At 41.8% G+C, this 72,089-nt stretch overlaps 4 protein-coding genes across 4 annotated transcripts in view; 2 read left to right on the top strand and 2 right to left on the bottom strand.

Annotated features, from left to right (window-relative positions):
* The window catches only part of LOC134870805 (vesicle-fusing ATPase-like), a 41,922-nt gene extending 36,151 nt beyond the window's left edge, over positions 1-5,771 (top strand). Inside the window, exon 22 of the mRNA XM_063893234.1 lies at positions 5,349-5,771. The gene's annotated coding sequence lies outside the window, so the exon portion shown is untranslated. The remainder of the gene's footprint in view (positions 1-5,348) is intronic.
* wnt3 (wingless-type MMTV integration site family, member 3) overlaps positions 1-15,971 on the bottom strand; it is a 20,330-nt gene extending 4,359 nt beyond the window's left edge. The window contains exons 1-2 of the mRNA XM_063893235.1: positions 15,706-15,971; positions 2,611-2,852 (exon numbers count right to left, since the gene is read on the bottom strand). Of these exons, the coding sequence (XP_063749305.1) occupies positions 2,611-2,852; positions 15,706-15,785 (322 nt within the window). The 5' untranslated portion in view covers positions 15,786-15,971. The remainder of the gene's footprint in view (positions 1-2,610; positions 2,853-15,705) is intronic.
* Positions 15,972-30,510: 14,539 nt separating this feature from the next.
* On the bottom strand, positions 30,511-35,431 carry LOC134870370 (uncharacterized). The gene is made up of 2 exons (XM_063892517.1): positions 33,660-35,431; positions 30,511-33,629 (listed from the first exon to the last, which is right to left on the bottom strand). The coding sequence occupies exons 1-2, from the start codon at positions 35,097-35,099 to the stop codon at positions 30,825-30,827; spliced, it is 4,245 nt and encodes a 1,414-aa protein (XP_063748587.1). The 5' UTR covers positions 35,100-35,431; the 3' UTR covers positions 30,511-30,824.
* An 11,207-nt stretch (positions 35,432-46,638) lies between these two features.
* LOC134871203 (ORM1-like protein 3) lies at positions 46,639-52,899 on the top strand. The gene is made up of 4 exons (XM_063893859.1): positions 46,639-46,926; positions 47,772-48,029; positions 48,565-48,716; positions 50,504-52,899. The coding sequence occupies exons 2-4, from the start codon at positions 47,856-47,858 to the stop codon at positions 50,637-50,639; spliced, it is 462 nt and encodes a 153-aa protein (XP_063749929.1). The 5' UTR covers positions 46,639-46,926; positions 47,772-47,855; the 3' UTR covers positions 50,640-52,899.
* The last annotated feature ends 19,190 nt before the right edge of the window (positions 52,900-72,089 follow it).

Below are 72,089 nucleotides of genomic sequence, written 5' to 3'. Positions count from 1 at the left end.
TTCAGGAATGTTGTCACCCCCCCACCCCCTCCTCCTCCTACCCGTCCCTGTTCAGGGCCCAAGGCCTTCTGGTGAAACCTAGCAGTGTGTCGGCCTGTTTCTTTTTTACACACTGAAGGATGGAGTTACGCCTCCTTTGAAGGCAACAGCTTATTATGTAACCAGACACCATTGTTTCACAGTCACAGCACACTTACCGTGGCTCACCCATTACACTCTACTAGCTGTGTAACAGACACAAACACACACACACACAAACGCACACACAGGTAAGGGAAGGTGTCCTTAAGCAATAGTTTTACTTCTCAAGAGCATGGAGTGGCCTGAGTTTGTGAAACACATAATTGCGTCATATGAGTTTTTTGAAATTTGTATGGACACGACCAGAAAATTAAACTAGTTGTTTATAGACCACAGTTGCTTCTAAAGCCAGAAATTCCTGACCATTTTCACTGCCAATGAGGATTTCGAGACCCGTTCGGACTGCTTTACAAGCCACAGACAGTTTACTAATGTTTGGCTGGAGGCTAGTCATATTTTCCCACCCTGAAAATATCTGCAAGCTGAGTTGCAAAAACAAAAACATTTTAGCTTGTTATGATTCCACAAGGGACAATGTCTGTGATGGTATGGTTTTTCTTTTCCAATGTATCCGTATTTTTGATTCTCATAATTGATATTACAGATGGATCAGCTTTCGGGGTCTTTATAAAGAAATTCTGTACATCACAGCTTTATTCAGTAATATTTGAAACATAACAATACACACTCGAACAAAATGTTACAATAAGCTATTTTAGAATTCTCTTATTAAATCTAACAATGACTTTACTCTACATCTTTATCTCATCAATTCATCCTTGGTAAAATTCTTTAGGGTGTCACACCCTAATCATGAATGAATGTCACCATTTGGTACAAGATAACAGGTCATAGCTGTAAGCTTATTTGCATCTGTAGTTTGTTGGTGGGTCAAAACAAAGATTAATACAACGTTATACATGAAAAAATGTACGAGACTTTAGCTTCAATGTCGAGGCAGTCATTTTTCAGCCTCTCCACAATAGATATTTCCTGATTCATCTCCTTTTATTAAACTAAATGTCTTTAGTTCTGCAGGTCTAAAACCCAAAATTATTCACACTAATCCCATAGGATGTTTTAAGTTTGTTTTGGATACTGTTTCGATCAATATCCCCATGAGTCCTTGCATGACTGGATGCCACTCCGTCCTCAGGTTGGGCATCCCTGCTCGCCCTGGCAAGCCGCTCTGGGCCATCCACAACAGGGTCCTGTGAGCCCTGGGCCCCTGGAGCTCTGGCTGTTAGCCATGGCTAGCGCTGCTTCTGCTACCTGCTGGGTCCATCAATCCGCCTTTGTTTCCCTTGTGTCACACTGTATTACCCACACAAAGGGCCCAGCGACTCGCGCCCCCACAGCCCCGCTCTGCCCGGAGCTGGCATTCCCTAAACTCCCTAACCCCCCCTCTCTCTCCAGCCACCCCTCCGCCAACACCCTGAGCTGAAATCCCATACACCACCACCCACCACAGGAGCTCAACCCCCCACTTCCCCCATGGCATCCACCAACTGCACCACCATGGCCAACATGCAGCTCAAGGTGGCTGGGGCTGGTGGATAGTATAGCTCTTGCTTCCCTAACTTCCATTTATCATTTCCCATAGTGAGACGCTACCTTTCCTCCTTCCTTCCTTCCTTCCTTTCTTCCTTCACTTCCCTATCCCTGAAGTGTTCAGCCGGGCTAGGTTGGGAGAGATCCCCTTTCAGCCTGTTTTCATGACAGAGTCAAAAGGGCGTGTGAATGGGGCGTCCGTGGGAGCTGGACTGTGTGAGGCGCGCACTGGTCTTCATGCACAGTAGGGGTTTTGCAGAGCCCCCCGGCCCTTTTCTATTGCCTGTAATCTCATTTGGTATCCCCTCTCCCTTTTATTTGACTGAGGAGCTTGGACTGCTCACACTGCCCATTTCTGCCCAGATTCCTTCCCCTCTGACACACAGGGTAATTCATTTCCAATCACGACACACAAACTCCTACCTTTTATAATTAGGGACTGCAGGGCCTTAAGCAGGACACCTGTGCCCATTGTCCCAGGTTTAGTTGGATTGTTTAAAAAACACTGTTAGTGCAGAGACATCTAGCAATTAGTATTCTCCGTGTGAAGCCCCTGATGGATGTCTCCAGTATATCAGCTGTACTTGTCAGGCTTTGTTGATGGATTTACAGAGCTGACCCTCTTTCATGTCTGAGAGTGTAATCACGGTAGGGAAATACGAAAAATAAGTCTGAAGACAAATGTGATATTAAGGTAAATGTGGATAGAAGTTGAATAATGTGTCAGCACTTGTACCTGTGCTCAGTTCTCACTGTAGCCAGGAAAGGTGTGTATTATTTTAATTGCCATAGTTTGTCAGTAAAGCCCAGAAATCAGACAGTGCAAAGCCTTAGGGTTTATCAGCTTGCAATAGCTTCCGTCATAGTTTTAACAGTAGCAAGATGTTTGGCTCAGATCATTTAAATCCATATTTCTTTTCAGCTCCTTGTACATATTTGCATTGTTACAAAATGCAAAAGTGCTTGTAGATGATGTACCTTTATCTAGCACAGGGCCGAAGATGGCCAGGTTGTCCTTTATGGTGGTACAGTTCCATCGCCGGCCCCTAAACTGGTGCTGGCACTCCTGGATCCCCAGCTTGACGCCTTCTGCGACGCTGGGCATGATCTCTATGTAGTTTCGACAGAAACGCAGCTGCTTGGGCACCAGGCCGGGGATAGAGCCACACAAGATGGGTTGGGAGCCCAGAGACGAGTACTGCTGCCCAAGGGCCAGGGACCTGCGACACACAGAGAAAAAGAGACGCATTAACAGAGAACCGTGGGAGATAAACAAATCTCTGGATCTGGGTTAGAGGTATGATATGCAACATTTCCCCATTTATTTTTCTGAAAACAACATGGCCTATGTTACGTTATCCAAAGAGTTTTCCAGCTATTTTAGAATTTATTTGAAACCATTTAGTAGCTTTTATTACTGTTGACATTGCAAAACTTTGGACATAAATGACATAGTGTCGTCGGACATCTGGATCTAAGCAAATGTTAGCTATTAGCTTGAAGCATATGCATCCTGTGGTAACTGCGTCAACACTGATTTTGACTTTCAAATAATTTACGTGTAATAAACACCATGTCCTTTTGTTTTGCATAAGGAGGAGACTTGGTTCTCGGTTATATCCTGAATGTTGGAAACTGTAAGACTCCTAACCGGGATAACTTGACTGCAATGACAAATTCCTATGATCCCACACTACTTTGTAATTCCATCAAACTTTGACTTCTGTTATTGTTTTGATAGAGAAACCATTAGCGGTGAAACATTACATATCAAGCAATAAGTACAAAAGCAGACAAGAAATAAAAAGAACGACATCATGGTCAAGGGAGGTTTGTCACAGCAATTACTGCTGAACAAAAAACCGGCTCAATACAGATATAGATTACATATTGTACATCAATACTTTTTTGGTGTGGGCTGAAATAATTAGAATCAACAACTATCAAGAAGTGAATGCTGACATTGGAATGTCTTGTCAGATGAGTAATCCTCTTGTAAGATAAAATAAGGCAAGACAAACGTTATGTAGGCCAAGGGATGTACATTCTTTGTTCAGATAGTTCTTGATTTATATCAACATTTAGCCAATTTCTTAGGATTTTCTTTAGGTTGAAGAGGGAGGATGGCACACAGATTTCATCATTCACTATTTGTTTCAACAGCATAGTGCTGAATCAATTCATCAGCTTCCATGTTATTTGTTTTAGGGCAAAGTATTGTATTGTTGCTTGTGTTGAGACAACATTTACAATTTGATAACTTTGGCTTTGTTTGTCTTATGAACCTATTTCGTAGGACGTGGGAAGTAAGACTGTCTGCGTCACAGTTCAAGTCTGTGCCTTACGTGAGCTCAGCCCCACAATAGAAACGATTGTTACCTGCCATGGAGGCCTCTTCTTCTGTACTCATTAATCTGAGGTTTAACTGTAAGCGTAGCCTTGTGACAGTACAGTGATTTATACTGGAGTGCTTTATTGACTTATCTGTTTAATGTAGTTTATACTAAGAGCTCTTGTTTATTTTGTCTTTTTCTCTCCAGCAAGAGAGGGGGGGAGGCTAATAGGCCCACTTCAGGGCAGGGATACAAGCTATTAGCACTGACTTTTCAAAGTGTTCCCACTTGTCAGCATACATAGATCTGCTGATCTAACAGATAACACACAAGAACCTGTCTGCTAAGGTTGGAAAAAACGCCCTGATACATATGAAATATATGAAAACACCTGCTTCCATTTTAATTTGTGGCTTTCCTTGGTATCTGATTTGATAAGAATGACAGCGATTACAGCTTGGCTTGCTGTTGGACAAAAACAGCATAACTGAACATATGTGCCTCACCAGGAGACTCGTGCAGATGTGCCTCAGCACCACAACAAGACAACCAAGATCAGTTTGTGATGCCAGAAACAATTATAGTTTCACTCTTGTAATTAATTTTAATTGCTTTCTATTTCTCTTGGAATAATAGACAGAGAGTGAAATATGTTTGCCATGCCCATGTTTTAACATGCTTTTTGTTATGACAAGCTCAAACAAAACTGTGGGGTATCTTCCAGAGAGTCATGCATTTACTGTTGGATGTCAGACATATGTTTCTTGTTGGATGTATTTCTAGGCATACAGTGTATCAACGGAAGAACCATACATAAACAGGTCTGCATTTTTAAAGTTTTTAATTTGCCTATCAATTAGTCAATCCTTGTTTCTTGAATTTGTGAAGAAATGTTATTTTTTCACATGTCTTTAAGTTGATCAAATTATTGTAAAAAAAGGGGAAGGGGAAGTCTTGAGAAATTCATGAAAATGGGGATTGCTTTTTACAACAGCAAAACCATGTCAACAGGTTCATTTACAAACCCTCACACAAGTAGTGCCGTAAAATCGGGCCTAATTTATGTCATATGCTCACTACTTCCAAAACACATGAATTTCTAAAACACTTTGTAATCGACCAGACTCGCTCAAATTAGAATTGGCCATTGTGAGACGGCTTAAACGGACATGTTTTTTCTGTTGTTAAACGCAGCCCCTACTTAATTCAAATCCTCAACCCTTTTGTCTGTTTTGTGATTCCTTGTTTACCTTAAAGGCTTGCCAGGAAAACAAAGTTTTTCTTGATATAAAAATGGTAATTTTTGGGGGTAATGAATGCAAGAAAAATGTATACAAGAGATGATGGCTTTAAAATAAATGGGTGTGATTTTGGTGTTTACAGGGTTAGGGATTTCAAGAGCTGTTGCCATCATTTATAAGAAAAGAGCTTTACCGGTGTCGAGCAGAATCTCCAGCAGTTGGCTGAGCCTGGGCGGACAACGTGGCGCTGGAGGCCATGAGAGGATCATGGGGGAACAATTGACGCTGATCAGATCAGAGCGCCACTCAGGATGACCTCAGGACCCCCGCAGGGCGCAACCCAATCACAGCAGCCACTGACTGTGACAGATGAGTGCAGCGCAGTGCCCCACCCCAACACAAAAGTCAAACCATTGAAGTCACTGGGGAAAAAATCCCCCCTTAGATAGGTTCACAGCTCATGTGCGCTTTTGCTTTTCTACATATGGCTACCACCAAAACCCTGCCCCCACAAACCCCGACAAACAATGTTTTTGATCTCAGTGGTGCATTGTTGCAAAAGGCTCCTAGGTATCAAGTTGTTTTTCTTTTACAGCTGGTGCATTAGAATATATGACGATTACATAATCCGCTATGAGCCACATGTGTATTTAGCAGCAGCTTCCTGATTGATACTGAAAGACAACAAACAATTCTAAATATGAATTCCTGTCGTATTGCAGTTCCTCAAGTGTAGTACAGTTACGTCAAACTATTAAACATTCAAACACTGCTCTTCACAAGGAAAAAATAAGTGTCTTCTCTTTATGTCCAACTTAATAATTCAAACCTAAAAATTCAGTTTTGCCCAATTTCATGTTCCCATGCTGAAATGTAAGAGAGCTCATCAATCTCATTCATGTTCTTGTCTCAAGTTTACCCAAGCGAAGGCAGCCACATTAGCTCATCTGCCAGTCCCAATCCCGCCAACATCACTGAGTTCAAGTGTTGCTGACTTCACTCCGTCTGGTGACTGAGTGACTAAGGGCCTTAATTACACTGTCTGCTAGCTTGGTTACTGCCCATTAATCTCTTAGTCAAAGGGTGGACCAGAGTGAGTGCTGCCCTGCACGAAGCGTGAATTTGAACCCTGGTGTCACAGCTCCCCAACAACATCAGTAAGTAAACTCAAAGAAAAATCTCTTTATGGAGACCTCTGTGCCAACCTCTGCTATTTTGGGTTTAATACAGGACAGCTTAACATCTTGCCCACCACTCTGACATGCAGGCTTAGCAAGTGAATTTAGGATTTCTGATGGAATCAATGATATAACCACATGGGACTTTGTGGTGGACATAGCATGTTTAGAGTACAGTCTGTGGGTCTGTCAGGCTATTTGTCTTTGTTTGCAAATGATGTGCGTCACTTGATCCATACTGTATGGATAGATGAGATGAAAGGGATATCTTTTTTTGGCTAGGTGCTAATGAGAGTCTTAACCCTAAGGTTATGAGGCGTATCGTGCAAACAGACACACACATAAGACGCATGCATGCAGACCACATGCTGATCCTGCCTGCTCTGCCTCACTTCTCGGAAGCCATGAGCAACGTGTCTCAACTGAGTGAGGGAGCAGCAGACGTAGAGACCTCCACAGAGGCAGAATGCCGGGGGAATCTGCTGCAGGGGACGAGACAAGCAGCAGAGCAGCAGCGAACGGCAGGGCTTGGCAGGTGCATGCCCAGGCAGGTTCGTATGGGGCCTCTACTGGCCTGGGGGGGTTTATGGCTTGGTCGGGGGTTTTCTCAGTATCTAAACTGGGCTGATGTGAAAGTATGACGGGCTGCTGCAAACCACAGAAATGAAGCAGAGGAAACAAAGGGATTCCACCACACACCTTGCTGAAGAGTGGAAATTCACGCAATCAAGAAGCACTGTAAACAAAAACTTTGGGCTCAACCCCTCCTAATGCAATACAGTATGCACTCTGCTGCTAGGATATCAAAAGTGAAGGGGCAGCATCTTTTAGTTTTATTTGGTCTTTGAGGAGCAATGTGTTATTTGTAACTGCTATTGTTGAGGGTCTGCATTACAGGGGTCAGAGTGTAGCACATGTCTGCACAGATGAGCTCTCTTTGTGTGACAGCCTCATATGTCCAGAGGCACAAATAGTACCAGGTGACCCTCTGAACCTGTTGAGCAGAACATGACATCTGCCCTCACTGCCTTAAGCTTGCTGGCCTACGGAAACAGTTTGAAGTTCATGACCAGGGCCTGTATACAAGTATTCAAAGACAGGGGTGCTGATTTACGGCCTGTTTGCCTCATTAATCAAAGTTATATTGACCAAGTGCATCCTCATAGTCAGATGTTACTGTTGTTAAAACTTGATCAGAGATGCTGCTTATCTTAAAGTGAGGAAAATCTATATTAAGATCTATATTTTTGGGCCAACCTGATCTTGGTCCTCTACACTGTTTTGGTTCCTGGTCCTAACCTTGTTGTGAAACTGACTAAAATTGCACTAAAATAATTTTGCAATGGCTTGTGACTTCCACACATAAGCATGCACTCTAAGTAACATTGTACACGTGATTATATTACTTCAAGGAATCATTTCCTCCATTTCATTTTCATTACAAAATGTCTTAGCCTCAGGATGTGCCTCATGTATTTTTTACATTTTCAACATGGCATTATTAAACTATTTCAATTGTTAGAGACAAATATCTAGAATGTGATTGTGTGTTTCTATGATTGCATTTTTATTTTAATATAAATTAAATGTTGCTTTTTGAAACACTTTTATTCAATTCAAATGTAACAAATGCTCTTGGTAGGCTTACATTTACCTACCAAATCATATGTCACTTCCGACTGCCATCTCATCTCTATCCTAGCAGTTAACGTTGTGGATAACATGAAAAGACTCTCAGGAATCTGGGCATGTCTTTAAAACAGAGATAAGTGTTCTCGAACAACCTGCTGATATTAACATTCAAATAATGTAGGTTATGTGTTTACGTTAGTCTTCAGATGAAAACGGAAGTAGCAAGTTTAACAATAGCCCTGCTTCTTCCAATGCAGCGTTATATTTTTAATATAACATAGTTTTTTGTATTGTTATACTCCTTAATGCGCTCGCGCACGCAGGTCATTGGTTAATGATGTGTAACGTAAACTACGCTAAATAATATTTAGTTTCATGCTTCCAGCGACTTTGCTCAAGTACAAGCAGCAAATCACATGCATTCAAATCTGAGCTTGCAATAACCAACCAAACTTGGAATAATGCCAAACTAGGCCTTTAGCTGTGAAATTGTTACAATGAAGTAAAAAGTACAATGTTTCCTTCTAAAAAAATAGTGGTGTAGGAGTTTAAAGAAACATAAATTGGAAAATATTCAAGTTAAAAATACATATTGGTTTCTCAAAACTAAACCTAGTGACCTTTGTTTCCACTAGTTTCAGCTGTAATTATTAGCCTTTTATACTGGTCAGAAAGGGACACATTGAAATATGCTTTACCTTCAGGGTGTTCTGACTGAGTTTTTTTGTGGTTTGTAGTTTAGAACAAATTGGAGTGTTAAAGTGGCCACCGAAGTATGAGGGTGAAGCAGGGAGGAAAAGCGAGGGATTAGAGAGCCTGTCACAATCCATCCCTCCATGCATTATTCCTTAGGCACTGTTCAAAGTCTTATGGAAACCTGCATGCATGTATGAAGGCAGACAGAGCTACCTGGTTCTGTTGCTACTTGTATGTTCCGACTTCCAACAACGTTATCACTGAGATGATGGCAAGAGGCGCCTTACTTTTATTGCTCATTCTGGGCAACCATTGTAATTGTGTTAATTTTGCAACAGGTTTGCATGCTTGTTGCAGGACATGCTGAAAACGGCTTACACATGATGACATAATCGTCCATTATGTTTCATCACAAGCTGGGACACTGTCTGGGCTTTTGCTTTCAGATCAAGACCAAATGTAGAGCTTATTATGTGTTTCTAGGTGATGTGGATTTACAGTTTCTAAATGAGTAAAATACCAGAATTTGTTCAACATCTTTTATCTTCTCTTTTATTTAAATAAAGAGCACTATATAAAACATATTACTTGCAGATATTTAAATAAACTATATGAAAAACAGATATGAAAGTGATATTTCTGTCTTACTGCTTCTTTAAGTATATTGCTCAAATGCAAAAAAATGACTTGTTGAACATGCAGCCCTTGTCTTCAGTAACAGATTTGATCCTATTTGATAAGTGGTAGAGCATTCCAATGGATTCGCCATTGTTGATGATGGGTGCCAGTCTTTCTCAGCCATGTCTGAACAAGGTAACTCATTTCATTAAAGATAAATTAATAATGTAAGCTTATGCTTGGTTTGTGCCTTGAGCGCTGAGTGTGTTCTGTGACTGAGAGCCAGGCTCCTGAAAAGGCCTCTGCAGAATATGTTTGCATTAAACTCTAATCTACCTCTAATTTACCTCTATATGTTGATGCTGCAGCTGAACTTGTCAGATTTGCCCGGAGGACATCGTGCTGCTAAATGAGAGCAGTCAGAAGTGTGCATTGAGAACATTGCCATCCCAATAGTCTCATTTACAAATCCCACAACAGCATCCGCAGAGACATAAAGGCACTCAAAAGAGAGTAAGTGGGCCAAGGAAAGTTGCCGGCTCTGCCCGAGGATGGGACTTTTCCTGGTGGAGGATGGAATGCAAAGCTCCTGTCTGTGTTTTGTTGTCTTCTCTCTTCTTCTTTTTTTGCACACTTTTGATTTGTAGTCCAACAGCTCCTGGCTGATCAGATAAAAAATGACAGGACCCCTGAAAAATGTTCCAACCTGTTCTTTGTTTTCTACCTCTGTTACCTCCCCTTCTTTCCCCTCTCTGCAGACTGTTGCAAAGAGTGTGGAGTTGGGACAAGGAAGCCCTGAAGTCACAAGTATGGAGACGTGAAGAAGGAAGCTTAACAGGGTATAAACTTGTGAACCTGCCTGTCAGAAAGTGAACGAGAGCAGCAGTAGCTCTGCAGAGTACAAGGCACCGACAAATGAACGTCAGACTGTGAGCTGGGTGTCTGTAGGTGGACACATCAGAGTCTGATCGGTTGTCTTGAAAGGATGGAGCTGGTTTGAATGAGAGTGCATTGTTCCCTGCCACTGCTCATTAGGAGCAGCTTGTTGGCACTGCTGCTTGAATTGTCAGCAGTAATGCATCCTATGCTAATCATAACTTGTAGTGGATTGTCTTGAATCTTCCTTTGTATGTCTGGAATTTCTTTGTGGCAATTTCAAACACCACATTGTATGTTTGAAACTACTTAAAACCCTAATCGCTGTAGAATTTGCAAGCTTAGGTAATTTGGAAACATAAAAAAAAAAGAAAAGCTGTGGTGTGATTCCATATCGATGGGGTTGAGCCCGGTGAAATGACCTTGCCAGTCTGCAGATATTTCTCTTACAGGCAGCATGTCAGAGAATTTATGAAATTTCATGCATGCTTTTGCCTCTTTTTTGCTCTGAATCCCTCTGCAGGGTGGGTGCATCAAAACATTTTCGTGCAGGCTGTACAGTACCAATCTCCTCGAAAGCTTGCTGAAAGATTAAGCAGATAAGCAATCTTACTCTCATAATCATTAATATGATTATTCCTGATTCGATTAAAAGAAAAGCAAATGATATACTTTTTTACATAGGGGGTTGTTTTATCAAAGTTGCTTGTTCTAAGAAAAAAAGCTGATTTTGAGATCCAGGCTTTTTTTGTTGACTAATTTATTGTGTATTATGTAAAAACATGGTTATAAATTCAATTTTTTGACTTTGTAAACCTAACTCCTTTTAGTTTAGTGACTTTGAATGATAGCCCCGTCTTCCTTTCCTCACTGCACTCTGATTTGTTGTTTGGTTGACCTGGTCAGTGACCTGAGGGCTTCCACTGAACATAGGCTGTACAGGTGTGAACAACACATCTCTGTCAGTGACCCTGTGTGTCAGAGGAATTGCTTTCTGCTGATAATTAACCTCTGAAACAAGCCATACAGGTGAGATCAGCCAGGTAATGAAGACTTTAAATAATGTGTGTGTGCCTCCACACGTGTGTGTCCCCTAATGATCTCTTTGCCTCTGGCCGTTGCCGTTTTCCCTTTGAGGAACAGCCCTGGCCTGTGTTTTAGTGCTGCTAATAGCTGTGCACTGGGGGACTTTGTCATTTCCTACAAGAGCCCATTGCATGTCCTTTGATAGTGTGTGAAGATTAGAACTCACCTTCGCTGCTTTGAAATACCACTCTCCTTTGAACCTCTTGCCGAGCTTGGGTTTGACTGGGTAATGTCATCCCACATGCTTGTTCAGTGACGACAGTTTTGTTATTTTATTTTGTGACGAAACATGTTTGTTGAGGACATGAAGGTAACTCTCACTGACCGTTCAGTACAGTTAAAGACTGGTGCATGTTTCAGTGCATTGTGAATAAGCCAAAGGTAACATTTATTCATGCTGAACTTATAGCACAAATATCACCCTTTACTCAAAAGATTTGAGTACCTCTCAATTGTAGTTGACTTTATGAACTAACAAATGACAGTTATACAAAGTAAATGCTTAATGTGACCAATAACATTGTTAGACTTAGGCTCATTGCCAATTTTAGGGGAAAAAAAGAAAATAAACACTGTAAAACCTGTGTTTTGTGTAGTTTGTCGACCAATCAAATAATAATGCTTAACGCAAGTTTGACGTGGAGTGTAGGAATATTGTCCATCTAGATCTAGCTTCTTTTGTTTTAAAAAAAGATATTTGGTGTCAATCAAATAAGCATTCCATAAGAGAAGACACATTCATATATCGATGGAATTAATTGTACACCTCTCAAAAAAGAGAGGGAACTTTTTACTGTGCAATGTGTACTTCACTTCAGAAAGGTTTCGAATGCGGTACTTCGACGTGGAGTATATTCACCGTAGTACTACTTTTACCTACGTAAATAATCAGATTTCTTTTACTCTTTCAACAAATGTCTTTATCATAAATGTTTCTGAGGAATTCCATATTCCCTGCATCCATGTGGATGTCTCTTTCTGCGGAAACGTTTCTCTTTGGCTTTAGCCCAAAATTGCCTTTGACCCTGGCCCTATGGCGGCCCTCAGCCATTCATAATGGAACCCCAAAGTTTCTTATGAATGACATTCTTCTGGACTTTCCTGCTCCTTTCTCTACCTTCCACCGCAATGCTGAGAATAATACCCGAACATCCTTGATCTTTTCACACAAGGCGGCAGATGGAGGATTTTCCTGCAGTAAGAATCATTTAAGTGATCCCTTTTCCAATGGTAGGGGTTTTTGGGGTTGAAGATTGGATTGAAGATTGGAGGCGGGGGGTGTCACAGTCAGATAATGACATTCCTGAGACCCAGAGATGGACTCTAGAGCCCCATTTAAGCCGCTCAGGTTGAACTGGAAAGGTCTGTGTATGGGCAGTTTGGTAAACCTAGATAGCTTTGCGTGAGACTTTTAGAGAGGTATGACAATATTAAGGCTACTCCAAGACGCGGAACACACTGTTAGTCAGGAAGCCTTATTTAGGCTTATACGTGCTTCAAATTTTAATTAAAGGATGTTGAAATTGATCCTTGAAAGTAAAAAAAAGTACAGGGCCTCATTTTACAATAGTGTTTGTATGGGTAAAATTGTTTTTCTTCACATTGGGCAAATGGTAAAACTTTTTTTTCTCATGAGGTCGAAGTTCTTGCTAGCAGTTTTTACTTCTTCATATTTTTTTGTGTTTCATAGTCAGATTGGCAGATTGGCAATATTAGGTAACATAAGTAATACACTTTGGTTGACTCGTAGGACTGCTTCTATTGCCTCTTAAAGCTGCTGATGTATGCTGACATACAAATAACACTTGCGCAATTTTTTTATCCACCTTTGTCTTCTTTGTCTCTCCCAATAACCACACTTATGTACATTTTAAGTTTGAGCATTTGAAATATTTGTGGGGAAAAGAGAAATTCTTACAAGATGGCCCTATTTAAATTGCACTTGTACTTCAAGTGTATAAGGTCTCTGATTGAACCGTTGTGATAACAGAGGGGATAGAGAATAGCAGTTATTGGATTTAACCATTTCAAGGCTGTGATAAGACAGAGTTAAAGCGATAATCTCTGCCGAGGCTCGATATTTGGCATCGAAGTCAATTGAGCTGAGGTAATTTCTTGCTGAAAGTGACTGTCATCATGCACTTACAACCGCTGCTGTTTACGCAAAGAACACAAACACACAGCTGGCTGACAGAGTGGCTTAAATTGCTCTGAAAATAGTTGATCAGTTAAGCCACACAGGCTTATTACAATATGAGAGGAAACTTTTATAAACAACGCTTATGTCATAGTCCTCAGTAAGTTCTCAGATGTTCTTTGATTTTTTAAATGCAGGTTAAAAGGTGAATAACAGCAATAAATCCCCAAAACGTTTTTCTTTTCCTAACCAAACAGGCAGGATGGTGTTGTCAGATAATTGGACAGAGACCTGTGGATTATGTAGGCTCACAGCATATCTTTTAGATGTCATAAATTCTCTCAAACTTTGTTGTTTAAAGCTGCCGTTTCCCCAACATTCTTGCATTTCAAGGAGGCAATTTACTGCTCAGTCGCGCCTTTTCCAAACCCACCTCATTAGCTTGCTGTGTCTTTCTGCTACACCTCATCTTCCTCCACGCATATGTGCATATCAGCAGAGTTATTTATGCTCTGTTTTGTTTTCAACACCCCATCTTGTAAAAGCAAAGCTGCCAGGCATAAAGCATTTAAAAGTGCTCTTCCCTTCAACCCGTCCCACCTTGGCTGGAGAATTTATGGCCAAGTCATCGCCCCTGAGACAGAAGCTGAGAGGAGCCTGCTCGGGCCCTCTCTGGCTGAAACTCTGCACCCTGTTGTTTGACGCAACACCTTATTTTGTCTCTATTCGGACACCGTGGGGTGACGCCACTGACAGCGCTGTTTGACACCCATTCCTCAGCACCTGCCCAGTCACCTGGAGCTACGGCTACTGCTTTTCATCTCTCCACCCTCGCAGTAACCCATTCCATGGCCTACACTTCAAAATCTGTTACCCAAATCAAAGGTGGTGTGCTTTGTTGAGGTTTGAACATTACACCAGTGTCATGTAAGCTCCTTGAACAGAACAGCTGCAGGTAATTCACAGAGTGAGAATCCCAAGCTCTTTGTCACTGTTGTCTGCTGGGTCCTGCTGAAGCCAGCAGTGGGTGTAAAGTCCTCTTTGCCATTAACACTTCAGCCCTGTGGCCTGTGAGCTTGGCAGCTGCCTGCTCTGTAAATGAAACCAGAAGATGCTCGTGGTTTGGACAGCACTACGGTGGGACCACATGCTAGTTGGGCTACTAAAAGTGCAGTGGCTCTGACAAGTATTGTGTTGTGAGCCAAAAGAGCTTTGTCATACGCCCTCGCAAATATCTCCAAAATACAAGCTTTATGTTACAAAAGAAGACAGGAGCTATGAGGTCAGCTGCATGTAGCTGAATTTGTAATGAGATAAACCTCTACATTGCTGTTACTGGTGCCAAAAGCGATCTGGGATAATTTAACAAAGAATAAAACCCTGCGGCATCTAAACATATTGTCTCCTGGCAAATCCGTAGTGGAGGGGGTGAATTTTGGTGCAATTGAAAAGCAAACTGTAAAGCTTAACTGTTTAAAAAAAGGATTAATTTAATTACAGCTGATCCCTCATAGCAGATTGCAAATTTCTAGTATCTTCCTAAATTGTGTTCATGTTTATCACGGGAAAAATGTTTGTGCAACACATAAATCTACCAAAAAAGGAAAATATAATTCAGATTGAAATAAGGGCATTTTTGGGGGGCCGCCGGCCTGAATGTAGAACAGTGACGCACAATAGCAAACAAAACAAAATGACGCTTATCTTATAAGTGATGATTGTTCTACTCCCTGAGGCACTCCAAAAATGATATGCTTGTATTTCAAAAAATAAATTGATGATGGTGTAGAAAAAAAGAGCCTCTTTGTCGAGTTTTCACGAACAAGTGTTGTCATCATCAGTGAGCGATGTCTACAATTTATGTAAAAATAATTGATCTTCCTGAGTTATTGATGCGGCTGAAAAGCCTCATAAGTCCTTACAGTGCTGTTGACAATTCATATCAACATGGCAACCTCCTCGCCAAAGGGTTTTTCCTTAAATAAAAAAACCTCTATATTTTAAATAATCTACAGGCTCACAAACTAAAACAATCACCCCCTTTGCATCAAAACATACTCCAAAATGATAAATGGACCTGAATGTAGAGGGGAAAAGAACGGCGAGCCTTTTCCGTTGCACGAGAATTTGAGGTTAAGATTCTTTGGACTGGGCCGGAGAACATTTTTCCACACTGAAAGTGCACATTCTGCCCCCTCAGAAATAATCATTTGACCCAAAAAACACTCTGTATGCGTCTATAGGGTCTGATGCTGAAACTGTGGATTTGTACTCACCACCAGATGGGATAGCCTCCAAGCACCCGTGAGCTGGACAACCACACACACATCAAATATCCAATCAGATACAAATCCATGAGGTAAGCCTTGTAGTGTGTGAGAGGGATCAATACATAGAACTTCCAGCAGGCAATGAAGAAGAGTTTCCAGGAAGAGAAGCTTTTTGGGAAGCTTGATTGTTGAATGAGGGGAAGATTTAAGTGATATTGAGAAAAAAAAAATCTTCCTCCTGTTTTCGCCCCTTCTTTGCGTCGGGCCAGGAAAGTGTGTCTGTCTCCTAGTAGTTAAGAGAATAAGTGTCTCTTACACACATGCACACACGCTCCTACCCGTCCTCTCCTTCCCTCCCTCTCTCTGAGGTTCTTCCCTAAGGTAGATATCTTTTTCTCTCTCTCTCTACTTTTTTCTCCCTCAGGATGCCTCATCCACAGGCCCAATATTAAAGGGGGGGAGAGGCGGGGGGAATGAGGTTTGGAGATGTCAGCTGGCAAGCCAATCACAGGAGATGGCCTTAGGTTACGAAAAAAAAATTATTATTCGTTCCCATCTGTCAATCACACGCCACCCCCTGGTAATGTGGAAAAGAAAGGAAAGAGTGAAAAGAGGGAGGGAGGGAAATGAGAGAGGGAGGGACACATGAAGAAAGGTAGAGCAGAGTTGTTACTCAACTTGTTTCATGTGTGATCATTGAACAAAAAAAATAATGTCTGGAGGTGAAGAGATGTAGGCCAGTTTCTCCGTTCTCTTCGATACGGGGTTTGGCGTTCGTCCTGACACATTGATTTTCAGGGGTTGCACCCTGACTAATTGATTCGGATACATGTGCGAACACACACACACACACACACACACACACACACACACACACACACACACACACACACACACACACACACACACACACACACACACACACACACACACACACACACACACTGACACACACGCATAATCTCTGTCCCACTCACGGGGACATATACAGTGAATTTTCTAAATTGTTGTCCGCCCACCCCAACAGGGGAGGACATAAAAGGGGACACAATAAAGCCATAAACTGCGGTGGTGGCTGGGCCAGGCATGCAAGGGTTATATGCTTCAGCGGCCCAAAGGCGACACATTTTACATCAATACTATTGTCATTCTGATGGGCTGCGGGGCGAGCAGCCGTGGGACGGGGAGGGAGAGGGGGGGGGTAGAGGACAGGGAGACAGTGAAGGAGGAGTGTGGGACACTTGTGATGGACTTAGCCTGAAATGAGCGTGCATTTGATTCACACACACAAGGAAACTGATCAGGACGAATACAAACAAGATACCCGGTAGAGATCAAACAAAGCTAGCTGAAGTGATAACAACCTAGTGAAGAGTTTTGTCTCAAAGGATTAACACTCATGGAAAGAATGACCAACAACAACCACTGCAGAAAGCATTTTGAAGCCAGTAATGAAGGGGTTCATCAGAATAAAGTTCATACATCACAGGACATCCCCTTTTATGATCCGTGTGGCCCTGACGCTTCTCTCACATCAGGATTGTTCAGATTTACCAGACAGTTTTCTTGCCCTTGAGAGATGATATCAGTAGTAGCTGTAAAGATTTTTTGTTGAATTTAAGGAAAAATCAGTCTTTTGTGATATAATTGAATGTAAAAAAAATTCATTAATTCAATGTGAAATAGACTTTTTAAACCGCATATTTAAAAAAATGGGACACTCATTGGAAATACATTAACAAGTAATTAGACCAGATGGACTACCTGACAGATTTTTAGATTAAGTGTGTGCAGCCATGTGGCAGCCAGCCTTTGGGAGAACTGTTTCCAACTGAGGAAAGTCATGATAAGTTCAATAACATAGTAAGAGATGTTTTATTGGTCTCATCCTGATGTATTATTGTACCAACAAAATGTGAATGAGAATATTATTTGCAAACATTTGATACCTGTTAACCTTTGTTTCAAGAATAGATTAGAGTTTGCAATATGGCTGCAACTCAAGGTCATTTTACTAATTTATCAAACAGTTTATAGAATGTTACAACATATTGACAAAATGTCCATCCCAGTTTCATGAAGCTGGACTTTTAAATAAGTTTCTGTCCCGTCACATTTTACGTTTCATTTAGTTAAGCAGTCAATTTCCATTTTAAGGGGCTAGAACTGTTTTTTATGTCATTTTTGTTTGAAAAATTTAGATTAATTGGTTATGAAAACACCAACAGTTTGTTTCATTTTCTGTCCACATCCTCCTCAATTAGTTGACAAATCCTTGCAGCTTCAAGTGACAGGTGACTCAAATATCACTCTTTGACTGTTATTTCAAATGTTTCAGCAGTATTTATACTAGGAATAAAAAATGTCCCCCTTGTGTCTCCCTCTGTTGTGTGTTGCCTGGGGGCCGCGGTCTTTCTGCTAAGGACCTCCAGGGTGTGAGTGAGCCTTGGTGGACTGAGGGGGCTGGAAGGTCGCTCAGCAGGGGCTGGGAGCGTGCACTCTGCAGAGAGGAGGAGAGTGCCTACCGTGGGGAGAGAGCTCAGTGACCACAGTCTGGAGGTCAGTAGTGGAGGACCCCCCTTCAACCGCCCCTTCTGTGTTTTATTCCTCCATGACAAAGAAGATAGGGAAACAGGCAGTGACTGAGCAGCACTCGACCTACCGCCCTGTTTGAGAGGGGAAGGGGGGGGGTCTTCGAGAGCCTCTAAATGTGACAATAATTGATCGATATCTTTGTGAAGCTTGTATGAAGGCTGCACTGCTGCCAGTCGTGGTGGGGAGTCTTCTGCATTATACCAATAAAGATGACTTTTCAATGCCTCGAGTCAAGATGTCATTGCAGTGCTGACAATGAGGCAGGTCTGTTTTCCATCATGAACATTGTCATGTGTTACAGCTTCGCCAGAAATGTGCCGAGCTCAGCGCTGGGATTTGGACGACATTTGCTCTGCAGGAGCTATAGACGGTGCGCAGGGCCAGAGATGGATGGGGGGGAATGTGACATTGGTCTAATTTATGAGCACAGGCAGAGGAATCAGTCTGCGGTCTGCATCGGAGCAACATTGAAACCACGTTTCCCAGGTCGAGGCCACAAATGCAACACAAACTGTCTGGAAAGTCAACAGCAACTGCAATTAAAGGGATAGTTCGGATGTTTTTAAGTGGGGAGAATGAGATCCATTGATGGTGTATCCTACTGTAGATGATGGTCACAGACAGGTGAAGCAGCATTGAAGGAAAGCAATGTATTGTATTACTGTGGAGGGGGGCAGCAGCATTATATATTTGAGCTTTCTAAAGAAAAGCCCATCAACGGAAATCAATATTAGTTTTGGTGTACGCCTTATTTTTCATATTTAGAAGCTTTCCCTTGCTGCGACGATGGGAACTGAAGCAGTTTACTTGGCTCTCTTTAAGGCAACCAAACTCAGTTGACACAAACAGTAATTTAACAACACAAAACACAGGAGTTGCTGGTCTACTGGTGCCTGGATCGGTTAGTTTTACTGTGTGACTGGTTTGAATTTTTCAGTGGAATGTGGTGACTTTGAAAAGGCTGTCGGACAAGCGTAACATTGTGAGAATACTCAAGATATTGAATGCACTTAAACTTTTCTTTTAGGAGTCTGAAATAAGTTTTGCTGTGACCCCCTCCACGGCTGTACATTGTGTGGTAACTCTGCTGACCACCATCTACTGTAGGTGTAACACTGACAGATAAGTACCTCATACAATTGGACTTAAACCCATCCGAACTATCCCTTTAAGTTGTGAACTTCAGGGACTGATCCTGAAATGAAGTGTCCCTCAACAACACTTGTTGTGTTTTGTATAAACCTCTGCAAGTGAAGGCCTATTTCTGTGTGTCTGCATCAGTAGGTGTACATGGGGGGGCACACACTGCGCACCCCTACTGAGCTGGTTTCTACGGTGACCTGAGAAAGGCCGTAACCAGGTCCGGCTCTTTCTCAGGCCTAATCAGCGTATTACCACAAAGAAGGACATGTGTTCGCCCCCCCCACCTCTCTACCCTCCCTACTCAATCCGACCAGCATGGCTGGACACAGGCAGCCAATAAAACCAGGATTAGGAGGGTATCTACACACACTGGGCTGTAGCGAAAAAGTTTCTGAAAACGCCCAATCCCGCCCTGCTCCCTTCACAAACTTCTTTTCATTCTTCTCTGTCTCTCGTTCCCTCCATCTTTCACTTTATTTCACTTGCCTCCATGTTTATATCCTTCCTTTGCCTCTTCCATTCAGAGCCTTCACCCTGTAAGCTCTTCACAAATTCCCAATGCCTCTCCCATTATACTCTGGAACCTGTGTTTTCTTTTGCTGCGATGATAATGAAATGTGCTCCATCACAATGACAAAGCTGTTCATCTGTGTGGCTGTGTTTATGAGTTGCATTTATTAAAATGCACGCTCCTTTACATATTTTTGCATGAATTCCCGCTTCTCTGCACGTGGCAAATTTAAATCTCCCATTCTAATTGCATGACCACGAACCAGATTTTCATTTGCCTCCATCTGTCAAGTATTTGCCTGATAAATGAATAGCAGATAATCATAAAGACCCAGTGTGCAATGTGCTCCGTCTGCACAGGAAGTGCTTCGTGTTTAATGTCATGATTTGTCTGGAGAGAATTTGGTAGTCATGCGGTAGCTGAGGGACTGCTGCCTCACCTCAGCGTCCTCGCTAATGTGTCCTGGAAATGGGAGAGTGTTAGGGATAATATCAACGCCTTTGTCAGGACTTTTTAAGACGGGGGACAAAGACGACAAGAGCTGTTCCCCCCCAAATAAACCTTTTTCATTAGAGCAGCAAACACTCCATCCCTGCGCTGTGTGAGGGAAGCTGTATGAGCCGCTCAGCGAGGTCCCACAGGGAAGAGCCTAAAACCCTCAGCGGTCTTCAGCCGGACACTGAGGCGGCCTAATTAAAGGGCACTTAAGCCCCATAATGTGCGGCGGTGCAGGTTGGAGGTGGTGGGGGTCCCCGTCGAGAGGGACAGAATTCATGGCACTCGTAAACAAGGGAGTCCAGGACAGAGGGACAGAAGAGGGCTATGTGCCAGAGACTTTGTTCACACAAGATGAAGAGTCAACAGCCTTCGCCATCCCTCACCCCTCCTTAGCCATCCCCCCTAATAACCACCTTCTTCAGAGGAGCTGCGAACACAATGCCGTCCCACTCCCCTCCTCTTGCTCTCAATCACTGTTGGGACAATGAGGGGACCCCCCCCCCCCCAACCCCAACCCACCACCATCCTTCTGCCCCTCCCCGACCCCCAAACAGACACTTCTTTTATTGAAATTCTTTGGTGTTCTAATCCTCAGCTTCCTCCAGGGGCAATAATGGACTCCCTGCGTCAGCCTTTTCCAGCAGGGCTATCATCCAAGCATGCCTGGGTCACAAGTCCACTGTCCTGTGGGAGAAATCTGCCCCGGCCCTGCCTCTCCTGTCACATGCAGCTCATCTGCAGGCCTCACAAGCCCACATGCCCCTGACCGTAAGAAAGCATTTGTTTTAACATCCTGAAAGTTTTTAATATTTTCAAGAAACGTTCTCTGTAGCACTGCACAATGATAGCTGCTCATCACTCCCATAATCTGATGCTTTACCCTTTAGATTTACAGAACAAGTTGGGAACACTTCAAATGTTCTATGCCTAAAATACAGTTTTTCAATGTTTGGTTAGATTTTGTTTTCAAATGTTTGGCATATACAATTAAATGAAGATATAAGCATGATATAGAGCAAAGATAAGCGAGAAATCTCATTTTTATTGGCATGGCAAACATTTTTCTGCTCACCATTGTCAGTTGTGTGCGTGTGTGTGTGTGTGTGTGTGGGGGGGGGGGGTGTTTATTTTCATTGTTAAGTCATATAACCCCCTGTCTAACCCTTTTTTCATTTAGTGGATGTTACCCTCTGGGACATAAACAAGATAAGACAACAGCAGCAAGATATAGTGATCGTAAAGTTGATTCTCATCCTCTTAATAATATTTTGGACAAACACTGCACATTTGAACTTTATATAAGTAAAAGGTATTTAATAAATGTTGGAACAAGTCGAATTAAGCAAGTACTTTATATGGCACTGCATCAAAACGGAAGCATTCATTTAGCATTGCGACGCATTAAGCTAAAGACGTTTGGTCTGATTCCAACCATTAACATGCATTTAATGATCATTTTGTTACTGTGAATGATGCTGAATTATCCTCGTTCTATATTTATAAATTAAAAGACAAACTGGCACATCTTAAACTTTGAACTTACAGTTTTACATGCACTTGTAAGAAATAACATAAAACAAATAGAAAAGAGAGGGAGCTTTACTTAACTAGTATACCTTTGATGTTGACTGCCCACTGCTTGTTAAAGTCACTCACTGTAGGTGTCTGAGTTCAGACTCCAGGACGGCAGCATCCAGTTAAACGTGTGTTGATGGTGACATCTGCTGGTCACGCAGTCAGGAGCTCAAGTACATGTTAGATAAGTGTCTTGTAGACATGGAGTGATGATCCAGTACTAACTTTGCAACTAACAATTATTTACTATAGAAGATTTTTCCAAGAAACTTTTCTCTTTAAAATAATAGTGATATATGTTTTTTTATAACTAATGCAAGCGTCATTCAAGTATATTATATAATATCACTCTAGATAATCTTCTAGCACAACAATATTATAAAGACTAAATGCTTTGGTGTGTGAGAAACCAAGGGTAACTGTTTTGGGGGGGTCCAATCACATTGTTTAGATTTTCCGAGCCCCCCACCCTCTCATCTTGCATGTGTTGGTCAGAGTCCGCAGGAGATTCTGTGTTTTTATTTTCAATTTTCTATATCCTCACCCTGTATGTGCGTGGAAGTTCAACGGGTCCAGTTCCAAGCCCTGAGGAGCACTGCTTCAGAGCTGCTTCGCTACGTGACATTTCTCTGGCCTCGAAGGAGAATTTTAAGACCCAAACCCATCTGTCCCTGGCCAATAAAAACACAGAAAGAAAACCAAGGAACCTATTTGATGATATGTAGACCCAAACATATCTAAGCCTTTAGAATAAATTAGGGATTTCAACAAGTAAAATTACTGTTATAAACAGAAATACTTAAAATATAATACTCCTAAAGAACGAAATGTTTTTTGGTTAGTAATATAGCAACCAGTTCATCAAATTAAAATAAAACACTGACAAGCATGAAAGTCCTGGTTTAAATGTTGGTTCTATTCCTAAAATGAATGCATGTTAGGAACAGTATTATGGTTGTAGTAGATAATTAGATACAAGTGTATTGAAAAGTAAGATACCCCTTGTAGTCTTCATATGTCATTAGCAAGGAATGTTTTTCTCTCTAAGCCACTGATGCCAGAACAAAGTAGAACATGAAATGCATCTGATCATTTAAAGCTTTGATTACTGGCATGAGTCCTTCAAATGGAATCACATAGCTTCTGAAAAGCTTAGCCAGATGACCTGCGGGCATTAGCCAAAGCATCAAGAAATTTAGTCCATATCCAAATGTCTATTACATTTGTGGTTGTGTGAGAAATGAAGATGACTGCTGGAGTTGGAAGCCTTGATTTTCTATGGAAGCCAAAGTTTATACAGTAAAAATGTGATACCCTCTCCTGTTGGCTGAGACTAAAGCTTTTTAAAGATGGGTACTGTCTGACACAACATGTAAGCAACACTCTGTAAACCAAGGAATGTATATAAATAATGTTTTATTATAAATCATATGTATTCATCTCAAACACACACCATTTATAGTTTATTGCAGCCTTACATTTTAAGTCTGAGCGCAGAAGACAATGGCGATGGCGGGCGTAGTTGGACGCCCAATGCCATATAAATGGGGTACAGAGGTTTAAGTTGAGTAACTCAGTTGGGATGCACAGGATATATATATAATATATATATATATATATACATAGTATATATATATTTTTTATTGTTGTTGCTTTGTCAACCTACGCAATTAACATATTGCAAAACACTGCAATATTCCACTCAGGGATTTATTTAAATGAAAATTCTAGTAATGTTCATGTCCATATCCTCCATTTCATTTTCTTTCTCTTCTGTTCAGTCAATCCTTTCTTCTCTCTTTAATTCCGTAATACGTAAATAAATAAAAACACAAATGTATACATTAAATCTCCAGACAATAAAAGTGAACACATAAGGTATTCAACTACATTAATTCTAATAAAATCCTGAAATCTAGAAATAATATTGAATAACTTGGTTTTTACCTTATTTGCATTTGAGATTACACGCTTAATTTCCCCCTCCCACCTCCTCTCCTCTTCTTTCCTCCTCTCTGGAAAACACAACAACACATGCAAACACTGGTTAAAAACAAGAACAATTTATTGAAAATGATGAAATGATATTTACCTTTAATAATGAGAGGGTTCACACGTGCCCTGCCCCTCTCTTATCTGTACTCTTCTCTTCTTCTCTTATTTCTCGTCTTCCCTCACTGTCTTTTCTGGTATGTTCTTCTCTCCTCTTCTCCGCTGTGATCCTTGTAATCTCTCCTCTGTACTATTTAAACTACTATTTCTAATGTATTAACCCCTTTCTCCCCTTTTTTCAACGCTTGTAATGGTTTTTACCATTTTTAAACACCTTGTTGCTGATCACAGCCTGTACTACTACAGTCAAGCCCCCCTCCCTAGTGTGGCCCCTGTTCTGAGGCTCCCGTCTCTGCAGACTCTTCTTGGCTGGGGCGGGCGTCGACAGACATACATGACAACCCCATGACACCCTGTCTGAGTCATGGAGCAGCGACAAGGATTTTCCCCAGAGCAGGTCCTTACATCTGATACACTTTCATTTAATACAGTTCAATCCAATACTTACCTGTTCACATTTTAAACCAAGCAGTGTCATTTTTTCTTGGTTTAGCCAGAAAAAAAACATGTAGAAATGAAGTGGAAGGACAGAAGCGCTTATTGGCAGCGTTACCTGCAGACCTACCTGTAGCCTCAGCTCTTCTCTTGCGCCACCTGCTGCCCAGCTGGGTCCTCTGCTTCATCAGAAGCTGGACGCTTTTCATCCACTGCCGCTCCAGGACCGTCCTCACTGGCAGAAGCTTGGGGGGGGGGGGGCTTGGGTTGGTGGGAAGAGCGGGGCCGCTGCGGCCATCGGAGGACAATCTTGGTCTGATGAGCACACGGCACAAGAGAGCAGCCTTCATCGGGAACAGGGGGTAGAGGCTACGGGAGAGGTCAGGGAAGGGGGAGCAAAAAAAGCAAGAAGAAGAGCGAGAGGAGGAGGAAGAGGAAGAGCTAGAGGAGGGGCAAGAAGAAGTGTGAGATCCAGAGGCAGCTCTACCTGGGGAGACAAGTGAGGAGCCACTCTGGGAGGGGGGTGCTGGGATCCTGAGCAGGATGAGGCGGGGCTGGCTGGGGTCTGGCAGGAGGGCCGCTGTCCACTTGAAGCGCTGGTCCATCTGAAGGTTAAAATAAAAACAACAATCAGACCACTGCTGCACCTCATGGTGGCACACCAGGGAGGGTAACACATAATGACTCTCTCACATCACATTTTGAATTAAAAGGATGACAATGCAATAATACGTTGTTCAAACAAGCGCTGCATCTAGTGCAACAGACATGAGAGCATTTTACTGCAATATGAGCTACAGAAAGGAAGCCTGCAAGAAACAGCCACGGCTTTAATGTGCACATTTTTAGAAGGACAATAAATACATACATGTATTTATATAGTAACTGTAAAATGTGTGAGGTTTAGCATCTGGACAGTGTTTGCCCTGTTAATGTGGTTCTCAGTGGACTGAATGAAGCGGAGCCAGATGAAGAGCAAAGTGAGGGGCCAAGTGCTGCTGGGATCCTACGATGGATGAGCCGTAAAGCTGTTTGCTTGGACCAACTGAAGGTAATAATCACATCACATCAGGTTAATATACCATTGAGCGTTATGCCAGAATGACTTCCACATATTGAATTTAAAGAATCAATATTGCAAATCCAAAATGTAAAAAGCGTGCTTGAAAACTATACACGAGCAAGAGTTGAGAGGTTTTACTGTAAGTCTCAAATGGATGCATTTCTTTCCCACTTTCTTTGCATTGCCTTACAAATGTGAACATACTGTATGTCACTGGAACAAGGCATAAAGAAAGCAAAATGTGTGAAATACTAATGCTTCAGGCTGGAAAAAAGCACTAAAAATGCACCAACTTTTGTCTCAATGAAGCAGAATTTATGATAACATTTTAGATAACTTTAGCACAAAATGTTATTTATAATCCTAGGTCATACTGCTGTTTACGTAAAGCAGGCTTGTATAACTTTTACAGAAGGAAAATTATGCAACAATGTCTTCAATAATATGCTAATTTAAGCTGTCCTACTAATTGACAATATCATTCAAATATAAATTGCAATTGCAGTTATTTCACTTTCTCTTCTGTGTATCATTTAAAAAACGATGACAATTAAAAAATGTTAACTTTGCTTGTGTAAAATACTCATAAATGACCCACATATTTGTGAATTTCAGGTATATTCAAATAAAAAGGACATAATAATGTTGTTACTACTTGTTTCATTTATGGTTTGTAGCACTAAATGTAAAACAAAAGGCTAATCAGCCAGAGGGGAATTATTGTACAGAGTTATTGCAGAGGGCAGGAATGTTCTCCTGTACCTGTCCTTGTGACAGCGGAGCTGGAGCAGTCTGTTGCAGAAGGAGCTCCGCTGTTTGTCCAGCTGCAGGTGGAGAGGGTGGATGTGGTTATCCATGGTGGACAACAGTTTGTTGAGAGTCCTCCCCTCCACCACAGCTTCAATATTGTCCAGTTTGATGCCGATGATAGAGCCAGCTTTCCTGATCAGTTCATTGATTCTGCTGTTGTCACCAGCCCTGATGCTGCAACAACAGTCTGATAGAAGATCTCCAACATTTTGCTGCACACTCAGCTTCTCAACTTCCTCATGAAATAGAGTCGGCTCATCCCCTTCTTGTAAACAGCGTCAGTGTTGGCCCTCCAGTTCAGTCCATTGTCGAGGTGCACTCCAAGGCAGACATGTGGACTCGAGTCACATGACTTGGACTCGAGTCAGACTCGAGTCATGATTTTAATGACTTCAGACTTGACTTGATCAAATTCGGCATGACTTACGACTCGACTTGGACTTGAATACTATTAACTCGAGACTTGACTCGGACTTTGCCTCTTTTACTTGTAATGACTTGACATGCCTCGAGTCAAAAGCTAAATTTCCTGATCATGGACATCCTTCCCTGCAATGCGAACCTGCGAAGCCCCAAAGACCGCAAAGTGAGAGAGCCGGCAGGCAAGTGCGAGCAATGCAATCATGTGGTGGATTTTGGCCTTTTTGGATTGGATCAGGGACCTAACCAGCGTGATTGGATAATCCCCGGGTTTCCCCTCATTAATATTCACGATTTCCCCGGATTTCATCTACGGAAAAGATGCAATTGTGCCACGGAAGGGAAGCCTAGTCGAGAGCTGTCCGTCTGGTCTGCGTCTCTCTCAGTTGCAATTGGCAGGTTTAAGATCCAGATTAGGTTCATGGTTGTGAATTATCTATGTAAATCGACTCTATAGATAACACGTTCATTCTACATGTTGAATGATGATAGCGTAATACAAATATAGGCTATACATACAATGACAAAACTGCCGTGGGCGATATGTTATCCGTATCCTTTGTTAAAATTAATGTTCAATAGCTCTATGCCAATGGGAACAACAGAACGTGCGCATTACATATGGACCAATGCGACACGTTCATTACGGCCGTGGACCGATAAACACTCAGTAGGCTACCGTACGCACACCAACCGGCATTTGCGTGTTTAACACCTTGTTTAACACCGTGTTTAACACTGGCGTTACCGCCGCTTAACTTAAATAATGAAGAACTGCTTTTAATTACGACTTGGCCGAGATCTTAACTTGCTGTTCATGCGTTTCCCATGAATAGCCTACCACTATAACTCGGAGCGGAGCAGGATATAATGCGCATGTGCGACGTTGCTAGGCAACGTGTACAAAGGCTGGGGGGGTGGGGGGGGGATGGGGGGGATGCCCCCAGACCCCCCTACAACGGTTTAGTTTGTCACCTTTTTCAGCCCTTCTGAGTTTGCAGGTATGTACACAAATAACTAAGATTAGGGAGGTGTACTCTGTCTCTCTCTCTGTCTGTCTGTCTCTCAAGCGCCTACCCCCAGCACCTTTCATTGTGTGTAGTCATGCTGCTTAATTGTTATGCAGATTAAACATTGTTTTATTGAAATATTAGGTTTCTTTGTGATTTAAGCAAAATGTTGACCTACTGTAACTGGCATCCACTGAAGCATCAATGCCAGTTACATGCATCCACACAGTCCATGCCTCACTAGTCAAGGCGCTTTACCAACTTTAGGATGACAGTGGTGCCTTCCGTGCTCATACATTTCTAACCCACCATTCACACACAATACTTTGAAGGTCTTTGGGCGCATGCGTATATACAGATATATAAAATATATGCATAGTTTAATCTGTATGTATAAAAAAATACTGAAGATTAGGTTGATATGTTGAAATTGTGTGATCGTTAGTCTGATAATGGCATTATTAAGTGAAGAGTACATGATGACTTGTTCAGGACTCGAAGAAGCTTGGGACTTGGACTTGGACTCGACTTGGCTTTGGTGTTACTTGGACTTGGACTCGACTTGCCCTTCTCTGTCTTTACTTGGGACTTGACTTGGACTTGACTGCTGAGACTTGGGACTTACTTGGGACTTGCCAAACAGTGACTTGGTCCCACCTCTGCTCCAAGGTACTTGTAATCCTCTACCACAGCCACATCCTCACTCAGAATGCACAGGGGCAGTGGAGACGTCCTTTTCTTCCTGAAGTCAATGACCATCTCTCTGGTCTTGGCCACATTTAGAAGCAGATGATTTTCCCCCGTCCACTCCACAAACTCCTGCACCAGCGCTCTGTACTCCTCCTCCTGTCCATCCCTTATACACCCTACCACTGCAGAGTCATCCGAAAATGTCTGCAGATGACATGACTCTGAGTTGTATTTAAAGTCAGAGGTGTATAAGGTGAACAGGAAAGGAGACAGCACAATTCCCTGTGGGGCTCCTGTACTACCAACCACAGGACACTGCCCAGCCGGACATTCTGTGGCCTGTCTGTGAGGTAGTTGGTAATCCTGGCCTGTCTGTGAGGTAATCCAGGAGATGGTGGACGCGTCTACCCTCATATCCTGCAGCTTGTCACTCAGTAGCCGTGGCTGGATCGTGTTGAATGGACTGGAGAAATCCAAGAAGGTGATTCTCACAGTGCATCCCGATCCATCCAGGTACAAGTGAGCACGCTGCAGCAAGTAGATAAGGGAAATCCAACCCCAAGCGAGGCTGAAATGATCTCACCTGCGGTCTGAGATGGGGGGTGCAACCTCTTTTCCGACATCCCCCTATAACGACATGCCCTTATTCCGACATGCCCCTATTACGACACAATTTTAGTACCGCTATTCCGACAGTTTAGTACCGCCATTCCACCCAGGTGTGTCGGGGCATCGTCTTTCTTTCTTTTTTGTTTGTGTGTCTTTTTAACATATTCAGTTTATTTTGTATAATATAATATAGCCTATTGTTGTAATGGATGCACTGACTGGTTGGCACTCAATTTCGTTGTTGTCCGATCGCCCTGCATTAGTTCTGCAAGGGAGTCGCTCAAACAAAGTTAAAGCTCTGCAAGCCATCGAGCTGTAGACCGGAACTGATGGGATGACGATGGAGAGACTTGGAGGAGCAGTGGCGGTGGATTCGGGAGGGCTATCAGAAGCGTCTATGAGGGAGGAGGGGGGCCCTGCGTGTCTGACAGTGTCAACTACCGCTCCGAATGCTTCCACCAAGTAGAGCTATGCAGACCCACCGCACCATGTCGGAATGGCGGAATGTTTGAAAAAAAAGGAAAGCGCCGCTACTGCGACAATGGAAAAGTTTTTCTCGGAGTAGTGGCACGTTTAAAAAAAGATGGAAATGCCGCTACTCCGACAATTAGACGTCAATGTCGGAGTATAGGTATGTCGGAATAGCAGCGTGTAACCCTGAGATGGGACAAGACCAATGTTCCCTCTAATTTTTCAAGTGTCCGAGCATACAGGCAAGCTCCCTGAGCACCACTGTGAGCAACATCAGATGTGGCCTGGCTGAGGGTCCTGTTCTGGAAGAAAAGAGACACATACACCTTTCAGACATAACATTTTGTTCACATTAAAACATTCACATTTTGCTCAATGACATGTGCTGTAGCTTGTGATACAGTTTAAACTCCTGTTACTCTTTGTCTGTAAAATATATAATTAGTTTTTTTTATTAGCATTTCTACTACCCATAAATTATCTAGTAGTAACAGCATTTAATGATTAATATCCATAAATAAAAAATCGTAATAAATGTCACTAGAATATGCACAAATTTGACTTTAATTTTACCTTATTTTTCACGTCTGTCCTTTTCACTTCTCCAAGGGTTGTACACTTGATGGCTTCGTCTGCTTCTTGCTTTGACTTTATGCGCATCAGCTGGTCCAAATGTGCCACTTCAAGACGATTTCTGGATGCTGTTCTGATATGATTCATTAGACTAAATCCTCTTTCACAATCTGCACTGGAAGCTTGAAATGTAGCACAAATATCCACAAGCTGTGAGATCTCCTTTAGCTCCTCACATCTAAGTGCTGCAGCAACCATATCTGAGAATGTGCTGATTGACCCCTTGTGAGCGGGATGGCTCAGGTAACAGGTAAGAGACGGAAGCGTTCGGCGTTGGGCAAAAACAATGCGTTTATTGGTTGAGAATAGTGCCCACAACAGGCAGCTCCGCGGTACTTTCCGAGCGGGGAAGGCCAGGACGGGGTGTGTCGTCTTCCCAGGACCCAGCCTACTGCAAGACAGATCAGAACCAGGTTACCAACATGCCTTATATTAAACGCCTGATTACCTGATTCCGATCAGCTGTCTGGTCTCCGGCCGAGCCACTCCCCTCACCCCAGCAGCCGGCGCTCTAACCACACCCGGCTGCCACATACCCCCACCGCCCGACTCAGGCCGGGATCCCGCCGGCCGACAGCCGACCTCCCCCCCCCCCCTCCGCCGAGCGGGAGAGGAAATCGGCCACGACCATCCGGTTACCCGGCCTGTGGATCACCTTGAAGTTAAACGGCTGTAACGCCAGATACCAACGAGTGATCCGGGCGTTGGCATCCTTCATGCGGTGGAGCCACTGGAGCGGGGCATGGTCCGAATAGAGGGTGAAAGGGCGCCCCAGGAGGTAGTAACGCAGGGCGCCGACCGCCCACCGTATGGCGAGGCACTCCTTTTCCACCGTACTGTAGTTCACCTCCCTCTGAGCCAGCTTACGGCTAATGTACAGTACGGGGCGGTCGACCCCCTCTACCTGCTGGGACAAAACGGCCCCCACCCCACTGTTCGAGGCGTCGGTCTGCAAAACAAAAGGTAGAGAGAAGTTAGGGGTGAACAGAAGCGGCTTTCCACAGAGGGCTTTCTTAACCCTCTCAAACGCCAGCTGACATTGCTCCGTCCACTGGACCGGATCTGAAGCACCCTTTCGGGTCAGGTCGGTCAGAGGGCTGGTCAGCTCCGAAAAGGCGGGGATGAACCGCCTGTAGTAACCGGCCAGCCCCACGAACCTCCTGACCTCTTTTTTCGTCTTGGGCACCGGACAGGCAGAAATGGCGGCAGTTTTCTCTATCTGTGGCCGCACCTGCCCGCCGCCCAAGTGGTACCCCAGATACCGTACCTCCCTCCGCCCAACCGCACACTTCTTTGGGTTGGCCGTGAGCCCCGCCTGCCTCAGGGACTCGAGCACTGCCCCCACCTGCTGCATATGCTGCCCCCATGTCTCACTGTGGATGATGACATCATCCAAGTAAGCAGCAGCATATGCAGAGTGGGGACGCAGCACTCGGTCCATGAGCCGTTGGAAGGTGGCTGGAGCCCCGAACAACCCGAAAGGAAGTGTGACAAACTGGTACAAACCGTACGGAGTGGAGAAGGCCGTTTTTTCCTTCGACTCTGGAGAAAGGGGAATCTGCCAGTAGCCCTTGGTTAAATCCAGTGTCGTATAAAAACGAGCAGTGCCTAGCCGGTCCAGGAGTTCGTCGACCCGGGGCATTGGATAAGCATCGAATTTGGACACCTCGTTAACCCTGCGGTAGTCCACACAGAACCGGATTGACCCGTCCGGCTTATGTACCAGCACGACAGGGCAACACCAGTCACTGGTGGACTCTTCTATTACTCCCATCTCTAGCATAGCCTGAAGCTCCGCCTGAACAATTTTCCTCTTGTGTTCAGGCAGCCGATAGGGCCGTGAACGAATGGCCACGCCCGGGGGCGTTTCTATGCGGTGGTTTATGAGAGAGGTACGCCCTGGCAGCGGGGAGAACACGTCGGCAAACCGCCCTTGCAACGCGGCAACGTCTGCCACCTGACCGGGTGAGAGATGGTCGCCGCAACAGACCGGGGCTAATTCGGTGTTAATAATGACCTCCGGTCCCAACTCATCTCTCTCTCTCACCGTGGTGGCCAGAGAAGCAGACGCCACTTCCCTCCATGTTTTAAGGAGGTTTACGTGGTAGATCTGTGTTGCTCCCCCCCTGTCAGAACGCACCAGCTCATAATCTACGTCCCCCACTCGTCGTGTGACCACGAAGGGCCCTTGCCACTTGGCGAGTAATTTGGAGCTGGAAGTTGGGAGTAACACAAGTACTTTATCTCCCGGTGAAAATTGTCTCAGTTTCGACCCTCTGTTGTACAGGCGCTGCTGACGTTCCTGAGCCTGCAGCAAATTCTCCCGTGATAACTGCCCCAGTGAATGGAGTTTTGCTCGCAGGTCCATAACGTACTGAATTTCGTTTTTACTTGTGCTCGGACCCTCCTCCCAGTTTTCTTTAAATAGGTCCAAAACACCCCGTGGCTTCCTGCCAAACAGCAGTTCAAAGGGAGAAAATCCCGTGGAGGACTGAGGCACCTCCCGCACTGCAAACAACAGAGGGTCTAGCCATTTATCCCAATTACGGCTATCCTCGTGAACGAACTTACGAACCATGTTCTTTAGCGTTTTGTTAAACCGCTCCACCAGGCCATCGGTCTGTGGATGGTAAACACTAGTCCGGATCGAGCGGACGCCCAACAGTTCATACAGCTCGCGTAGTGTGCGTGACATAAATGACGTGCCCTGGTCAGTCAGGATCTCTTTCGGGATCCCGACTCGGGAGATTATATGAAACAGTGCCTGTGCAACGCTCTTTGCAGAGATATTGCGCAACGGCACTGCCTCGGGATATCGTGTTGCATAATCCACTAGGACGAGTACAAAGCGATATCCCCGTGCACTCCGGTCTAATGGCCCGATGAGGTCCATACCAACTCTCTCAAAAGGCACCTCAATTAATGGGAGTGGGCGCAGAGGCGCTTTTGGGGTGGCCGGCGGATTAACCAGCTGACATTCGCTGCAGGATGCACACCACCGCTTCACATCCGCGCGAATGCCCGGCCAATAAAATCGGGCCATGATCCGGTGTAGTGTCTTATCGTACCCTAGGTGACCTGACATGGGGTTGTGATGAGCCGCCTGGAAAATCATTTCCCGACGGCTTTGTGGTACCAACAACTGAGTATTGATCTCTCCTGTCTGTGTGTCACGGCTCACACGATACAGCCTGTCCCTAATAACAACAAAGTGGGGGTGTGCGAGTGCTGTGTTTGGGTGGAGCTGGGAGCCATCAATACTCACCACCTGATCGAAAGCGTGCTGAAGGGTCCCGTCCCTAGACTGTTCGAGGGGGAAATCCTCAACCGGGAACACCGGCGGGGGCAGAGGGGCCTCCCCGGCACCCTCCGGTGGTAGAGGGACCTCCCCGGCCCCCTCCGTGTCTGTTCCCCCTTCGTCGCCGTCAGCCGCTTCGCCACTAAACACAGCACACCACTCACATTTCCCTGACTCCCGTGAACGCACCCCCATAGCCCTCGCTAGCTTAGCAAACCCCGGCCAATTTGTTCCCAAGATCAGAGGGTGCGTGAGGCGAGTACTAACTCCAGCCCTGACTCTATGCTTTTTTCCCCTAAAAGATATTTCCAGAGTCACCTCCGGGTACTGGTGAATATCCCCATGCACACACCTCACCTTCACCCACGATGCTTCCACCAATGCCCCCGGCCGAACCAAGCGCTGATGGATCATCGTCTGATTACAGCCCGTGTCCATCAGAGCCTGGTGGGTACCCCCCTGTATACATACCGGTATACGGTACGTCCCTTCTAAACCGGGGGAGGCAACTGGCGGTCCCGCAACCCGGACCAACTGTCCGACCTCCATCATGGGACACTCCCGCCGGAAGTGGCCGGGCTGCCCGCACCGCCAGCACTCCTGCCCTGGCGCCTGAGGAGCCCCCCGTGGTGCCGGACGACCAGAGGCGGAGGCTGGATCCTGGGGAGAGAGAGAGAGAGAGAGATGAGGTAGGGCTTGGGTGGGAAGGGGCCGGGTCGTGGGTTGAGGGGAACGCGGTGCAGCGGCTGCTGTCGGGAACCTCCTCCTTGGGGCTGGAACGGGTCGGTCCGCGGGGACGACAGGTTGTCGGGGCTCCTCCTTCATGCTCCGCTGGGGAAGCGAAAGGTGGTCCTCCGCGAGGACGACGGCTGCCTCCAGGCTGGCAGGGCGGTGACACTGGACCCAATTCGCCGTTGACGATGGCAGCCCGGCGACAAACTGCTCCAGTGCCACCTGCTCCATGACGTCCTCGGCGGAGCGCATCCCCGGCTGAAGCCAGCGCCTCGCCGCATCGAGGAGCTGCTTCGCGTAGGAGAAGGGGCGGCCAGCGTCCTCGAAGGGAAGGGCCCTGAACCGGCGGCGGTGTCCCTCTGGTGTGCTGCCGAGCCGGTCCAGGATGGCCCTCCGCAACTGCTTGTACTCATGTCGATCAGACGCTGGCAGGCTGTGGGCGGCTAGCTGCGCTGCCCCGGCCAGCAGGGGAAGAAGCCGCACAGCCCACTCCTCCTCCGGCCACCCGCACGCCGCCGCAGTGCCCTCGAATATGTCCAGATAAGCCTCTGGGTCGTCGTCGGCTGACATCTTCTGGAGGGCAATCTGCGGCGGCCGGGCGGGGTTGGTCACTGGCTCGGCCTCCCGGGCGGCCGGACGCTGCAGCAGCTCCCGCAGGAGAGCACGGTCCTCCCGCTGGCTGGAGGCGATTACGAGGAGAGCCTCGCTCTGCTGCCGTTGTAGGGCCGTTGTGCTCTCCTGCATGAGGGCGAGACGCTGGAGGGCCTGGCCCAGCGGGCTTTCTCCTTCCGTCATCTGAGGGGTTCACGTCCCTGCTCAGGCGCCACTGTGAGCGGGATGGCTCAGGTAACAGGTAAGAGACGGAAGCGTTCGGCGTTGGGCAAAAACAATGCGTTTATTGGTTGAGAATAGTGCCCACAACAGGCAGCTCCGCGGTACTTTCCGAGCGGGGAAGGCCAGGACGGGGTGTGTCGTCTTCCCAGGACCCAGCCTACTGCAAGACAGATCAGAACCAGGTTACCAACATGCCTTATATTAAACGCCTGATTACCTGATTCCGATCAGCTGTCTGGTCTCCGGCCGAGCCACTCCCCTCACCCCAGCAGCCGGCGCTCTAACCACACCCGGCTGCCACACCCCTGTTTGAGTTTTTGCTTCATTATGTACTTGAATTCAGCATATTGACTGTTGATGGCCTCCATAGACTGTGGGTGGTTGAGAATGGCCTCATACTTCTTTGCCAGTGTGGCAATGTCTGCTTATCCATAGTCAAAACGGATGTCTGAGCTCAATGCTTCAATGTCAAATACAGACCACTCCTTTAATTCATCCTCTGGAAAACGAGCATCCATGTGATCACAGAGCTTACGAATGAAAAGAGTAATCTCACCAGTATTTCTGCCATCAGCTGATGAGGTCCCCATTGCCTCTTTGACATGGTCACTCCACTGTACAGCGTTCTCGTTCAAGTATTGGGAACGCAACTTCTCAATCTTCGCTCTAGCAAAGCAGTGTCCTTCCATCACAGTCAGGTTGTCTTTGTAAAGTGAGGCAGAGTTGTGCTAGCTCACCCAAAACATCTCCCAAAGCAGTGAGAGTAACCTTGAACTTTGAATCACTCAGCTTTTTGTAGCAGTACTTGGCCACTGGATCTCTGTTGTCGGTGAATTCTCTTCTGCAGAATTCTGTAAGCACAGTGTAGTTCCTCAGAACAGCATTGACAGCTTGGTGCCGCGACAGCCATCGCACTTCGTTCAGAGGCCTGAATGACAGTGTAACTTCATCAAGAATCTTTGCTAGGTCCTCCATTTTGCCCCTCTTCACAGTGGACCGAGAGAAAGTGGAATACACAGTTCTAAGAAGAGTTTCCACATCTCGCATCAAAGGTACATTTTTCCAGGCATCATCAATGCCCAAGTCCTCTCTATGGGCCACACAATGTTGTTCAGTTAGGTGTGGTATTTGGCGCTTCAACAAAGCCGCAACTCCGTTGTGTTTTCCTAGCATAACTGAGGCACCATCGGAGGTCAGCATCACCATTCTCTGCATGTCCAGTCCATGTTTGGAGTAAAACTGAGTTATTGCCTCCACAATATCACGAGCAGTGCATCCTGTCAGCTGGATGATGCCACCAAACAGTTTTATAGTTAACATAATTTTCCTCCCTGTATTTAATATATATGACCAGCATTTTGTGTACTGATATGTCTGTGCTCTCATCTACTATCAGGGTATGCCAGGGTGCATTTTTAACACTGCACATAGCTGAGTGTTATTCTGCACTATCTCATTGATTGAGTTCACAAATTCAAAGGCATAGTTTTTGCTTCGCCAGCTTTCTGGTATACTCACATACTTTGCCATGTGATTGTGGATTTGTTGAACTGACAGCATTGATGCATTCATTTTGATGGCAAGTAAAATATTGTCAATGAGAATTTTAACTTGCTCGCGGTCAGATTTTGTTTTGTGTGACAGCTCGTTCCTTGTCTCTCGGTCTTTTGCGCTCTCCTGCAATAACGTACCAATCCCCTGTCCCATCTTGAGTCTTCGTACAATTCCAATAGCTTTCAAATGACTTTTCTGCTGAATGTGTCGCTTGAGGTAGTCCAACTTCCATTCAGTCCACATTTTTCCCGCTGAAAGCTCACTTGGTACTTTGGCTTCGCTGCATGTTTTGCAGATTAGACCTTTCTCACTCGAAAAATTAAAAATCTCACCCAGTTTCACCGCTTGTTCCTCTATTTGCACATACTCGGAGAGCCATTCCATCCTAAAAGAACCGCATTTCTTCTTAACTTTGGCTTGGTGAGAGGATGTATCGCTGGCGCTGCCCGCTCGTTTCGCCATGATGTTGCGTTCCGTCTCTTAACTCCGCCGCACTGTTAGCTAGCTAACTTGCACGGCACGTATGGGCAGGGCACATATGCGAGCACTATCGATGCTATGATTGGCTGGATAGCGTAAGTAAACAGTATCGTATCATTGGCTGAACACCTGTCACTCACTGCGTTACATTGAAAAATGGTACAGAAAAACACATTATTGGTCTAATTAATTAGATTAGATTAGGTTTAATATTAGATATTAATTAATATGTTTGTGGTGAGTTTTATTTTATGCGCTGCATAGATTTTCTTTGCGCTGAGAATGTACGAGCAGTGCGCGATTGCGCAGGCGCGCAGTTTAGAGCGAACATTGGACAAGGCCAGTCTCTCCATACACATGATAGCAGAGTTGTGGACTCGAGTCACATGACTTGGACTCGAGTCATGAATTGAGACTGACTTGACAAAATCTAAAAGGACTTGCACTTGACTTGGACTTTAACCATCAGTGACTCGCATTTGGACTTGGACTTGCCCCTTTTGACTCGAAAAGACTTGCTGCTTTCCCCAAACCCAAAGATTAAAAAGTATCTTGACATGGACTGCGCTAACCCTCTTTGCACCTGTGTGCATCTGTGTTTCACTACAAACAGTGTGTGTGTGTGTGTGTGTGTGTGTGTGTGTGTGTGTGTGTGTGTGTGTGTGTGTGTGTGTGTGTGTGTGTGAGTGAGTGAGTGAGTGAGTGAGTGAGTGAGTGAGTGAGTGAGTGAGTGAGTGAGTGAGTGAGTGAGTGAGTGAGTGAGTGAGTGAGTGAGTGAGTGAGTGAGTGAGTGAGTGAGTGAGTGAGTGAGTGAGTGAGTGAGTGTAGGTAGATCCATGTAAATAATTTGACAATTGTCTTTTTTGTAATTCTTGAGAACATATCTGAGAGTGTCTGTCTGGGAAGCTGACCAGATAAGTCTAAATAGAACAGACATGTACTAACATTGCAATACCCATGTCACATAATACACTTTAGGAAAAACAAAAGAATGTTGGGGCTGTTAATGATGCAGAATTGGCAGGTATAACAGACAGATGCTGGTTACTTAGCTGTTAGTTTACAGCAGCTGTATTCTTCGGTTGTGATGATTTCTAGCAAATCGATCAACAAACTCATCTAAATTTAAAGACGCTGCCCTCCTGTGTTCTATGCTCAACACCCCTAGATCACTCAGCCTATCCTCTCCCATTGTAGTTCTCAGGTGTGTTTTGACAAGCTTCAAGCAGGAAAAACTGCGTTCACAAGCAGCTGTGCTGACAGGTATTGCCAATGCAATTTTACAAAGCCTGGAGAAAACATCAAAGACATCCTGGTATGGTTCAATAAAAGCTGCCAGCTCTACAATTGTAGGTGGTCTCTGCATCCCTTGCTTTATCTTACGATCTAAAACTCTTTTAATTTGGTAGAGCTCATGCTCAAGGTCCACAAGGTCACACCCATACAATTTGGCAAATGCAAAAAGGCTATCTTTGTCACAGAAGCTTCTGCTACTTGGATTTAAAGCTTGTATTCCACGCATTATGTCACAATTCTGATTGGAGAATCTGTTCCTGAGCTCAATGAGCATCCGGTCCAATACCAGATTAAAGATTCCTGTCCTGTAATAATCTTTGCCATCGCCTGTTTCTTGTCTGCCCACAGTAGACAGAACATGGTATCCCTGTAGCTTTGAACTTAGTGTTCTCTTACGTTTTGGAGCAGTGTCTACAGAGACATCACATTGCTTTGCAAGCTCCAAAACAGTGTCCCACAAATCACCAAACACCTGCTGCTCACTCCTGTAAGATTCAAAAGTACTAATAAGTGCCTCCACAAGATCCACTGCTTTGGCCAAATCAAGAGAGGAAGACTGGAGCATGTCTGACAGTAATTTTGCATCTCCCAGAAGTTTCTTAAATATGGCAAGAAACACAATGAACTGGAAATCAATCTGAGGCAAAAGGCCTCTGGCACCTACTGACCTCTCGCCACTGTTCTCATCACCCAGTTCCTCAAGAACTTTCACAACTGCTGGCAACCTATCCCACAAATTACGGCAAGCATAATATCTGGAGGCCCACCGTGTGTCACTCAACATTTGCAACTCTCTGGGTGCAAATGTTGTGGTTCATCTAAGATGAACCACAACAGCCTTCAATCTCACAATTCTTGGACAGTCGTGTAGCGCATTACAGCAGGAGTCATCCACAGCAGGAGGCTATCACCAACGCAATACTGTCCGACTTGATTATTGATTGCAACCTTCCCCTGTCTATTGTGGAACACAAGAGTTTTCGGCACTTTCTGACAGTAATTGACAGTAAGTACAGCCCAGTGTGTCGCAGAACGTTGGGGAGAGACGTTCAAGATTAAAAACTCAATTGAGCAACACTGAGCATGTTTCAGTCACTGTGGACATTTGGTCTGGCCGAAAGATGAGGGGATTCCTTGGTGTCACTGTCCACTGAATATAGAAAGAGACAGCTAAAGAGAGGATACAGCTAAATACAAATCTCTTGGCCTGCAATCGCTTCAAAGGCTCACACACAGCTGAACGAATCTGTGACCATTTTGAGTCAATATGCGATGAATACAACATCAAAGATAAATTGGACTACATTATTAGTGACAATGCTGCTAACATGCGAAAGGCATTCACTGTGTGCTTCCCCATCTGGATGACCCTGATCTCTGGTGTGACTTTACCCTGGAAGAACAGCAAACGGTAGATGCTGCTATGGCAAAGAAACAACGCCTGCAGTGTTTTGCGCATACTCTTCAGCTGGTGGTGGGAGACGGTTTAAAAAAAACAAAAGTGGCATGTCCTTCTCTTTCCAAGTTATCAAAACTTAGCTCATTGCTGCACAAAAGCACAACATTCAAAGATGTGTTTTGATAGTGAATTTGGGGAACAGAAAGGCATCTGCTGTAGTCAACACAAGATGGAACTCAACACTGAGGCAAGTAAAGGCAGTTCTCCAGTGTGATCTTCTAAAGCTCTGTGCCATTCTAGAAAAGGCTGGGCATAAGGAGTTGTCATTTACACCACAAGAGTGGAATCTGTTGAAGGAGTTGGTGGACATCTTGAAGCCGTTTGGAGAAGCAACTGATTTGACACAGGGAGAGAAGGTCGTCACAATCAGTGCAGTTGTTCCAACCGTCTTGTCCCTCAATCATCACCTTGAGAAGCTGAAGCCTCAAGTTCGTATCCTGAGCGGCCTGGTCGGAAGTCTCCAGGCATCCCTGAATAAACGATTTCTTGGGATCTTCATTAACGTGAAAATGGCCGGGACTCAAGATGGGATCACTGCCCCCTTTTCAGTCTACCTCAAAGCAGCCGCCTTGGATCCAGCCTTTTCTCTGCTGTGGTTGGAGCACCATGTACTGGTCCATCGTGACATCAAGGCAGAGGTGGCACAACAAGTTAAAGGTAAATATTATTGACTTCAATGCAACTTTTTTTCTCGTAGTCTGATCTTATTGACAGCATCAATAATTGCATTTTTCAGTCTAACACTATCACCAACACCAATGGTAATAAGGGCTCTTTTGTTTCTGCTGTTGTTAAATGTTTTCCAGAATTGATCCTGCAAGATGCTGCAGAGACTGAGCAACCTGTGCCTCTGGTTCATGAAGAAGAGCAAGAGGACCTCGGACAAGGAGAAGGGCTGTTTGCTGCATACCATAAGAGGCAGAAGAAGGATGTTGGGACCACTCCAGCACTACAGCTAAGTCACTACTTAGACACAGCCGAAGGACAGAACGCCCTTTTGTTCTGGGCACTGAACATGAAGTCTCTTCCTTCACTCTTCCGAGTGGCCACCAGAGTCTTGGCAGTGCCTGCCTCTAGTGCTCCAGTGGAGCGAGTTTTCAGCCATGGTGGCATCATACTACGTCCCCTTCGTAAACAAATGACTGACAGACTTTTGGCCGATTTGATCTTTCGCAAATGCAATGCAGCATAGGGCCCTGACATAGAAAAGCACAACTCTGTTCATTGTCATGTTCATGACACTTCACATCTAGTCCCCTTCCACACACACACACATATATATACACTCACATATACACACACACTTTTTTGGAGTGGGGATATCTTGTATAAAGTGGTGACATGTTTGAAAAGGTTAAGGTTACACTTAGGTTTTGAAATGAGTTAAGAAGACTGAAAATATTTTTTTATAAAGTGGTAACACATTTGGAAAAGTTACATTCAACTGTTTTTGTGATCCTCCAAATACCTGTTTGAGAGTGAAGACATGTTTTTTAGTTCAAGGCTAGATTTAAGTTTTAAGGTGAAGAGTGTTTTGCAAAAATGAGGATCTTTTGAGACAGTTATAGTGCAATAAGCAATGAAATACAATGTCAGCACTTTCTGTGGAAATTACATTTGCCTTTGTTTATTTCAAATGTGTGTGAACAATGTTCTTGTTTGATAAATATATACAGAAATTAAAAGCATACATGATTTGTGTAAATATTATTTCTCCGTTTTTAAAAGGACTCGAAAGGACTTGAAACTCAAACGGTAGGACTTGGGACTTGACTTGAGACTTGTCGGTATTGACTTGGGACTTGACTCGGGACTTGCTTATCTTGACTCGGGACTTGACTCGTGACTTGAAAGCAAAGACTTGAGACTAACTTGTGACTTGCAAAACAATGACTTGGTCCCACCTCTGCATGATAGCATGCTGACTTTTCCAACAAGTGAAACGGTTGTTCAGTATTTGGTCACATCAAGTTTTTTTCATGGTAATTTGATTAATTAACACTTAGAATAGAAACAATTGGCAATGTTGTCAGTTATATCGGTGATTTTTAAGGGGTTTTGGAGAGCGTCAATGGTAAAATGCATTGAATTCAACAAGGGTGAAAAAAGACAATAAATCTAACATCAAACCCTAAAAACCTCTTCTAAGTTTGGACAGTAGGGCTTAGTGAGAGGTCCAGAAGCAAAAAGTCTCAGGTGTATGGGTTTTTTTTCAGAGAAATCGTCGAGTGAGAGCGGAAATGTTGAGTTTCTGAACGTCAGCAAGTTTGTGTTCCTCAAGTCTCGCTCACAGCTCTCGTGAGGCCAGGTCAGCCTAAATTGTTCTTAGATTTAATTTAAGATTAATATAATATAAATATCTAGCATCACATTAAAAAAAAACAATAACAAAACCCTTACTCTCCTCGACCATGTAAAATAATATATAAATGCATGAATGAATATCAATAACCTAAATCCTTTAGTGTCCATGACAGCATCTGGGCCTCCTGTAATCAGGGCCGGTCCTGCGCTATTCTGGGCCTGGGAGCAACATCTTGCGCGCACCCCATATAGTTTCCTCTAATGATGCCGTTCGAGAAACACAATGGCCAATTTGGAAAGTAGGTGAAACAAAATAACACCGTCTTATCTGCTGTATGTTAGTGCATTTGGTCTTTCTTCATGCATATGTGTACTACATACATTAGATCTACACGGTGAACATCTTTCCTGAAAAACATCAACGTATATTTTCTCTACAGCTATTTTTAGTCCTTGAAATCGTTATAATGTTTGGGGTTTGTATGGACTGTAGAAAGTACGGGAAATAATAATATAACATGATAAATGGCATGGTGTATATTAAGGAAGTGAAGGCACTTATTGTGTAATATCGCCACCCTTTGGCGTCATTGCGTTATTACTACTGTTTTTTTTTTCTGCACTGCACTTAGAGTAACAGTTTAGTAAACTTTAATAACAGTTGTTGATGGTGTGCTGGAGCTGATAAAAAAAACATTTGAACATCACTGGAGTTTAATTAGGGATCAAACAGGTTAACAGGTAACACGTTAAACTCAAGTGCATCAAGAGTATCATATTTTAGTTTTATAAAATATACCATCTAGTTAAGACTTATGTTGTTTTCTGCTCTTACAGTGATACACATTGACCCTAGAATATGTTGGGTATTACAGAAAAACGAGGGGTTAACAAATGTGTTTAGTGTGTGTAGTATACTACACTTTAAAATGTAGCTATCATTCATGTTTTTAATTTGTCCTTTTGTCCTAATTTTCAATTAGTTTAAAGAATTAAGATCGGAAATAATTTCCTATTACATTTTTGTTTTAGGTTTACTTAGAAAAGTATTATTATGTACAGTGGGGCAAAAAAGTATTTAGTCAGCCACCAATTGTGCAAGTTCTCCCATTTAAAAAGATGAGAGAGGCCTGTAATTTTTATCATAGGTACACTTCAACTATGAGAGACAAAATGAGAAAACAAAATCCAGGAAATCACATTATAGGATTTTTAAAGAATTAATTGGTAAATTCCTCGGTAAAATAAGTATTTGGTCACCTACAAACAAGCAAGATTTCTGGCTCTCACAGACCTGTAACTTCTTCTTTAAGAGGCTCCTCTGTCCTCCACTCGTTACCTGTATTAATGGCACCTTTTTGAACTCGTTATCAGTATAAAAGACACCTGTCCACAACCTCAAACAGTCATACTCCAAACTCCACTATGGCCAAGACCAAAGAGCTATCAAAGGAGACCAGAGACTAAATTGTAGACCTGCACCAGGCTGGGAAAACTGAATCTGCAATAGGTAAGCAGCTTGGTGTGAAGAAATCAACTGTGGGAGCAATTATTAGAAAATGGAAGACATACAAGACCACTGCTAATCTCCCTCGATCTGGGGCTCCACGCAAGATCTCACCCCGTGGGGTCAAAATGATCACAAGAACGGTGAGCAAAAATCCCAGAACCACACGGGGGGACCTAGTGAATGACCTGCAGAGAGCTGGGACCAAAGTAACAGAGGCTACCATCAGTAACACACTACGCCGCCAGGGACTTAAATCCTGCAGTTCCAGACGTGTCCCCCTGCTTAAGCCAGTACATGTCCAGGCACGTCTGAAATTTGCTAGAGGGCATTTGGATGATCCAGAAGAGGATTAGGAGAATGTCATATGGTCAGATGAAACCAAAATAGAACTTTTTGGTAAAAACTCAACTCGTCGTGTTTGGAGGAGAAAGAATGCAGAGTTGCATCCAAAGAACACCATACCTACTGTGAAGCATGGGGGTGGAAACATCATGCTTTGGGGCTGTTTTTCTGCAAAGGGACCAGGACGACTGATCCGTGTAAAGGAAAGAATGAATGGGGCCATGTATCGTGAGATTTTGAGTGAAAACCTCCTTCCATCAGCAAGGGCACTGAAGATGAAGCGTGGCTGGGTCTTTCAGCATGACAATGATCCCAAACACACCGCCAGGGCAACGAAGGAGTGGCTTCGTAAGAAGCATTTCAAGGTCCTGGAGTGGCCTAGCCAGTCTCCAGATCTCAACCCCATAGAAAATCTTTGGAGGGAGTTGAAAGTCTGTGTTGCCCAGCGACAGCCCCAAAACATCACTGCTTTAGAGGAGATCTGCATGGAGGAATGGGCCAAAATACCAGCAACAGTGTGTGAAAACCTTGTGAAGACTTACAGAAAACGTTTGACCTCTGTCATTGCCAACAAAGGGTATATAACAAAGTATTGAGATGAACTTTTGTTATTGACCAAATACTTATTTTCCACAATCATTTGAAAATAAATTCTTTAAAAATCCTACAATGTGATTTCCTGGATTTGTTTTTCTCATTCTGTCTCTCATAGTTGAAGTGTACCTATGATAAAAATTACAGGCCTCTCTCATCTTTTTAAATGGGAGAACTTGCACAATTGGTTTTGACTAAATACTTTTTTGCCCCACTGTATGTTAACAGTGTGCTGAAAGCAGTGGAAAGACAGAACAGAATGCACTTTGGTATCCATTATTTCTCGTAAAAGAAACATCGTTATCGCAACTTTTCAGACTGAAAAAATGTATTCTGTATATTATTTGAAAATCCTTTTAATTGTCTCTCAATGATGAATATACTCAGGTGACGTCTTCTTTATGTCTCATCTGTAGGCGTTATCAAGGTTTTGCCATTGTTCCTGTGCCAGAGATGATCTCACAGCACTGTCATCCATGGTTTGCATTTGAACAAAGCTCTAGGTTTACATAGCTATTACAGCTATAGCACCCAAGGCTATGAGCATAAGAGAAAGTCCAAACCTGTTTCATGCCACTCATCACAGAGGTATCCGTAAAAACAGTGGGTGTCAGGTAACATCGCATGCAGGTAGAGCATAGCTGACCCCTTTGGCCTTGGGCTACTGTGAGCCTAAATTAGTATCACAGCTTATCTTAAGATCTATTACATGACAATGTTGGTCTTTGATATCAGGACCAGAAAACATGCCCGTCAGTCTTACTTCATTGCCTCCAGCAAGGTCTCCTCTCACCTAGGGTACCTTAGTAGTCAAGGGCCTCCTTTTGTACTTTGCTATCAAGAGCTAACCGATGTCTGAACTGGTGGCTGTTTTAATTAAACAGAATTGTACTTAAAAAGTGAATTTAATTTAGATCTGAATGACTTACCTTGATTGGGATAAAGAGTTGTATGGTTGTTCAGTCAGACGTTTCAACATGTATTTCGTGGATTGCCGTGAAATTTAGTACAGACATTCTTGTCTCCTTCAGGATGACATCTATTTTCCTCTAGCAATGATATTAAACATGATTTTGGGTATGTACATCCCAAACAAAAAAGTCTAACAAAAGATCCACAAACTTTATCGAAAGCCCCTGGCAAGTTTATTCATTTACCCAATACTTTAGCGTGTGACCATATACATGTGCGACAAGAGTTGAATGAGTGGGTGTGTATTCCATTGTGGTTTTGGTGGAGGTCATAGTGAAAAAAGTCCATGCTAATTTTTAGGCATTATCATTGTGTACTCTTTTGCAGAAATTCATGTATGATATTCGATATTATTTTATTCAAGGCACAATTAATTGAATTATAGGCAACACAAGGCAGAGTTCATTATCATTAAACCACAATACATTACAAATATTCTGTAGATATACATTAAAATACACAATACACTCACACACACCAATACATCTAAGTGACAATATACAGTGTAATTTTCGAAAAGTGTACACATTTTTATATATCAAATTATAAATTAAATCAAATACATGTTTTATTATTATTATTATTAGAGTTCATAGGCTGTTAAAAAGAGTTTAACTAAAAAGAAAACTAAAATAAGCTAACATACATCACATATAAAAAGAATGTTTTAAAAAAGTAAAGTTATTGTTTGTTTTTTAAAGGATTTTTTCACAAAACGAAACCATAATTTTGTGCATTTTTAAAAGGACGATTGTACAGCTTGTATTTTTTTTTCTTTATCAATTCCCAAGTGTCATTCATGCCCGTTTCTTCTGACTCCTCCTCCGATGTGACGTTCAAAGGAGGCGTGTACCACGTTTCTTTTAAAAACGCATTAAATCCAGATAGGCCAGCTTTGGCCACGTGATGTACAAAAACCAATCACTGCAGAATGCGAAGAGTAAAAAAACTCGCCCGAAATATGGGGCGGTGAAAGCGAATAGCGGTGACGTTACATGGTGAACTGTGCTGTGTTGTCACCAGCTGTTGTCTGGAAGACGAAGAGAAAAAGTGGATGTGTGTCTCCATTGATAGTGATCCTCCACGAGCACACCCACAGCGCTAAGCAGCACGTTTGAAGCCGAAAGATGGTCACCGGATGACTGATGAAAGCACTGGAGCCTCGCCGGTCCCCCGGTGATAGAACCAGTTACATAACTGAAGGCATCGATAAGACAAAAACTGTGATAACGGACTAGTGCCAGTACAGGTCGGAGTTGAAGCCATTTTTCTCTGCTGTAAGTGTAATGATTTACCCACCTATAGTTGAAATTAATAAGAATATTTGAATCCCAGTACTGTTATCTAGTCCACGTGTAGATTTGTGTAGCCACGTTATGGATAATTGTGTAGACCGTTAGATTGTAGGCAACTCGCAAGGCAGCATGCTGGATTGACCAACGCTTGCTACATTGTTTACTTTTGTCAATCAGTTGCTGTTGAACAGGCAGATACTGACTCCGTCAGCAGTTTTTCTTCCTTTTTTAGCCCACTCTTATCTCATTTTAGCCTTATTTGCGCTTTATGTCATCTATTTATATGCACAAACAATTCTGTCTTTTGATTGGCTGGCATGTGCCCGCTAAAATCTTCATATTGTGTTTTATTGCTTATATTTAATTAATCTGCTTTGGGGATTCAATAAAAGAACATATACCATGATGGACTGGGCCACATTGTTACAAATCAAAATAAGTTAACTTTAATAACTTACCCTGATGCTTAACGATATGCACAATTTTATAGTAAACTATTAAATTGATGTAAAGTCCTTTTTGAATACATTTATGTATACCCCAGGAGGAATAGCTATTGTTATAAGCTAGATAGATAGTTAGAGGGGGAAGTTCTCTAAAGCCTTCAGAGTTTTGAATAAATAACAAATTAAATGTTACATAATTGTATGTATTTCTTGCTGAGCCCTATATGAAAGTGTGTATTTTAACTGAAAAACTTGGAGCAAGTAGGTCATAAATGCTGACAGTGCTATGCAATCACACTTAAGATAAATTGCCATAAATCTTAATAGCCTTGAAGATAATGAATTGAATAAAGAGGACTCTTCTCTCTGTTTATCTTACAGTAGACAGATAGGCACGCCAGCTTGGGTCAAACTAAGACTGCTTGTACAGCTGGTAGAGAGCTCTGAAGTGACACAGACGCCATCATGAATGTGGGCACGGCGCACAGCGAGGTGAACCCCAACACCCGAGTGATGAACAGCAGAGGAATGTGGCTATCTTACATCCTGGGCATCGGCCTCCTGCACGTCATCCTGCTCAGCATTCCCTTCGCCAGTGTGCCTGTGGTCTGGACCCTCACCAACCTCATTCACAATCTGGTGAGTGGTTAAAGTTTCCTACAACATCTGTCGAATGAGTCAGGTCAGAGGAGGACACAGACAGTGAAGCCTGGTGAAAGCCTTGGGGAGTATTGAGTCAGAGGGTTACAAATCTCTGCACTAAGGTATCTAGGGAGAAAGAAAGGTTCTATTTGCTGTGTCACTTCACTTAGTCATGTTCTTTGTTAATAATGGGTGCCAGGAATGTTATAACCAGCATTTAATTATAACAGCTAAGGTATTACTCAGTCTTCCTTCATACATTTTGATGACCTAAGACTCCTTTTGCCTTTTAAAGAGTACAATTTTAACTACAATTTGATCTTTGAGCACCAAAGCCACATGCCACCTAGTTCCAACGAGGCACTACAGGTAAGAGGAAACATGTAATTTAGGATTTTGGGGAGAACCCACTTGTTGCTCCCCGACTTCCTGATGGCTTTGAGGTAAACTAATCAATACTATTAAAACAATGTACCATCCACAAGTATTACATTTATATGTTATTCATATGTATTTGCCTTTTCTGTCGCAGTGCATGTACCTGCTACTCCACACGGTCAAAGGGACGCCGTTTATGACCCCGGATCAGGGCAAGGCTCGCCTCCTCACATACTGGGAGCAGATGGACTATGGGGTGCAGTTCACTGCATCACGCAAGTTCCTCACCATCACACCTATTGTCCTGTAAGTGGCCACACTGAACCGAATGATAGGCCTTTAGTTGTGTAGGGCACAGTTGATCATAGTGATGGATCTGATTATAGCAGGATTATACCTTTTTTTCTAAGAACCAAAGCTTGGCATTGGTGAGGTGTCAACAGAAGAAGAGAGTGTAGATAGCAAAGCTAGAATAACTTGATCCCTCACTGGATTCCCATCCAACAGCACCAGTTGTTTTTGTGGATCTCTAGGGAAGTGGGTAATTTTTCTCCTATGCCCACAGATGCTTTAATCAATGTGATGATACGTATTTACCTGCAACTCAGCGCAAAGACAAATAAGTTGTGCTCTTTTGGGCAGCAGTAGCTAGTCTGTTGGGAAACTGAAGTGGACTTGTTCTTTTAGAGGTGCCAGTTTAAGTACTGGTAAGAGCAACGCATCGGACCCCCACACTGCTCTCAACATGCTTTGCATATATAATAGTCAGTATCATTCAAATCTTCTGTTCATCTTGACAAATTAGTGAAAATGTACCTTTCCTTTCAAATTGTCCTCCCCCTGTACCTCTGTTTTCGAATGTTACTATCCTGCTTCTCTCTTATGCGCACAAATTGTTACGGGTCCTAGTTTTTGCAGCAGTCCTCTTGCTGATTTCATGCTCTCTTCTATCCTTATTAACTGACAGAGTTCAGTTTACAGGAAGCACTCTGGTTCCCTGGGGTTGAATTGCCGGCTCAGCTCGAACATTGTAGTGATGGCAGTTTTTGCAGGTGTTACACTTTTTTTCTCCTAGCTAGCTTCAAAGCCTCTTGTTTTGCAACCAGTGCCAGCAGCAGCAGACATGTGGTCAGGCTCCAGATGGAGAAGAAACACGTCTTGGAAAGTCTCTTGAGCCTTTATTACATGTCCTCACTTGATTAGCTGAGAACAGGATTCCTCAATCTTAGCCGACAGAAAATCCTTAACTAGTGTGTACAGTTCATTCTAAAAAGGTTGTTTACGTTAGATCAGAGTGGTTTCTTATTGACTTGTATCTCACCAGGCACATCTGTGCTTCTTCTGCCAGCATGTAGCCAAAATAAGGTCAGGGTTCAGGCAGGAAGTGCTGGGAACTCACTTTAGAGGCATATCTGAATGTGTGTCTCATCCCATGTCTGTTGATTTTGGTTGTTCTTCATTAAAGATGAGCTTTATAGATTTGTAGATTAGTATTTCACATTTGCATACTGAATTTCAGTGAACTGATGTTGCAATCCTGTTGTTCGGCATGTTGAAACTGTGCTAAAGATTAATGTGTTTGCACTGAGAGCTCCGGGTTAGTAAACATCTGAGTGCGAATATCAGAGGACAAATAAGTGAAAGGGTTTTTGCATACTTAAAGGATAAAGGATTTTCTTTAAACAACCATAATGTATAGACTCATACTAAAATAATCTTAATGATACCTATGACATTTTGTGTTTTGGAGACATTTCTGTGAGTAGATTTTTATAAAAAATATAGAAGCCAAGAGGAACCTTTCAAAATGGTGGGCTGAGTGCCGAATATAGGGATGCAAAACACGGACAATGTTTGTTTCATAATTAGAGTGAATTTGGGGCAGGCGAAACTTTTTGATTACCAACAGCAACCGATAAATCCTTCTTATTGTTGTGATGTTTTGACAGCTTTGATTTTAATCTTTTAATGTTAGTTTTCCTTTAACTAAGATGTTCTTCAGGATTGTCAGCAGACAAAAGCAGACATAAACACTGTATCTGTTTGACCCTTGTAATGATTACTTATTCCTCTCTTATTTGCCTCTGTTTTAGGTACATACTAACCAGCTTCTACACCAAGTACGATCGGGTCCATTTTGTGGTCAACACTGTTTCCTTGCTCACTGTCCTCATCCCCAAGCTTCCCCAGCTGCATGGCGTGAGGATCTTTGGGATTAATAAGTACTGACAAGGCTGAAGAGGACACCTTCTTCCCCTAATGTCTCCGTGGACTGCTGAGAGCACATAGAGTATCAGACCTCGGATTTGGCTGCAGATCCACAAGGATCCGTGTCTCTCTGGCTCCAGACTCTGCTGGGCAGCACTTTAATGAAGCCTAGTGGGGATACTGCCATGGTACCAAACCCCTGGAAAGAGACACAATATACTTTTCAGAGAAGGGAAAGTGTGCTGATTGTTGGCAGCCAATGTTCTTTTGAGGTACACGTTTTTCTTGGACTCTTTGTAGAAAAGAGAGTATTATGATCCTTTTTCTTTGCAGACAATATGTCAGAGGCAAACGACAATGTAGTCGCAACAATTTTATGTGCCATTTCACACCCACAGCGCACTTAGGCTGTAATCAAAACGTTATTTTGTATGTAATGATACACTGCTGTATTTATTCAGCTGCACTCCAACGAGAAGCTTCCTCTTTCTTGAGGTTTCTGGCCTTAGAGGAGAGTAACAATACTTTAATGAAACACTAAGGAGGCGAGACACGGGGAACCACAAGGTTTTATATTTAGCCCCTTGCTGTTCTGGGCAAAGAATGGGTGGTTAGGCAACTCTTATTATTGTCTGACCATTTCCATATTTGGACTCCTCTTGTCCTGGTTTGTGTCACAGTAAGCCTCCCATCTGCAGAGACATCTGGCCTGTGTGCAGAAAGTATGTGCAAGAGCATACTTTTGATCAACATAATTAAAGTCCTGGAATTTAGGTTAAAGGATTATTATACTTATTACAGAGCTATGTGGGGACTCATACTTATAATTACAATTGTTACGACCCATGACTTTAGCATGGGCCTGTGTGACCGCATCTTAGTCTGTAATCCAGACTCAAAGTACACACTGAGTTGCCAGTTTATGAGGTATGCCTGAGCAATCAAATTCAATTAAAATAGCCTTCCAGTAGATAAAGGTGCAGAATGTTGAATGACGGCTCAAAATGTAATCCTTTTTTTTTTTTTTTTTATCAAAGAGATTGCAGTTATACTGAAGTGGGTGTGAAAGGGATTCTGAGTTATGTTACAAAGTTGTTCTTGAGTAAGAATGTCTCAAAGGTAACATTTGACTGATCATTTCAAATGTTTAGGGAACATTTTACTTTAAGTGTTACCATTTGCTGGTGTAATGCATGTGTAGCATCCATGAAACATGTCATCTTGGCAGTTCCATTCTCTAATTAGATTAACGTGAAGTGATGATATTAAATTGTAGGTAAGCTAAGATTTTATTTAGTAATGAATAGCCAAAACTAAATACATTAAGTAAATGTGATATTTCAATGTTAACTCTCCTACAAAGGAAAAACTGATTGTTGTAGAATATACATACATAGCTGAATACGTTCTTTCTTGAATTGAAAATTCATTTTTGAATTATGTTTACAGATTATAGCCCTAATATACGGTGGCCGACAAGTGCAAACGCGCTACAACACTTCCATTTTACGAAACTTTCAAAAATGCAAAAAAGCATTTAGAAAACTTTCACGATGTGCAGCGAGAAGCTCAAAAACCCAGGGACACTAAAAGTGATGCACACAGCGCTTGTTGACGTTTGTGGATTATAGTTATTATTACATTTTGGGCATGTTTCGCCAAATTGGTGACGATGTTCCTTCATTTGCATTTGTTTTGGCACATTTTTGTTTGTTCGTAAACTGCAGCGTGTTTCGCCTAATGGAAGTGTCCTGTCCTGTTGGCCACCCTACAAACAGTGTTAGCAACACATCTGTATCTCAGCAATAGTAAGAGCAGTAGGTAGCACACATATTGATGTAACTGACAGTAGCAGCAGAAGTAATAGAAGAGGTGACTACCCCAGTTTCAAATATTGTGACTCATGTTGTTTAATATGAATTAGAGCTGATTTAGAAACAATTCTACTGTTGTTTTATGTTTCAAATTGATGTAAGGAATCGGCATAATTTAGAATTGAGGCTTTGATCCAACCAGTGACAAATGGGACCAAATAACTAGAGTTGTAAACACTATTATATCTGCTGCAGCTTTCAGCATCATGATGTCTAGAAATGTTCACCATAAAGGGCTTTGCTTTAACGATATGCTATCATATGTTTCACTGTTAAAAAAAAAAAGAAGGTTAGATTGAATGTTAAATGCGAAACAGTGGCTTTGGTTTGTATCAGTGTTTTTGAAGGAAATGTCAATGTGATCCTCTGAAAGAGTGTTTGACCCCAAATACAGTATTTTTAAAACATCTTAAAATTCTTTATTGCTGCATTTGTATTGTTGTTGTGCCTGAGGTTGTATTTAAAGGAAATGGACAAGAAAGGCTAGATTTATTAATATGTCTACCAGGAAGGTTTGGTTTTATGTTCCGTTTGTTTGACAGCAGGATTATGGGAGATACTACCGGCCCGATTTTCTAAAATCTTGTTGGAAGAGTTTAGCAGGGGCCAAGCAAGAACCCATGACATGTTGGAGCTGATTCGAATCACAGGTGCAGATAACTATTGTTGCAACGCACTTGGCAGAATACCCTTCTAGGTTAGACATATACACTTTTCTGTTTTGTTGGTTAATAGTTGGTGAAAGCCTGTTGAGGACTTTGAAACCTGTAGGGTCCTCCTGCTTTAAAACAATATATATATTAGTACAAATCTTGAAGGTTCAGGATGAAATTGAAACACAGATTTAAAGATCTGATGGAGTGCTGGTAATCATAACTCCCAGGCTCAGAACATGGAAACCTTGACTTTAAGCATTTGTTTCTAAAAGTATGGTCCTTTTTTTTTTTACATTGCATCCCAGAATTTAAGGTTTTATTAGGCAGACTTTTAGTAATCTTCATAATGAAAGTAAGATCTTGTTTTTCAATTTGTCAAACAGTAATCATGTATTGAAAAATGTGCTTTTAGAAAACAAAACAAGGCTTTCGATTTTCTTTAGTTTTTAGTGTGCACAATGCTGACAGCCTTTCAATACTTCAGTACACCAGGATGATAATGTGACAAACCCTAAAAAAGCTTAAACATTGCTGCTTTATACTCCCTGCCAATTCTAGCTGGTAGCAACTTCAAATCTAAAATGTAATCCATGGTCTTTATTTGGACATTGCAAGCTGAGCCTCTCTCTGTTACACAACACCGGAGGCTTGTTAAACATTGATTAAGTGAAAGTAATGATGAGTGAACATAACAGGGTATCATGTTGGATCTCTGAATCGCATAGATCTGGCACCCTGACGTTTGTGCTATTTTATGTGATAGGGAAAATGAAGGTTGGAGGTGTAACTTCTTTTCTATTTCATAATTAACTGTCATAGGACTTTTGACCGGTCTTTTTTGATTTCTTTAAATATTTCTATGGAAAAACCCTAATAATAAGAGTAGGAAGATAAACAGAGACCATCAGTATGCAGTCTAATGAAGGACATTATTGGAAGACGTTTATTTTTTACATATTGTCAAAATGTAATATTATCTTTTGCTGGTATTGCAGTTTTGCAACATCACATCCTGAAATACAAATTTAAGTTAATCATTGTTTGTCATTTTGTGTTCAGCACTCCAGTTAGTGTTTTTTTAAGATCATGTTGGACGTTATGTTAGGAGAGCCTTGTTTTTCAGAAATCGTAATTGTTCTTTTTGTTTGGTAGTTGTTCATACAAGGAACTTTCTTTGGTGTATTTGTGCTAACATAAACATAAGAAGAGTGAAAATAACTTCAAATAAAAGTAAGTAATGCAAAAAGGAAAACATAAAATAATAGAAGGACATATACAGTGGGGCAAAAAAGTATTTAGTCAGCCATCAATTGTGCAAGTTCTCCCATTTAAAAAGATGAGAGAGGCCTGTAATTTTCATCATAGGTATACATCAACTATGAGAGACAGAATGAGAAAAAAAAATCCAGAAAATCACATTGTAGGATTTTTAATGAATTTATTTTCAAATGATTGTGGAAAATAAGTATTTGGTCAATAACAAAAGTTCATCTCAATACTTTGTTATATACCCTTTGTTGGCAATGACAGAGGTCAAACGTTTTCTGTAAGTCTTCACCAGGTTTTCACACACTGTTGCTGGTATTTTGGCCCATTCCTCCATGCAGATCTCCTCTAAAGCAGTGATGTTATGGGGCTGTCGCTGGGCAACACGGACTTTCAACTCCCTCCAAAGATTTTCTATGGGGTTGAGATCTGGAGACTGGCTAGGCCACTCCAGGACCTTGAAATGCTTCTTACGAAGCCACTCCTTCGTTGCCCTGGCGGTGTGTTTGGGATCATGGTCATGCTGAAAGACCCAGCCACGCTTCATCTTCAGTGCCCTTGCTGATGGAAGGAGGTTTTCACTCAAAATCTCACGATACATGGCCCCATTCATTCTTTCCTTTACACGGATCAGTCGTCCTGGTCCCTTTGCAGAAAAACAGCCCCAAAGCATGATGTTTCCACCCCCATGCTTCACAGTAGGTATGGTGTTCTTTGGATGCAACTCTGCATTCTTTCTCCTCCAAACACGACGAGTTGAGTTTTTACCAAAAACTTCTATTTTGGTTTCATCTGACCATATGACATTCTCCCAATCCTCTTCTGGATCATCCAAATGCCCTCTAGCAAACTTCAGACGGGCCTGGACATGTACTGGCTTAAGCAGGGGGACACGTGTGGAACTGCAGGATTGAAGTCCCTGGCGGCGTAGTGTGTTACTGATGGTAGCCTCTGTTACTTTGGTCCCAGCTCTCTGCAGGTCATTCACTAGGTCCCCCCGTGTGGTTCTGGGATTTTTGCTCACCGTTCTTGTGATCATTTTGACCCCACGGGGTGAGATCTTGCGTGGAGCCCCAGATGGAGGGAGATTAGCAGTGGTCTTGTATGTCTTCCATTTTCTAATAATTACTCCCACAGTTGATTTCTTCACACCAAGCTGCTTACCTATTGCAGATTCAGTTTTCCCAGCCTGGTGCAGGTCTACAATTTTGTCTCTGGTCTCCTTTGACAGCTCTTTGGTCTTGGCCATAGTGGAGTTTGGAGTATGACTGTTTGAGGTTGTGGACAGGTGTCTTTTATACTGATAACGAGTTCAAAAAGGTGCCATTAATACAGGTAACGGGTGGAGGACAGAGGAGCCTCTTAAAGAAGAAGTTACAGGTCTGTGAGAGCCAGAAATCTTGCTTGTTTGTAGGTGACCAAATACTTATTTTACCGAGGAATTTACCAATTAATTCATTAAAAATCCTACAATGTGATTTCCTGGATTTTTTTTCTCATTCTGTCTCTCATAGTTGAAGTGTACCTATGATAAAAATTACAGGCCTCTCTCATCTTTTTAAATGGGAGAACTTGCACAATTGGTGGCTGACTAAATACTTTTTTGCCCCACTGTATGTGGACAAGATATTCAATTAAATGTGAATTTGTTGGGTGGTTATGATGTGCAGAAATTATAGAAATTGGCAAGGAACGAGCAATAGCTAAAAATATGAAACATGAAAACAGTTTGCAAAATACAAAACATTCTTTTGTAACATTTATCCGTCTTAAAGTTGTCAAATCAGAGTCTAGTGGAGTACACGTCTTTTAGTGGAAGTTAAATATATCTTAACAGTACCAAATCATCTGTCGGGATTTGAAGTCTGAAATTGAATTAATGTTTCATTTCCCCCTTGAATTAAATGCAAAGTAACATTGCTTATCTCATTATATTCATTTATATAATGGCTATTCAGAGAACACGGAGGCACTCAGACATGTTTGTGTAATTATCTCTTTTTCTGATTTATATCAAATGTATCTTTATTTAATTAAATGTTGTAATTGAATAGATTTTAAGCCTGATTACCCTTCCCCTCACGATGCATGTGCTCCATCTTGCATTTTCATAATATTGTTGGTCATATGAGCTCTGACAAGCCAAAGCCCTAGGCGAATTTGAATATGCATTTGTGAAAGGGAATTCATTGTCCAATTTACTGAATTAAATACCCTCCCATGTGATGATTTGAGGCATATGGTGCAAAATATAATGTGTGCTTTAAAGTTTTGCGAAAGTTTGAAATATGAGCTTATTATTATTCATATTAAACTTGATAATTATAAAGGGATTTGGAGTTAGTTCACAGAAAAATGTAATTTAAAAATGTGTTTTACTACAAAGTCCAACTGTCTCTCTCCAGCAGAGGGCAGCAAACGTCTGTCATTGAGCTTAATCTGAAGCGACATACAGCTCTTATAAATAGAAACGCCTCAAGAGAGAGATTATTTGTCTTTCCTCTCGTCTTTTTGTCCAGACGTTATCTCCTCTCTGCTCATTTCCTTTTTAATGCATATCCAGAAGAGCAGTCTACTGGGAGTCACTGCAACACTCCTACAAAAACACTAAAAATCAAAACATATAAACCAGGATGTGAGTGCAATAAACTTTAAACATTAAAATAGGTTTAGCACAAGCAGAACGTGTTCAGTTCAGCAATAAAAAAGAAAGACATTAAATAATTTGTTTTTATTGTTGCTTATGATGTTTAATGCTACTTGTCCCTATTTTTTACTTCCCCCACAGATATATTTAATGCAGGGTAATATGCAAGATAAGTGTTGGAGCTAATAGTATATGAGTAGAGAATGGCTGCAAATACATTACATTTATCCGTGGATATATAAGTGTAATATGTGCCCAAACGATAAACATTTACAAATTACATTTAATACATTTTTATGATATATAATATACTGATTACACCATTACGCTCCCACAAGATTTCTATATTCTATATTTTATTTACTGCAGTGCCTCCCAAATCACACTCATTCCCCGTGTTTCCTCTAGCCGGACATTCTGCGTACGCATTAAAACAATAATAAAATAATCATAATATATGATACAGTTTTACACTCACAAGCATCATTTTCAGCATTATATTTTCCTTGTAATACCTGTTAGACAAGTAACAACTTAGATTAAGCATTCTTACAATAATATTAATATTTATAATTTTTGTATTGAAATATATTTCAAGGCCCTTCACATGTTATTGTAAACAGTAATTGTTGCAGGCCAGAGTGTTGTTTGTGTACTTTTATATAGATAAATGATTTAAAAAAGGAACAAATACCTTCTCCACCACTGACCTACAGTACATGTATTTCTACTCTTCGGTAGTTTTACCTGTGTAGTAGTTTAACATTGTTGTATTGGGGTTTTGTTGTTTTTACTTCAGATCATGATTTTATTACTTTTTCTATTGGACATACAGCTGTCTACTGTGTGTGTTAAAACTGTAAGAACAATCAGAGAACCCTCATTTTAGAAACACATTTTGGTAATACTTTCTATGACATGCATGCCATTTAATGTATTATAAACAGTCTTGAAATACTATAATCGGGTTATAGCATTATATAATTAACGTTTTTAACACTCCTAAACATTCATAATCCTTTATGATGAAATGAATTACAGACACATTATAAAGCATATATTTTTGCCAAGGGTTATAGTTGCTGGTAACACTTTCTATTATTATTATTATTATTATTATTATTATTATTATTATTATTATTATTATTATTATTATTATTATTATTATTATTATTATTAAGTACCTATAATGTTATGTGTAATTGTTCGGCATGCAGTATATAATTGAAATGCATTATGAACCGATTATATTCTAATGCAACTATGAGAATATACACTTATCCTTAATAGTTATTCATAATAGAATGCAGTATATTGTTTTATGACCATTGTTATGAAGCATTAAACGTATGCAGTGCGTAGTGCATCTTTAGTTATGGAGTGCTGTAAACAAACTATAATGCATTTGAAGTATTTTACTGCTCTATAGACATGGGCGTCATAGCAGCAATATTTAACTTTTCTTTCATCCATTAAAAGTTTGTGCAGAGCATGGTGCCTCACTACCAACAACATCGTTCAATATGGAAGACACCCCAGCAGGAGAGAAAGCGCCTCCCCCCATCGAGTCCTTAGCAACCACGTGTCAATGCCATCTACTCAGATCAAGCGTTTGAAATATGCATGCCTCGTGTAGTGAGGCTCCCGCAGCGTGATATGTTTTCTGGAAATGAGAGAATACACAACCAACCATACATTCATTCTCTCAGTAACCTGCTGTGACATTGACAAAGCTGACCTAAAAACAACGTGCTTGATCACAAGTGTTGAGTGTGTCATGCAGAAGGGAAGGAAGAAGTGTTACTATACAGAGGCGGTTGACTATAAACTATAAATAGAATCAAACACAAATGGGATCAATTAATTATGAGCTCTTGATGCCCCACAGGGTTCTCAAAGCCAAGGGCAGGACTGATGACAGGAGACAGCGTAGAAGCTGCTGTGGTGTCACTGAAATGCATTGTGGGGCCTCTGAGAGCGGATTGTGGACTTACTTAAGGTCAGTCTTCTGTTTTATGGATGTTCTGCCAAACACAAGAAGATCTCATGTGCCCTATAAAGTCTAGTTAAAAGTAAAAACAGATGTGGTATAAGGCAGAAAAGACAGTACAGTATGTTGATTATATGTTTGTGTATGGCAGTATGGTTGCAATGTATAAATGTAAATCTTTTCTCTGCACAGACTCAAGACTTAAATTGGAGCACTTTTGCTGCTGAAGTACTTGTGTGAGGAGAAAAACTATAAAATAAGCTACACTTTTATTGCTTGCAGACATGGAAGGTTTTTTTAGTAAACAAAAGAAAACAAAGATACATAGGACACAAAACTAATGTAAAAAACAAAAACAAAAATGCTATGTACATTTCTCTGAGGTTACCCATGTGTTCTACAAAAGAAATGATTCTACATTGTATTGGAAACAAAATACTATTTACTGTGGCCGACCCATGCAAACGGGCTTCAACGGTCCCGAAACACGTTCACTAAAAGCATTGCAATAATGAAATGCTGCAAATATAATCACTGCAAATTATAAACGCTTCAAGGGACTCAAACACTACAGAACAGGGACACTAAAAAGTGATGCGCACAACTGGGACCGGAGCACTTGTTCGGGGATTCTAAATTTAAAACAGTGGCAGCGCCTTTGCACCTTTCGGCCACCGTGCATATTACTGAGGAACACTATATGCTGTAGGGTTAGAATGTTACAATCTGATCTTGCTTTCATAAGGTTTGATAATGTTTCTTTGTAACACGTATCAATATTTCAGTTAGAGCCGGTTGAAACTACTCCTCACTGACCACCATATAACATTTCTATCAACCCTTCAGGACAAATGCTCTTTTCGCAGAAATCACAGGGCTTGGCTGTTTCTCCATATATAATATGTAACAACTTTGTGTGTGTTGCCCAGTCACTGCAGGAATGCCCTGATGAACATTATTATTTCAGATTTGCACCACAGCACATTGCATGTTCACGAAAGGAAACATATTTTGTCCTATATTAAGGTTGCACTTCTAAACATGTGGTTAAAGTTGTTTACTAAAACAAACAAAACTCCACAAAACTAATTGGTTATGTTTAGAAAAAGATCAATGATTGGCTTGAAATAAATATGTGTCTAATATTATTGAAGAACTCGGTTGTGACTTTTGGTTTTGTTTAGGAAATCTGGGAAATCCTCCATCAAAAACAAATGTAATTTAAAAATTCAAAAAAAAACAAAACACAATTGAGTTTTACTATATGGTAACCTAATTAGAGCTGTAATACATAACTTATATTGGTTTCTAAGAAACTTTCGTGTTGCCAGTATCCAATCAAATGCGATCAACTATGTAAACAGGAAACCGCTATGGAAAGGACAGCTAACTTAAGGCCTTAATCCGTCTCTCCTTCCTTCCTTCTCTAAATGTTGAACAGTCCCCTGCCCTCTGGGCCTCCATGCACTGATGCTCCTTGTTGTTGTATCAAGATGTTTATGCAACTATAGGGATAACTTCAACCCTCATATGTTCCACATGACCTAAAGATGCTCTGGTTTAAAGCAAATATTGATGTAACATAGTTAATATTCATGACTTAATTAAAGGGCTGTGCCAGTTGACATTTTTTTTTACATAACTTAAGCTTCATTGAGGTTATTTAACTGAGCTTTTTATGTCTTTCATTACATTTTATGAGGTCAACAACCTAAAAATTCTATAAAAAATCTTCATCAAAATTCTCCGTTGAATAGAGTGATATATCGGATGAATTTAGTTTGTCAGTTTTGATCTAATGAGTTAGTTGTTGTTGTTTTTCAGGCTAATCCAATAAGGACATCAAATGCAATTGAAATTATAATTGTGCCAGTAGGCTTACAGCAACATTATACTACAACAATGTTTGCATTGTTTTAAACTCAAAATCTGCATAGTCCAGAGCAGAATTTATTTGACTATCACTCACTCATTGTGCTAAGGACGGGGATTGCTACGTATCAATGTCACGAACTAGCCTACTGTAACCTGATAATGGTCTCCCTGATCTTGACTATTTCAATCAAGTCCACCCTTTTCTTACAAACCTGTGGACTTGTTAAGAAATAAAGCTGCGTTCAAATGTTGATTAAGAAATCAAATGTCACCATTATGAATGAAGCTTTGAACCATTTGGTACATCATTGCTGACAATGAGTCAAAAACCTTCAGTATTAGTCATGTTTCAGATTTGATTTACAAGGACCCTTACAATAACAGCAACCCCCACACTAGCATCAATTTGTGTTTAGATGTTACAAATATTGACGTAAAACTACCTTTTCCAAAATAGGCCCCGCCCACTTTAAATCATTGATAAGAGAAAAAAGGAAATTAAAAATACAATAACATCCCATGTCAAATTAAAAAAATGCTCTTCAAGTATTATGTGAGTCCATGTAGGATCCCATCTGTCATGAGATGTTAACCTCTTTTTATTTTTAGGTCATTTAAAAAAATATGTTATGTTCCCATCAGGCCACAGTTTATCTCAATGTTTGCCTCTAGTGTTCTCAAAATAATGTTTCTCCTTTAGAACCAATAATTGAAAATATAAAATGATAACATTGTTGGATGTAGAACCTTTGGGAAAGTCCCACAGAGCCCAAACTGTTATGAACGGAAAACCAATTTAGTTCTCCTACAGATACAGATAAGAGAGTCTGTGGGTGACACTTTGAAATGAAGAACAGCTTTAAAGAACGAGCTGTCTGCTCAGGGCGGAGCCATAAGCCAACTCATTAAGCCCTAACCACATCTATCATGGGTGATATGAATATTCATAAACTGCTCTTGTTTTACATTATTAACATACTCATTCCACCCAATAATAAGATTTATGATTGCTCAGTGACATCCAGAGTTTGAAACCAGCAGCGTAAAATTCTCTGGTCACCATGGTAGTCTGGCACAAATTGAGAAGACGCTCCAGAAATGCAGTCATAAATAAAACACAGGGACAGGCCTAATTAGCTTCACTGCATAGCACTTTAGCAATGCACTGCTGGGTAGTAAGCCAAGACTCAATCGGAATATTCCTAATTAATTGCCTAGGGTTTGCTGAGCATTTTGCGTTGGCTTTGTGTTATTTTGTTTTAGTTTCTCTTCAAGGACAGCCAGCTCTATTGTTTTTAGTAGTGCTTGCAGTAAGTGTGTGGGTGTGTGTTGGCTTGTGGTGTTTTATTTTCTCACTTTGTGTAAGTGTGCAGGGGAGAAAAATAAGACAAATTAAATGCAGGAGAGGATGCTGAGAAGAGAAAGGAAAAAAGTATGTGAAACAGGGCTGTAGTATTGACTCTGACTCTAGTGAGCCCATGTGGGTTTTTATTGCTGTTTCTAATACATTTTGTTACACGTTATATCTTTAGATTTCATTACTTTTTAAAAGTAAAACAAAGAAAGGGGATCAATATTTATTCCTGTACAATAAGTAATGGAAGCAAAGTGAGAAATATACATACACATTTGGTGATGGATGTTGAAGTCTTAACAAAGCGTGTTTATTTTTCTATATTTATTTTTAGTTTTCATGAAGTTTTCTTATTTATATTAACTTTTTGGTCCAGGGTTACTTTTTATTCTCAATTTTTTATTTTGCTGTTGTTGAGGCTCGAGTGCAGAATACAATACTCATGCCTCTTAGAGTCATCGCACTTGCACTGCCAACATGAGAATTACAAACAACACTTTCTGTTCACTTATTTAAAGTAACTGCAGAGAAAACCATTTATATCTGATCTGTAAATGAATCACCAAATTTAGATTATTCTACCTTCCCTTTTCAGGGCTGCTGTTATCAGTAAAGGCATTGAAAAATATTTAGGATATAACTTTTATTAATTGAATTACAAACCTACATCCTGCAGGCCAACACACTGATATGCTTCTCTTGGCCAGGGCTCCATTCGTGAAGAGACGTTGTCCTTTTAGGTGGCTTATCAAACATTTGTTTTTAAGGCTTTGGATTAATCACATGACTATTTCTTTTTCCAGCCCTTTAATGTGTGCAGACTACTGAGTGTGCCTCTTCACTGTGCTGTCATTACGCTTACCTCCTGAAGGATGCAGTAATTTCCTTTAGTGGATCACAATTACATTACTCTCAAACCACTTTGAGCCTTGAAGGATGAAAGCTCAAACTGAAAGCCTCTCGTCAAGCACAAAGACATTTCCATGGTGTTAGAAAGACATGTTGCACACTGGCATAACATATGTCTCTCTTACTGACACCAGTGCCGGCGCTAAGGGGGGGCATTCGAGGGCCGTGCCCCCCCTAGCGGTCATTGATGCCCCTCCTACCAGCTGTGAAGCATATTCTCGATCTGTCACAATCGACTATAATTGACGCTGAGTTCGAAGTTGCTAAAGAGTTTTTAATGTCACAAAAGCAAGCAAGCCCCGCCCCCCCCCCCCGCCCCCCCCCCCCCCCCCCCCCCCCGCCAATGACCCAATGCCCCTCCAATAGATCTGCTCTGGCGCCGACTCTGACTGACACTCTTGTATCAGTCTGACCTTATAGTATCTTTTTAATCTCCTTAAGTGATCAGGGTCAAGGATAGAACATCCGACAAATTACCCTAGTACTGAAGAAGGGATGTGCTTGTTCAGTCAAATACAAAAAAAGATTAAACCTTACTTACCTTGCTAGTTGGCACCAACGATTTAAGTCGGTTATATATAAATAATGTGCCTGTTTTTGAAAGGCAGAGACATTATTTGGATTTGAATGTCATGTCTTTTAAGTAGCTTTATTATATGAACTGGTAAACTGGTTATATCCTTCATGTAAAATACGATTGTACATATGCACTACTTGACATATGGAAAGATGATTAGGAGAGGACTTATTGCCAATTTAGTTTACAAATAGGACATTTTATGTAAAGCAATGCGTGGATTTTGAACTGTTTTCAAAATGTGTGTGAAATCTGCAGCTATATATACTGTATGGATTTCTGCTTCAGAGGGGTACAAAAATAAAAAGATCTGACTGACTCCAATTCGATTTGATAGTAACTAATGCATGGCATTTTCATTATATTGAACTGTCTGTCTTTAAATTTCACTTCACTGTGAAATTATGGGTGGGACATATTCCCTACAGAATAGATTAGACTGTAAAGTGGAATGTAGATAATTTAATTTAAATAATTCCAACAATCCTATAGTTTGAACCAATTACTCTGGTATGCAAATTTAATCCCCCTTTTGCATCCAAATGTTCAGAGTTTCTCTGGTAAAAGAAGCCTCTCCAATAGGTAATTATGTTGAGTATTAATCATTTAATCTATGGCAGGGTTTTTGATTCATACCACTCAGGTTCTATATTTCTCTAACATCAACTTTAATGCTTCTTTCCCCTGTGATATAACATACTTGCATTGACAGCTGCTGCCTGAGGCCACGTTAGATCCAAAAAATAATTAGATGGGATGGGATTCTACTTTGAACTTTGGACAGTTGTTGCATTCCAAAAGTTTTTTTGAGAGGTTCAGGGATACTGTGCTTTAAAAAATATATAGTTTGTTCTTTTTAACAAGATCCTCTGAGTAAGATAAAATGCAGTATAAAGATTTACACATTTTCTTTCCTTCTGGGAAAATCATACAATCTGCTTTAAGGCTCTCTGGCCAAAAACAACCACTCTGAGTCATTCGTTTAAGGAACCTTCGAGATGTCCTCTACCGGTCAATGAAATGTGTGATTCATAAAGTTAAACTAAGTTTCTATAGTATTACAGATAATCTTTCACAGCATTGTAAACATTACTCTTACAAAACAAGTCTGACCTCATTTTTTTTTCAGACATTCCTACATCTCATAGCAGGAAAATAATTTGTGTTATTAATAACCTTGATAACAACTGCAGTCCATAAATGTGGCCCTTTTCCTGGCCCTGCACATGCTGTATTTCTGGGAAACTGAGCCCTCATTAATAGCATAGCAATTATTTATTACGTCTGGTGTGACAAATGAAATGTCTGCTGTGAAAACAGGTCTAGTCTAAAATATGTTGAGTTCTAATTCCATAATGGAATACAGTATTATGGCAGGCAGTGTGAGTATTCCATCCAAATCCATTATATTATATCGAAGGTTCCGCCTATAGTTGTACAAGTAGGAGCCAAAATGCATATTAGTTCATTATTAGGAATATCCTTTGACTCCACTGGTTGACTAGTTTTAAAAAGCAAAATTAAAAAAAAAACTAGTTTATGTTGGATTGAGTGAATGGCACTTTTAAACTTATGAAATTCGAATCATCAACATGTATAATTTGTATACCAGGGGCACGTTCATCCGACGCCCCGCCCTCTAATTGATTTGAATGCAAATTCAGGTGTGTCACAATCTGCCGCAACCTGCTGCGATAACTGAGAACTCTGACGTCTATTTAGCATCGCACGACTAAGCACAACTACCTAAAGTAAAAAGTTATGCTTCGGGACATATTTGTGGAGAACATGATCCACCTTTTCTGCTTCAAATGGTGTACTTTCTCTCCGAAATGACGGAAAAGGAGAAAATATGGCGGCTACAGGTAACAGACTAGCTAGCTCAGTTAGCTTTCCACTTCTAGGACATTCATAGCAAAATGCCTTTGAATTATGACCTGAAAAATGTGTCTGCTATTGAATGACAATTGCTGTTTCTTTTTAAACAAAATTATAGTAGCCTATAATATAAGATACATGACAATTGAATTTAATTATCCCAGTTTTCTTAATTTGCAAGTCAAATAGCCTACGTCTTTAGTTTCGTTCCAAATACTCAAGATAGTTGACCTACACACATTTCCAAATATATAACAGCAACTTATTTTCAACTTTATTTCAATTGCACAGAGTTCAGCTAAATGCATTGCATGATTTCAATGAATTCACCAGGAGTCAAATGTCACTGAGTGTGAGGTGCTGTGGGTTGGAGCCCTTTGACATTCAAATGGGATTGGGTGGTGGGCTGGTACTGTAGTTTGAGGATCATGGCGGGGGAGGGAGAGTGTTTGAGTTTGAGAGTCCAGGAGGGTAATGGTGTTGTGGATAAAGCTGTTCCTGAGCCTGCTGGGGCGGGATCTTAGGTTTCTGTACCTCCTCCCTGATGGGAGGAGGGCTACCAGTCCATGGTTTGGATGTGCGGGCTCTTTGTTTGGTTTTACGTGACATTTCCTTTTCTGTATCCCAATAAATAGGCTCTGTTTATATATTGTTTAACAATATCATCAGATATGCCTTAGAAAGACAAACGGTAACGCTGTAAAATGTATTGGGAAAAGTTATAAAGCTACCCAAAACATATTTTGACGAAGTAATAACCTAATGTTGGGTTTCAGGTGAATAGTGAGAAGTTTACTATCTGTTGAAGGGTGAATGGACACATTTGAATTGACAGTGAAAGTGTCTGCTTCTCATTAAACCCTATAAGGTCCAGACCTCAAAGCTGAGGAAACTCCCACATGTGAACATGTTTTGCAATGTAAACTCCTATAAAAGTCCTGTTTACTGCTCTATAAATACAATGTGCAGTTTACTGTAAGGCAGCCAGAGTTGTTTGTGGCTTTTTGCATTGATTTGAATGACTAACATCCATTTACAGTAATGTATAAGAATGATTACCCACAACAGATGGAAACAGTGAACATTACACATTCTTTCAAAGCAGCCAGAGCAATTGTGCTCAGCAAGAACACTCAATAGGGAACCAGAATATTATAGTTCATAATGTGAGATAAGATTAGCTGTACTATCCCAAACCTCCAGGCCTCAGCAGCCTCTTAACGCGTCACACCTGGATCTAGTTTATAATAACGACCACATCGTAATCAAATATACTATATAAGGCCTACAGCATAAGTGAACTGCACGGCAACAGCACATAAATATAGAACTATGCTCACAATACCTTATGTGGACTGTTTGTGCTCTAGAGTTGGGACGTTCCTGGTGGAAACTGATTCAGGGCCAGTGCTTCTTTGTTTTGATTCAGTGAAACACAATGCCTCTAAAACTGTGATTATGTGCAGTAGAAAATGTCCTGTATAAAGGAAAACATTAAAACGTTATCACAAACTTCTAATATATCATGATATTCTTGATTTTATTTGTGAGATCCCTTATTCAACGCCACTAGACAATGTTGTTGGTTACATGGTGGTTATTTTTTAAAGTTTCCTAAAATTGTTTATTTACTGTTATGGTCAGACGACTTTAAGCTGCTATGGGCCAACGATGTGGATCGGATCAGAGTCAGAACTGCAGCATTAAGGTAAGACTGTTATACTAAAGTTTATCATTTCACAGGTTCATAAAAGGAAATATAGGTTTCTTCTGGTCATTTTAAACTCATAACTTTGGGTTATTTAGACAATTTCGGTTTTGGAATAGTAGTAGGACTGACTAGTATTTTCATTCTCGGTTAATTGTTTGGTCTATTTAATGTCAGAATAACTAAGAAAAGTGGCTTCCCCAGTCCAACATGATGTCTTTGAATGTCTGGTTTTGCAAGTTAAACTCCTAAAGATATTAAGTTTTAATATAATAAAAAGAGCAGCAAATCCCCATGTCTTAAGAGGCCTTAAACAGCATGTTCTGACTGAATTACAGATTTTTATAGTTAGCGGTTATGTGTCTGCCTGGTTGGATAGCATCAACAAAGTACTTTAACACAGCGACTTTATGTTTCATTGTTAGCATCTTGATCCCTAAGCAACAGGGACAACACTTTATCAAAAATATAAATCATTCAGCTATCAGTGCCATGTTTGCATTATCTCTGATCTAACAAGGTGATCTGTGACACGATAACAGCACAGAAGCTGATCACACTCTGGTTAGGACATGACAGCAGCACTTTGTTTACAGAGAGCTTTTTCCATCTCCGCTCTTTATTTTCGGATTTTTAGAAAAGAGAGACGGGTCAGTTTTTTTTGTTATTTAATTGATTTAACAAAGTAGCAGCTACACACTCGATAGATGGCCATAGGCACCTCAAAGTGGTTTGCAATCAGCCAATAAACACAGAAGGAAAAGGAAAGCGCAGCACACTGACTAGACAGCCACACATCATTGCTGCTGTGGGAAATGTTCCGCTGCAGTAAAGGGTAAAAAAAATCATCAAGAATCCCTATTTAAGAAAAGAAAGAATAAATGACGTACAAAAATTTTCCTCTAGTCTCCGAACATGACCACCATGTACCACTACACTATGTTTACTTTATTCGGGGTCTAATTTAACCCTAGCTGCTCCTTATTGACCTCGGGGTCAATGTTTCCCTTCCGAAAGAGGGGACCGTACTTTGTGGATAGTCAGAAGTCATTATTTTAATAATTCATAGGTGATGGCATGTAAATGATGAGCGCTGTAAATCACCCTGGATGAATCTGGTGCTGCGATGAATAATGTAGACTGCAGCAGGATCCCAGGACACTGACACAGCTCCCCCCCCCTCACACTCCTTTCATGGTCAGCCTTTCTTTCATCCATCCCTCCTTTTTACTCTGCCTTTTATGTATCATCACGCTTCTCTTTCTCTCCTCTTTCTCTTTGTCTCAGTTCTTATTTGCTCTCTGTCTCACTATCATCCATTTCAACTTTTCACTGTCTCTGATGTTCTAGCTCCCCTCCCTTTCCCAGACCCCCCTCCTCCCCGTTCCTCTGTGAAAGCATTAAGAAATTATTCACAGTGATCTTTTTTCTTTTTTGTTGTTCCTTTTCCTCTTCCCCCTCCCTTGGTTTGAGCTGAGTGCTCGGATGATTCGTGAGGAGCACCAAGGTCAGCCACATTGGCTGCTGCTGCTGCTAGTACATCTTCCCCATTACCTCCTACATACATTTATGTAGGAAAATTGCCTGTGTCTATGGCCTCGAGGAAGCACGCTGCAACACAACTTAGGATCATGTGTGGCTGTTAAACCCTCACAGTTGTTTGCTTTGCATCTTTGAGTAGCAGCACTTTGGCCAGTGGTTTAATCCATTGCAGAAGAGGCAATGAGATGACGCAACTGATGGAGTAGCAGTTAAAAGGTGATCCAAGGATTGTTGCAATGTCCTTATCTCTCCTTGCAGACTTTGTGTTTTTGTCTGCTGCTATTAGACTTTTGATTGTATGCCTGTTTACAGTCCACTTGATTGCATTTTGCTGTTTATCTTTTTTGGCTGTGTGAATGATGACTTTTGTTTGTCAGGAGCAAAGCAGAAGTACTGTGATATATTGGGTCTGACTCTTTCTATTCTGTGTTCTTTGAGCTGTGAAAGTCTGTTTACTTCAACCACTCAACCTTTTTAATTGCAAACTAAACTAATTCCGGAGGTGGCATATCATTTTTGTTGTTTGGGTATGAGGATTTATTGATGCTTTGAGTATTTGCGAAAGAGAGTGGGTGTGAGTAATTTGTATGTATTTGATGACTCCTATAATGTAACTCTGTTTTCTTTTCATTCCAAATGGACCTCGCATCATGACTCCCATGACATTTAATTATGTAAATCAGGTTTTTTTTGTCCAGCGCTTCTATCCGTCCTCGGGCCCGCCGTGGATTCTGTGTAAATTCAAGGGTTTAAGTCCCGGATCAAATAAATTATTTTCACTAGACCTAAAGGGTCACAAAATAAATCACACTGGTCACTAGATTAATAACATTTATCCTGCACAAAATCAGACTCATGTCTTCAGAGGGAACTCTAATCTTTGTTTATTTTCATGTGAATTACTGGATGATTTTCCTCAACAGGCTTTTTTAAAGTGAGGCAAATAAAATGTGTACAACATAGTCAAAGTTGGTAGTAAATCACAAGTTTTCACAAACTAACTTGGTTGGGAACACAAAGATCCTGTGAACACTCTTTTTTATACCACATTCATAGTAATATATAAACTTGAACTACATTGAAATATAGCTGAGTTTAAAAGACATTTTACTTTTAAGAATTTGGTCATTTTAAATATCACTAAACATATTTTGGGGTGTAAAACGTATTTGTGCACACTAAAGAAGTTGGAGCTGGATCATAGTTTTCATTTTCCACTTTTTTTTTTAATGTAGGTTCGCTTTAATAAGTCGACTTTTAATATAGCTTCTCTGATTAAACCCCAAGATTAACTGATGTTGCATTTGTGTACTGAAAAAAAAATATTACCCTTCTACATGATTGATTGGGCTGATCTTATCTGCCACTTTTCCAATATAGTGGAAAGATATCATCAGTAGACTCACTAAGCAGCGCTTTTCTCTTTGGCTACTTTTTATATACTGTATTACTTCAACTGAGTAGAATATTACTTCGACTTTTAAAGTCAATACTTTTTAAAAGCCTATCTAAATGCCGATAATCTATAGTTGTGGGCAGTGAGCCTGTATATGAATCGTGGCGCTGCACCAAAGACGCTCGTGCCTTTTTACAGTGACCATACGTTTGATTATAAATGTATGTGCATAACCATAACTGCAACACTCTTGTCCCTGTGGGAAGGTGAATGGAATAGTAAAGGGTAGAGTGAGGGGGGATAAGTATGTATGACATTGATCTGAAGCAGGATGGGGGTTGGGTGTTAGAGTTGAAGACACGGCCTGCCGGCTATTATCCGTAACCCAACCAAGGCACGAGGAAAAGCATAGAGGCGATTAGCTGACAATGAGAAGACGAGAGGCCCGTCCACACGCCTGGCATACATCATGCAGGCAGACCGCGGCCTTACTGCTTGCATTTGCGGTCCCATTAGGGAATCAGGCCTAAGTCATATTTCTTAGATCTGGGCTGAGCAGATCAATGAATGGAGATGGACTCGCTGCCAGCAGGCCACTCGTGTCTGAGTGGGGCCGACACAACGGACGCAGGGAGAGCCTTGCCTCAGCACTTTGCCTAAGGGGTGATGAGGGCGAGCGCACTGGTGATGAGTCACTTCCACAAGTTGTTTATTGATCGCCTGCGGTGCATAATATCTCAGAGCTCGTTAAGTGTGCTGTCTACCTGCCTGCTCTGTTTTTTTGATGGGAATGTTCTTTGAGACTGACCTGGGTATGTAACGTATAACGAGGGATCAGAGGGTTTAGTGCCAAATAGACAGGTACATCATTTATTCTTTTCTGAAACAGTTTTGCTTCGCTGGAGCTGACATTTTCTTCTGATGTGCGGGAGTGAATTCATTTCGGACACGGTGGAGACATCTTTTTTCCCCCAAGATATATGTGTGTGTACAGAATTGTGTGCTGCCTATTAAAATTCCAAATGAACAGCTGCAGACTGCACCTCTGTCACAATCTGCTCAGTCCCCTTTGTGCCATTTGCACATTTCCTCAGAGATAAGCTGTTTGAAAAGGCAACTCTCTGGAGGAGAGTGGAAGGGGACATGTGCAAAATTGAAAAGCTGTCCTTTTTATAAGACAAACACCAATGGAAAAAAACAATTTTTTAAAGTATTGAATATGTGCACTGATACGAAACCTTTGTTTTGGTGCTGGGATTTTACGCAAACAAGTTCTTAAATGTTGTGTTTACAAAAGCAGCTGCACAATAACTTGGCCTAAACAAAATACTCTCACATTGGCTTTGAACCATTGATCTTCATTCTGCATTTAACTCCCAGAGCAAACGTGCTTTAGGTCATGGTGAGGCTAGCATGCAATGTTCAGTCGTCTGATCCAGGGTGGAACGTCTCAACACGTGTCCCCTTTGTAACGCTTGGCTTCACATTAACCTTTGCATTCAGTCATTTCTGTAGACTGTCTGATGTGTGGTTTCCCCTAAAGAACATCAGCAGCTGCAAAGGGAAAGAGGTGACAGTCCGTTGTAACAGAGTTTGACACTGCAGCTTCACAACACTGGGATCCTTGTTGGCAGAATGCAGCCATTAATCCCAGGCCGTGTTGTTATTGTACGGGGGACACAACTGGTGGAGGGGATAAACGATTTACCTTCTAGATATCACTGAATCTTTCATTTTGTTGACATAAGAGTTAAAGATTTTATCAGAGTGAATTGCTATTTCTTTATTGTGTCTGTATC

This window comes from Eleginops maclovinus, chromosome 10 (genome assembly GCF_036324505.1).
Source record: "Eleginops maclovinus isolate JMC-PN-2008 ecotype Puerto Natales chromosome 10, JC_Emac_rtc_rv5, whole genome shotgun sequence".
Classification (NCBI taxonomy): domain Eukaryota; kingdom Metazoa; phylum Chordata; class Actinopteri; order Perciformes; family Eleginopidae; genus Eleginops; species Eleginops maclovinus.
Note: the sequence above shows the minus strand (reverse complement) of the source record. Positions and strands in the feature narration are given on the sequence as shown.

What these genes read in the sequence shown, in the direction of transcription:
- LOC134870370 (XM_063892517.1), bottom strand. Translation starts at nt 35,099, where the DNA reads ATGACGGAAGGAGAAAGCCCGCTGGGCCAGGCCCTCCAGCGTCTCGCC. An exon ending in ACACGGAGGGGGCCGGGGAG is followed by an intron (nt 33,630 to 33,659) that starts GTCCCTCTACCA and finishes GGTGCCGGGGAG; the next exon opens with GCCCCTCTGCCCCCGCCGGT.
- LOC134871203 (XM_063893859.1), top strand. Translation starts at nt 47,856, where the DNA reads ATGAATGTGGGCACGGCGCACAGCGAGGTGAACCCCAACACCCGAGTG. An exon ending in CCAACCTCATTCACAATCTG is followed by an intron (nt 48,030 to 48,564) that starts GTGAGTGGTTAA and finishes TTTCTGTCGCAG; the next exon opens with TGCATGTACCTGCTACTCCA. An exon ending in ACCATCACACCTATTGTCCT is followed by an intron (nt 48,717 to 50,503) that starts GTAAGTGGCCAC and finishes CCTCTGTTTTAG; the next exon opens with GTACATACTAACCAGCTTCT.